The 72,089-nt window shown below is 41.1% G+C and overlaps 1 protein-coding gene across 1 annotated transcript; it reads right to left on the reverse strand.

Annotated features, from left to right (window-relative positions):
- Positions 1–6,647: 6,647 nt before the first annotated feature.
- Positions 6,648–57,207, reverse strand: LOC115172391 (leucine-rich repeat and fibronectin type-III domain-containing protein 5). Its single transcript, XM_029729799.1, has 3 exons — positions 56,235–57,207; positions 13,235–14,642; positions 6,648–8,305 (listed from the first exon to the last, which is right to left on the reverse strand). Exons 2-3 carry the CDS (start codon positions 14,620–14,622, stop codon positions 7,312–7,314), a joined length of 2,382 nt encoding a protein of 793 aa, XP_029585659.1. The 5' UTR covers positions 14,623–14,642; positions 56,235–57,207; the 3' UTR covers positions 6,648–7,311.
- Positions 57,208–72,089: the final 14,882 nt, after the last annotated feature.

Consider the following 72,089-nt stretch of genomic DNA (forward strand, 5'->3'; position numbering starts at 1 on the left):
TGGGCACGTCTGTCAGGCAGAAATTTTGAAAAATGTACCCTAGCCCTAAGAAGTTTTAAGGAAACCCCGAAGTTATTGGCACGTCCTGACCATAGAAAGATGTTATTTTCTATGGTAGAGTAGGTCAGGGCGTGACAGGGTTTTTTTCAATCTCTATGTTGTCAGGTTCTAGTTATGTATTTCTATGTTGGGGTTTGTTTGGGATGATCTCCAATTAGAGGCAGCTGGTCCTCGTTGTCTCTAATTGGAGATCATACTTAAGTAGGGTTTTTTTCCACCTGTGTTTGTGGGAGATTGTTTTTTGAGTAGTGTATGTTTCAACTCTGCATCACGGTTTGTTGTTTTGTTCTTTAGTTTATGTTTATGTATCGCATAGTTTCACAGTGTAAGTAAAATGTGGAACGACACACACGCTGCACTTTGGTCCGCTTCTCCTTACGACAGCCGTGACAGAATCTCCCACCACCAAAGGACCAAGCAGTGTGCCCAGGAGAAACAGGAATGGACTTGGGAGGAAATTCTGGACGGGAAAGGACCCTGGAGTCAGGCTGGGGAGTATCGCCGTCCGAAAGAGGAAATTGAGGCAGCTAAAGCGGAGCGGCGATATTACGAGGCACTATACCAACCACAAGGCAAGTGCGATAGGCAGCCCGGGGAGATTGGTAGAGTCAGGTTGGAGACCTGAGCCAACTCCCTGTGCTTACCGTGGGGAGCGAGTGACGAAGTAAGCACCGTGTTATGTGGTGATGCGCACAGTGTCGCCAGTGCGCATTTACAGGCCGGTGGGATCTGTGCCCGCACCCTGCATTTGTCGAGCTAGGTTGAGCATCCAGCCAGGACTGGTTGTGCCAGCTCTATGCCCGAGATCTCCAGTGCGCCTCCATGGCCCAGTATATCCTGTGCCTGCCCCACGTACACGGCCTCCAGTGAGTCTATTCAGCCTGGTACGCCCTGTGCCTGCTCCTTGCACTTGCCCTGAGGTGCGTGTTACCAGTCTGGCACCACCTGTGCCAGCCCCACGCATCAGGCCTCCAGTGCGCCTGCCCAGTTCGGGGTGTCCTGTTCCTGCTCCCCGCACTCGCTCTGAGGTGCGTGTTACTAGTCTGGCGCCACCTGTGCCAGTCCCACGCATCAGGCCTCCAGTGCGCCTGCCCAGTCCGGGGTGTCCCATTCCTGCTCCCCGCACTCGCCCTGAGGTGCGTGTTACTAGTCTGGCGCCACCTGTGCCAGCCCCACACATCAGGCCTCCAGTGCGCATTCCCAGTCCAGAGCTTCCGGCGACAGTTCCTGAGACGGCCCGCAGTCCGGACCCTCCGGCGACGGCCCGCAGTCCGGACCCTCCGGCGACGGCCCGCAGTCCGAACCCTCCGGCGACGCCCCGAACCGGAGCCGCCTCCTCTGTTGGAGGATCCGCGGGATGAGAAGGGTATGTGTATTGCACCAGAGCCACAATAGACAGTAGTTACCCACCCTACCCTCCCGTTTTTTGGGGTGGGTTGTTGTTGTTGTTTTGTTTAGGTGCAGTCGGAGTCCGCACCTTTGGGGGGGGGGTACTGTCACGTCCTGACCATAGAAAGATGTTATTTTCTATGGTAGAGTAGGTCAGGGCGTGACAGGTTTTCTTTTCTATGTTTTCTATCTCTATGTTGTCAGGTTCTAGTTTTGTATTTTTATGTTGGGGTTTTGTTTGGGATGATCTCCAATTAGAGGCAGCTGGTCCTCGTTGTCTCTAATTGGAGATCATACTTTAGTAGGGGGTTTTTCCACCTGGGTTTGTGGGAGATTGTTTTATGAGTAGTGTATGTTTCAACTCTGCGTCACGGTTTGTTTTGTTCTTTAGTTTATGTTTATGTATCGCATAGTTTCACAGTGTAAGTAAAATGTGGAACAGCACACACGCTGCAGTTTGGTCCGCTTCTCCTTACAACAACCGTGAGAGTTATGGAAATCTGCTTTTGTACTGCCTCCCTTGACAGGTTGAGATCCTTCACTACTTGACAACTATCGACTCATATCAAAATTGTCTATACTGTCTAAGGTACTGGAGACCTTAGTTAGTAGGCAGCTGATGGCCTACCTCAAAGAAAACAACATCTTAAATGGAACACAATCAGGTTTTAGGTCTGGCCACAGCACTGTTTCAGCAACATTTAAGTTTTTAAATGACATCCACTGTGCTCTTGACAAGAAGTTACATTCCGTGTCTGTCTTAATTGATTTGTCAAAGGCATTTGACACCGTGGACCATGCTGTGTTGGTGCAAAGGTTAAAATGTTGTGGAATTACTGGTCATGCTCTAGATTGGTTTATAAATTACCTATCAAATCTTACTCAATGTGTAAGGGCGGATGGTTGTAAATCTTAGTCCATAGAGGTGTGTTCAGGTGTTCCACAAGGTTCTATTTTGGGCCCACTGTTGTTTATTTTGTGTATCAACAACATTGGGGATCATATTGAAACAGCGGATGTTCATTTTTATTCAGATGATACTGTTCTTTATTCAAGTGCTTGTAGTTTATCATTAGCTTTTGAAAATGACCAAAGAGCATGTAACACCATACAACAGAATCTGTATGATTTGAAGCTGGTTCTGAATTCGGGTTAAACAAAATGAATGGGATTTTCAAATGCCAGGCATATTACTAATCATGTCATTGCTACATTGGATGGACATACAATAGAGCAGGCCAAAGTGTACAAATATTTGGGTGGATGACAAGCTGAGCTTCACTGTTCATGTGGAGAACTTGATAAGGAAGCTCAAGCTAAAAATAGTTTTTCATTACCGGCATAAGGCTTGTTTTTCTCTGGAGACCAGGAAGGAGCTGGTACGATGTACATTATTGGCGGCTTTAGATTTTAGTGATGTTATATATATGCAGGCCTAAACCACTACCCTGAGAGCAATTGATTCAGTATATCATGTGTCCCTCAGGTTCATTACCAATCAAAAATGTCAAACACATCATTGCGATCTGTACAGCAACATTGGCTGGTCAAATCAAATTTAATTGGTCACATACACGTGTTTAGCAGATGTTATTGCGGCTGTAGCGAAATGCTTGTGCTTCTAGCTTTGACAGTGCAGTAATATCTAACAAGTAATATCTAACAATTACACAACATATACCCAATACACACAAATCTAGTAAATGAATGGAATTAAGAATATAAAAAGGTCATCACTGGTTGTCATTGACCTTGCGTCGGCTTAAACACTGGTATATACTGATTTATACGACCATATTGGGTAAAATGCCACTTTCTCTGTTCCTTTTTAATCAGGTCAGTAAATAAATATAAATTACGGTCCTATTCTCATTTGCTTTTAACAGTACCTAGAATTAGAACAGGTCATGGTACAAATAGTTTTAGTTACTCAGCTCGATGGTCCTGGAATTCTCTTCTGAACATTTAAAAATTTGATTATCTAGTCACGTTGGTGGAGTTTAAACACTTGGTTGATGTAAACATCATAGAAGATTGTAATTGTCTTTAGGACAGCTGTTTTTTAGTTATGACATTTGTGTTTCTTTACATAATATGTCATTGTTGTACTGTATGTGTGTCTATTTGTTTGTTCAATGTTGTGTTAGTGTATGTAAGTTGTTTTGTCTGAAACTTTGTTCCCCCTGCTGTCATATCAACACTTATATTTACTATAACGCCATTATTGCTTTTGAGTTTCACTATTAATCAAGGCCACTTGGCTCTTATAATGATGTTTAGGGTACTGATGTTTTCGTCATTTGACCGTGTGTCTTGACCATGCGTCTTGGTGGTTGTGGTATTTGTTATGTATTATGTCCTTATAATATTAAGCTGTTACTGTGTTCCAAGACATACTGTATGCTTTCTGTTTCACAGTTGTAACAAAGTCACTCCACAAATAAAATTGATTGAACACTTGAAATGTTATGTTTTTAGTTTTTATAGTTTTTACATATAGCCTACAGTTACAATAACTAATGGAAATGCTATTGTTTTATTTAAAATAAAATAAAAAATAGGCCTTCATGAACACAACCAAATTATACTTTTTTCTATATCATATATGAGATGAATTAATTACACTTTTAGGGGGGTTTGTTGGGGGGTCTGTCGAGGCCCAGTGGTTCTAGTGACAATAGCTGTGATAGGAGAAAAGTGAAGACTGATCAACAACATTGTAGTTACTCCACAATACAAACCTCATTGACAGAGTGAAAAGAAGGAAGCCTGTACAAATAAAAATATTCCAAAACATGCATCCTGTTTGTAACAAGGCACTAATGTAATACTGCAAAATATGTGGCAAAGCAATTATATTTTTGTTCTGTATACAAAGTATTTTTTTCGGGCAAATCCAATACAACACATTACTAAGTACCACTCTCCATATTTTCAAGCACAGTGGTGGCTGCATCATGTTATGGGTATGCATGTAATCATGAAGGACTGTGGAGTTTAATTTTTTTAATGGAATGTAGCTAAGCACAGGCAAAGTCCAGGAGGAAAACCTTAGTTGAGTCTGCTTTCCTGGGAAATAAATTCACCGTTCAGCATGACAATAGCCTAAAACACAAGGCCAAATCTACACTGGAGTTGTTTATCAAGAAGTCTGAAAATGTTCTTGAGTAGCTGAGTTACAGATTTGACTTGAAAATCTATTTGAAAATTTTTATTTTGTATTTATCATTGATCCCCATTGGCTGCTGCAAAGGCAGCAGCTACTCTTCCTTGGGTCCAGCAAAATTAAGTCAGTTTATACAATAATTTTTTTTTACAATACATTCACAGATTGCACAACACACTGTGTGTCCTCAGGCCCCTACTCCTCCACTGCCACTGCCACATATATACAGTACTAAATCCATGTGTATGTGTGTGTGTAGTGCGTATGTTATTGTGTGTGTGTGTATGCATGTGTCTGTGCCTATGTTTGTGTTGATTCACAGTCCCCGCTGTTCCATAAGGTATTTTTTTATCTGTTTTTAAATCTAATTTTACTGCATCAGTTACTTGATGTGGAATAGAGTTCCATGTAGTCTTGGCTCTATGTAGTACTGTGCGCCTCCCATAGACTGTTCTGGATTTGGGGACTGTGAAGAGACCTGAAAATTGTTGTCTAGCAATGATCAACAACCAATTTGACAGAGCTTGAAGAATTTTGAAAAGAATAATGGGCAAATGTTGCACTATTCAGGTGTGGAAAGCTATTGGAGACTTACCCAGCAAAACGCACAGCTGAAATCACTGCCAAAGGTGCTTCTACAAAGTATTGACTAAGGGGTGTGACTACGTATGTATAAATTAGATATTTCTGTATTTCATTTTCAATAAATTTGTCAATATGGAATATTGTGTGTAAATCGATGTGAAAAAAAAACATTTAATTAATTTTGAATTCAGGCTGTAACACAACTAAATGTAGAACAAGTCAAGAGATATGAATACTTTCTGAAGACAGTATCTGTTGTTTTTCCCATATATTATCACCTCACTTCTGTGTACCTGCAGACATTTATAGGCATGGTTTGCAATTGCATTACATAGCTATAGCGCAGTAGAATGAAATGTTTAAAGATTTAGCAAAATATTTACCCAGAGTTCCCTCACCTTTCAAGTCTTTGAGTCAACATACACTACTGCTTTGATGTAAGAAAGAGAAGACCAATGCAGAAAACTTAGTGAATTGAGACACATGGGAGCATATAAGAAACCTGACATTATACTCATCCCAGCAGGCAAATCTGGTTGAAATGAAATAATTAAAACAAATCGATTATTATATAGTTGTAATGACTTCATTTCATCAAGTATTCATTCAACAACACCAATAAGTATGACATAGGTAACATGCAATGTATGTATAATGTTGAGTGTGCAATGTGCACACAATTATTTTGTATACAGCAGTGCTGTGTCTAAGACAATTTCCCCTCGGGATATTAAAGTGATTTCTATTCATCCTATCCTATGTCACTGAGCACATTATGAGTTCAGTAGCATTGTGCATCAGGCCCAAGCTCAGGTATCTGGGTTTCGTGTGGAATAATCTATTAACCCCTTCCTGAATTGTACTAAAACATGTAAATCCTTTTTCTACTGTATCTGGCATCAGATTGATTAAAATCTCCTGAGGTGGAGTCCTGAGAAACATCAAACCTGCACGTCAGTTTCCATGCTACATGAATGTAAGCGTTATCTAATAAAAAGGATTGGCTACTGAAACATTGACTTGAGTCCCCATACATCAGTAGTTATTTTCTATCAGCCTTCATAAATTCATTTGAAATAATGTGCCAGTAAATAAGCATGCCTACTGTAGTATCATGTTGCAATAAGTGCAATTTTCTTATCTTGGTATAGATAACTCCATATGGATTCTGTTAGTGTTTCACCTAATGGTGGGTCCCGTCTGAACTGTTTAGGGCTGTGGCTAAAGACTACAGATAGAGTCTTAAAACATTTGCTTGGTTTATCTGGTAGGTCAGAGGAACATTTTGACAAGCTTTGGGAACACCAAAAAGTTGGGGGACCACCGGGTTAGGTTACATTGAACAGTATTGAATTGTGTAGGTATGGTAGGGCTTGTCTGAAAATATACCTGTCTGGGATGAAGAGATTACAAATGTATTTACCAACGCAAAACCAACAAAACATACTTGTTTCATTTTTATTTTATTTTACACAACATAACACAGCAGATGTTGTTTCTCTGTACAGGGCTTTTTTGTGCCTTAAAACAAAGGCAATATCAATGTCACTGAAAAGAAAGCTTGAATTGTTCTTTAAAAAATATCAATTTATTAAGAGGTCCAGTAACAAGTCTTTGATAGTTGTTTTTTGTGTTGTCTCTATATGCAGGTAATTATTTCCCTGTAATAGAAAGGCTTTTTGTGAAATCTCTCATGTTCCTCTCGATCCCAAATCCCCTGTCAAGGACAACTGAAATCCTATTGGTGCTCCTTGCAAGAGGAAAACTGTAATGCAGAGGAAGGCACCAATGCTTTTCTCTTGCCACAACGACAACACTGGGTGTATGTACTGTATAACTGGATGGGTGTGTTGGATTTATTTTTCAATTTTTTTTGTATGGGTATGAAAACACTGCATGGACTGCCGAGCACTGGGCTCCGAGCTGCTGGAGATTCTCCACATCAGAGGAGAACAGTGATGAAATTCTGATTACTACAAGGCAAGCATCCGTTTTACTATTGGTTTTAGAAAAAGAAAAGTAAACTGAAACGCAAAAGAAATCTAAAGAATCAAAAACAGATGTCCCCACACACACACATTCAATCACACACATACATACAAACAGAACAGTCACACAGTACTTTCTAGAATCCACTCTGAACTGGAAAAGGTGGCCTTGCCACTGTCTATATTTTCCTGTTGAAGTAGCATCCCATTCATGGACATACTCCGCTTAGACCACATATTCCCAAGTTTTGTTACCCCAATGTAGCAGTGGGGCTTGGACGAGTCCTCGTTTAGAGAGTACCTACGTTTGGCCTTCACCCCTTCCACCGGTAAGGTCAGGTACTTGGAGGATGGTCTGGGGTGTGCGCGTCTTAATATGGGCGTGTCCTTGATGCGTGAGTAGGGTAGGGGGGAGTGGAATACCGGGGCGGGGGGATGCTGCAGAGCCGTGGAGTTGTTGCGGTTGGTGTTCTGGGTCTCAGCATTGGGGAGGGCCTCTATCTTGGGCTCAGGTGTGACAGAAGCAGTAGTGGAGGGCTTTGGCGCAGGCTTGCGCTTTGGCTTCAGTGACCCTGAGGAGCCAGGCGTGTTCCAGCTCTGGCTCACCAGAGAAGTAGCAGTGGAGCAGTCTGGGAGAGAGGTCTCAGACGAGTCCGTCAGCGTGTCTGGCGCGTGCCCAGCGGCCTTTATAGACCCTCCGCCCCCTCCCTCTGACCCCGACCCTCCCACGGCCTGTTTGGACACAGAGGGATTGACGGTGCACCCCTGAGACTGCGCCCCATTGGTCTGGGAGTGGACGTTGGTGACCAGTGTGCCTTTGCCCGAGTCACTGATGTTGCAGACCTTATAGCGGATCATGAGGATGATGATAAAGACGAGGACGGAGGCCACGATGATGCCGCCGATGATGATGATCATGGTGCCTCCCAGGAACTGGGACTGCATGAAGTGACAGCGCAGGTACTCAGACTCGGTGGTGAACTGGATGCAGCCCACCACACGGGTGGCGGTGAGGGAAGTGATACCATCATCGTATATGGCCAGAACACACAGGTCATACGACGTTCCAGCAGCCAGGTTATTGACTAGGAAGTTTTTGCTCGTGGGGGGAATCATTCTGAGAGGAGAGAAGGACAAAGGAAAGATATCAATGTGGATTCAAATAAAAGTTGTTATAAGGACAGCTCATGTCATTCATGCATGATATTTTCTTACCAATTGTTCCAAATGTGCTTCTGCTGTTGAGAAGCATTTTCCTATATTCTTAAATCAATCCTAGTTGCTGTATTTAAAAAAATATTGTTTAACATATCATTATCCCAAAATGACAATGCTGTGTTTCATTAATCAAAAGGAATCTATTTTTGGAGAGTAATGAATCCTAAAATATTCAAAGGCAACATAAACAAGTAACAACGTCAACATGTTATACCGTGTGTGTGTGCTATATTCCTGTATAACATTAGACAGCATACATTGACTGGGTGAATGCTAATGTCATTCATACTTCTGAACATCGTTTGGCCTCTAATGTACATGGTACTTGCCTACAGAGCAGAAAGAGGAAGTGCCTTTCCCTACCTTCAGGCTATGCTCAAACCCAACACCTCAACCCGAATACCCCGTTCTGCCACCTCTGCTTTCTTGGCCCTCCCACGCCTACGGGAGGGAAGCTCCCACTCAGCCCAGTCAAAGCACTTCTCTGTCATGGTCACCCCAATGGTGACCCGGAAGCTGGTACAGCAGAGTCCCTGCCCATCTCCCGAAAACATCTGAAACCCTACCTCTTCAAAGAGTACACTATATGACCAAAAGTATGTGGACACATGCTCTTTGATCATCTCATTCCAAATTCATTGGCATTAATATGGAGTTGGTCCCACCTTTACTGCTATATTAGCCTCCACTCTTCTGGGAAGGCTTTCCACTAGATATTGGAACATTGCTGCAGGGACTTGCTTCCATTCAGCCACAAGAGCATTAGTGAGGTCAGGCACTGATGTTGGGTGATTAGGCCTGGCTCGCAGTCAGCGTTCCAATTTATCCCAAAGTTGTTCGATGGAGTTGAAGTCAGGGCTCTGTGCAGGCCAGTCAAGTTCTTCCACACCAATCTCAACAAACCATTTCTATATGGACCTTGCTTTGTGCACCGGGGCGTTGTCAAACTGTTGCCACAAAGTTGGAAGCACAGAATCGTCTACAATGTCACTGTATACTGTTGTGTTAAGATTTCCCTTCACTGGAACTATGAGGCCTAGCCCGAACCATGAAAAACAGCCCCAGACCATTATTCCTCCTCCAAACTTTAAAGTTGGCACTATGCATTGGGGCAGGTAGCGTTCTCCTGGCATCCGCCAAATCCAGATTAATCCGCCAGACTGCCAGATGGTTAAGCGTGATTCATCACTCCAGACAACGCATTTCCACTGCTGCTGAGTCCAATGGCAGCAAGCTTTACACCACTCCAGCCGACACTTGGTATTGCGTATGGTGATGTTAGGTTTGTGTCTGGCTGCTCGGCCACGGAAACTAATTTCATGATCTCCTGACGAACAGATGTTGTGCTGACGTTGCTTCCAGAGGCAGTTTGGAACACAGTAGTGAGTGTTGTAACTGAAGACAGACGTTTTTTTCGCGCTACGCGCTTCTGCACTCGATGTTCCCATACTGTGAGCTTGTGTGGCCTACCACTTCGGGGCCGAGCCGTTGTTACTCCTAGATTTTTCCACTTCACAATAACAACACTTACAGTTGACCGGGGCAGCTCTAGCAGGGCATACATTTGATGAACTGACTGGTTGGAAAGGTGGCATTCTATGACGGTGCCATGTTGAAAGTCACTGAGCTCTTCAGTAAGGCCATTCGATTGCCAATGTCTGTCTATGGAGATTGCATGGCTGCGTGCACTGTTATACCTCAGTCAGCAACAGGTGTGGCTGAAATAGCCAAATCCACTCATTTGAAGGGGTGAATACCAGTAACTACTGTATCCTTTTTCTTTGTTAATTATGATTTTGCTACACTCAAACCCATATGGAACTGATTGCATTGCCAAAGCAATGAAATTAATTGAATCATATCATGCAGAAAACTTAGACCATAGCAGACACTGATTATACAAAACGTTAAGAACACCTGCTCTTTCCATGACATAGACTGAACAAGGTGAATCCAGGTGAAAGCTATGATCCCTTATTGATGTCACTTATTAAATCCACTTCAATCAGTGTAGATGATGGGGAGGAGACAGGTTAAATAAGGATTTTCAAGCTTTGAGACAATTGAGACATGGATTGTGTATGTGTGCCATTCAGAGGGTGAATGGGCAAGACAAAATATTTAAGTGCCTTTGAATGGGGTATCGTAGTAGGTGCCAGGCGCACAGGTTTGTGTCAAGAACTGCAACGCTGCTGGGTTTTTCATGCTCAACAGTTTCCTGTGTGTATCAAGATTGATCCACCACCCAAAGGACATCAAGACAACTTGACAAAACTGTGGGAAGCATTGGAGTCAACATGGGCCAACATTCCTTTCGAAAGCTCTCGATACATTGTAGAGCCCATGCCCTGACGAATTTAGTTTGTTCTGAGGGCAAAAGGGGAATGGGGGTATATATTAGGAATGCGTTCTTAATGTTTGGTAAATACTGTGTACATTGTCAAGAAAATTACTGCGTTAAACTCTTAAAATGTAAAAGATAAAAACAACAGCCCCCAAAAAGTAAACAACACTTCCACTGATGTATTTACCATTAACATGTACTGAGCCTGAGGGTCTCAGACCAAGATAACTTCATGTAGGGTGACTTCACGTGGAGGTTGACCTCCCTGACATTCACCAACAGCCAATGGTAAAGTGCCCTACTAATAGTTTTGAAAGCCATGTCACTGTGGAAAATAGCACAGCACAGCACAGTCATCGAAAATCCATCCCGCCATGTCATCAAAAATCGAATGGAATATCTGTATTATTTTAGTTTGAATCCATTTACAATCATGTGAGAGACAGTCAACAATATTGTTATGTTAGCCTGAGTGTGTTTATTTGATATGCAGTACAATGGAAATTGGAACCATATCATTTGAATAAAGTGGTTTATTTTATACCTTAAGCAGATCTGAGTCAGATATTACCTGTTCCACGGGGCCTTTTTCTGGCTAAAATTGCACGAGTTGGAGTGCTTTAAAAGAGGCTCATTCTCCTGATTTGTTTGCACATACAACTTGTCAGACAATTTGTTTGATGCCCAGATTTTTTTATCACATCCTCATTGAGTAATGAATAACGTTGAAAGGGAAATTAATGTGTGCAGGTGAAACAACAATGGAGAACATTACAATAAAACCAAAAAGGCCTGTGCTTGTAGGATATATTGACAGGAGATATGCTATTCAAAAGGTCAAGGTACTCCAGAGACCTATGGTGATCCTCAATATCAACACAGGTCTTGTAATAGGGAATAATGTGGCTTTGTAGATGTGTGAAGCTTTTAAAACACAATTTTTTATTGGAGCGCCAGCAGCATATTGACCTGCATCCCACTGCTGGCTTACCTCTGAAGCTAAGCAGGGTTGGTACTGGTTGAACCCTGGATGGGAAACCAGATTCTGCTGTAAATTGTGTTGGAGGGCCAATAGGAGGCACTTTTCCCTCTGTTCTAAAAAAATATCCCAATGCCCCAGGGCAGTGATTGGGAACATTGCTCTGTTTAGGGTGCTGTCTTTTCTGACTCTCTGTGGTCACTAAAGATTTCATGCCACTTATTGTAAGAGTAGGGGTGTTAACCTCGGTGGCCTGACTAAATTCCTCATCTGGCCCTCATACCATCATGGCCACCTAATCATTCTCAGCTTCCAATTGGCTCATTCATCCACCCTCTTCTCCAGTGTAACTATTCCCCAGGTCATTGCTGTAAATGATAGTGTTCTCAGTCAATTTACCTGTTAAAATAAGGGTAAACAATGTATTGTAATACTGTTCAGATTAAGCAATGCACAATCTGAAGATAAAATGATGTTAGAAACTCCTTTAAAAGAAGCCTGGTGTTCACCACTCTCTACTCTCTGAGGATAGATGCTGCTGACAGCCATTACACACATTACATATTCCTCTGATAAGGGATTGATTTCCATTCATGCCTATACAAGCAAGTAAAGGTTGATCCTTCTCTATTAGATCAACACAAAAAAGTGACAGATGTATAGTATTTGTTAATGAACCGAAGACCGTTTGCTCCTGCCCATTGGAGTTACAGCTAATTGTTTGTTATTGAGACCGAATCAATTTGTGTCCATTACAGTGCCAGTTAATTGTAGTTCAGACTGAATTAGTTTGTGTTGAACTGACTAAAACGGGCCATTTCACTGACGACCTCGTTGAAATCTAATAACCTCCTATTCACATCACAGAGAATACATGGCAGTTGTGTTCATCTCTGCTGCTTCACAATGCAGAGTTCAGCTCATCTTAATCAATATGAGATCATGATCCCTCTATCACACGGCCCGTGTGCATTTGGGGGTTTTGCTTTGCGGGGGTTTTACTAATAAGTTTTCAAGGATTACAGATTATCTAAAAAAAAACAAATGTAATAAAATTGGGATTTTATATAAATTATCTTTTTGTTTTTGTAATTCCACTCCCATTTATATATTTATTTAGTTGTTGTTTTTGTAAAACGCTTCACAATTAAGAATCAGCTACTAGCTAAACAGCTTTAAAATCTCATATCGTGGCTACTGTAATTGCTTAGCAATTGAAACTTGTTTTGGTTGTTTAGTTTATTGCCTTGCTTAGTTAGGATGGTCGCCATCATTGATTTTACAAACAAGTGGTTGAAAGCCTATAAAACATACTTTTGTGTTTGCATAGTGTGTGAACGTGATTGAGATGAATCTACATCGAAAACATCGAAAACATCTCTGAACCTAAACTATAAGTGCACTTGATGATTGAAATTAAATCCATTAGGGCCATTACGCATTTCACCACACATTTCATACACAAATCATACACAAATAATTTGAGGGGATTGAATGGAACCTACCTGTAAACAAGAGAGTCATCATAACTGCCATTGTACTGAATCTGGAACATGCGGATCCCAGGTATATTCCTCTGGAAGTTGAACTTGATGAGTGCCGTGGAGGATGTGGCCTCAGCGATGACTACTCTCTTATCCGGACTAGTTTTGGTGTCTCCAGTGTGGTTGCTGCCATTTGCTCCAGCCCTGGTGGACGTGGAGATGTCTGAGGAGCCAGGGTCAGGCTCCTGGATGTTGTTGGTGCTGTTGGAGATGTGTGGGAGTTTGATAATCAGCAGCTCAACAGTCTGATGTGCCTCACCCGCCGGGTTGGACGAGATGCAGGTGAAGGATCCTGTGTCCTTCACAGTGCTGATCAAAATGTCCAGGGTGCCATTGGTGTAGACCAACGTCCGGGAGGAGTTCGACACCAGCTTCCCCTCTGGAGAGATCCAGTGTATGGCAGGCTCAGGGTCCCCCCTGGCCTTGCACCTCAGGGCCACCCTCTGGCCCTCCAGCACCCTCATCTCGTGGGAGTACCGGGTGATGAGAGGAGGTTCACACAGGAACTCCTCCTCCGGGATGGACCAGAAATAGCGTCCAGAGAGATGTTGCGGCGATGCGCATGTCTCCAGATCATCCTCTCGACTCAGGCGCCTCAACCACAGCAGCTCACAGTTGCAGTGCAGAGGGTTCCCGCCAAAGCTCAGTGCGAACGAGGAAGGGTTCATGATCCCAGACGTGGCCAAAACCTGGGCCCGCTGGAACAGAGGATCTGGAGGAAGCTTCTGTAGCTTATTTGAGGTTACGTCCAAGCGGTTGAGTTTTTGGAGAAGAGAAAAGGTCTCCTCAGGAATGTAGTCGATCATGTTGTGGTCCAGGCTGAGGGTGTGGAGGCTCGTCATCCTCTGGATAGCCTCCCAGGGGATGGACTCCAAGTTGTTGTAGGACAGGTCGAGCTCCTCCAGGGCCAGCAGGTCGTTGAAAGCCCCCAGGTGGATCAACATCAGCTGGTTGTTGTTGAGGATCAGGTGGTGCAGCTTGGACATGCCGCTAAAGGTGTCGTTGGATATCCGGGTCAGACGGTTGCTGTTTACATGCAAGGCGCGGAGGTTCTCCAGGTCAGCAAACGCGTGTGGCGTGATGAAGCTAATGGTATTCCTTGACAGGGTAAGGTCCTGCAACCTGGTCATGTTGGCAAAGTCTTTCCTCTTGATGCTGGTGACGAAGTTGTCTGCCAGCCGTAGCTCCACGGTGTGCCTGTCAATGTTCGGGGGGACAAAGAGGAGACCTTTTTTGGCACAGAGGGTTGCAAGGTTGGGAGATAGTATTTGACAGACACAGCGCTTAGGACAGATCTGGGCCTTCACTGCCATTCCAATAACCAACAGACAGACCAGCAGTTTTTCCATTGTAAGTCAGGTTCAAACACCTGCAACATAAGACAGAGAGAAGAGATAATTAATAATTTGAACTGGATCATGACATTCACCACCAGAAATTACACCAGCAGTGACACTAACATCTTGAGTAAAGATGCTCTGAGTTAAATTCCACCCCAGTCTTGAACACTTATCAGTTCCCAGTATAATGGGGCCATTTAGTAAGAAATACCCAGGTGTCAAAACTGGTTGAAATGACATCAGTACAACTAGAAACTGGTTACAATAAAGTCTATGTGACGTAATTTCATGTCCCTATGTGTATCCTCTGTGACTTCTAGGAAGATTTTAACCCACTTAATTCAGACATTTATCCAAGTTTTCACCATCATTGTAGAGCCCTAGCTATTTTGTTGCTATGACAAAGTCATTTCAGAAGATTATTATTTATTTCATGTTATTAGTAATTCATTTTAAGGAGAAAAAAAACTGTTCCTCATTTTTGAGGTCAACCCTTTTATGTGATCTGAACTCTCATTTTAATGTGGTGAATTTTTTTTTTTACAAAAGAAACATTGAATAGTCAAATCATAGTGTAAAAGCGGGTGAGCTAGTTTTCCTCTTTTTGGCCATTTTCTGGTGTTTTGTGGTGGAAAACTGAGTGGGTCAAGCATAACACGTCAACACTAATACCCATAGATAGACAGACAAGAAATGTTAAAAAAATCTCACATTTTTTGTGAAGCTTGCATTCAATTGCCCTTCCCTGTTGTACACAACAAGCTTCCATTCCCCCTGTCACAAGGGAATTCATGGATGATTTAAGATGAGGTTATCAATCCTACTTTATTTGGCACTTAATAGGCACTACTATAATCATTTTTTTAATTTAACCTCTTGAAATGGGGGAGAAAAAAAAATTCTTAAGTTGAACATGTGGTCTTTATGACAGAATGATAAAATTAGATGAAATAAAACTTTTTTATCACGTTACACTACTCAAAAGGCACCTAATAGGTGGACCGACAGAGCTTTTTACTTTTAAACACATGTTCTCTTCTCCTCCATACCCAGCATGAGTCATGCCATCCCTGTGTTGGGTCACTTACTCAGCATTACAAGTGTGTGGGGGTGCAGAACAGAGGAGCTGTTTCATAATGCTTCAGCCTGAACTGCGGACTGCAGCGGACATATCTGACACGTGGGAAGATATCACCGCTGTAATTACACTGAGGAAAGTATGTAATGAGAAGATAAGTGTCTCGCTACTCACTCAGCCTGCCTGCCTGCCTGGCTTCACAGGAAGGATGATGGGCAAATTAAATAAAATCAATGTAATGAGGTTGAAAAAAACCTGACAGGAGACTTTTATTTTGTGCTGTAGAGGGAATGTGATCATGTCGACATAACGGTCTATCATCATAGCCAGCAAGAGCATACATGACACGGAAACATGTTAAAACCACAGGCTTGCCTAACATATACACATACTATATGATTACCTCCTGTTTGATGGAAAAGGCCTCATTTAGCCTATAGGATGATCTGGCATAACATGTCATTTCAATGAAGGAGAATAGGTACTCGTCACATGACAGGCTACTAATAACATGACAAGGGCCCTTGAAAGGTAGGTACAGAGTCAATATATGTATCCCAAATGGCACCCTATTCCATGTATAGTGCACTACTTTAAACCAGGGTCCATAGGGCTCTGGACAAAAGTAGTGCACTGCATAGGGAATATGTTGCCATTTGGGACACAATGAATCACATGACATGCAGCTCCAGAGAAAGGCTTGCATGGCATGGCAGCCTGTGTGATTTTCTAATCACGGGGGGTCTTGTCTCCAGAGCACACAGGAAGGTCATAGCACCACAGGGTAATGAAAGCAACACTGCTGCCCACTGACAAAGCAGACAGCAGGATCATGTTCATTACCACACTGTAATTTTTTAACATTGATTTCTCTTTCAGGCTATACATACTGCTGTTTGTGTTTGTGTGGGGGGACCAGAAATAAAAAGGATGGAGGGAAGAACGAGGAGGAAATAAATATGATATTGTAATGGATTTATGTGCATAGGATTACAAACAAAGAATGTCACACCCATGCAAATATACCCATGAATGTAAATTAGTAGTTATTTTTACTGAGGCTAAAACCTCAATGCAATCTCTAAGTGACAGCTACGTGTGATGGTTTATACACATAGAGACAGAGAACCTTCAAAAAGCATTTTTTGATGATTCTCCAATTCCCTATTTAGTGCATTGCTTTTGAACAGGACCCATAGATTTCCATAAACACTACCGTTCAAAAGTTTTGGGTCACTTAGAAATGTCCTTGTTTTTGAAAGAAGAGCACATTTTTTGTCCATTAAAATAACATCAAATTGATCAGATATACAGTGTAGTCATTGTTAATGTTGTAAATGTCTATCGTAGCTGGAAACGGCTGATTTTTTAAATGAAATATCTGCATAGGCATACAGAGGTCCATTATCAGCAACCATCACACCTTGGTTCCAATGGCACGTTGTGTTAGCTAATCCAAGTTTACCATTTTAAAAGGCTAATTGATCATTACAAAACCCTTTTAAAATCATGTTAGCACAGCCAAAAACGGTTTTCTGATTAAAGAAGCAATAAACCTGTCATTTACAACATTAACAATGTCTACACTGTATTTTTAATCAATTTGATGTTATTTTAATGGACAAAACATTTGCTTTTCTTTCAAAAACAAGGACATTTCTAAGTGACCCCAAACTTTTGAATGGTAGTGTAGTTCCATACTACCATACCTCTTCTATTACTTCCATTACTTGTTGTTTTTGACTTGACTCTTTTATTCTTATTATTGACATTGATTACATTAATGTACTGCATTTTTGAGGGAGCTAGCACATAAGCATTTCGCTGCACCTTTTATACCTGCTGTCAACTGTGTATGTGATGAATAACATTTCATTCGGTTTGATTCGATTTAGTAAACATAATTTTATCTGTGCCACAAATCTCAGGAAGTGACTACTTTTCTGAAACTATTGGATTGACTGCCTTCAACTGATGGCAGGGCTAGATCTGGAACGGCATGTTGAAGATAGAAATAGAATGAACAGAGCACAAAATCTCCTATACTATTCCAATCCATCCGACAGTCACATTTGATCTACACATTCTCTTAAATGTCCATTGCCCCAGGTGTACATAATCAAGTCAAACCAATTGACCAATTATATTTTGTACAGATACTCTTAAGTATAAATAAGTTGTGACCCTCAACTACTGTATGACTCTTTCAGCATACACTGAAAAGATCAAAAGCTGCAATTAATTGAATTATACCTGAAAATACTGCAGAGGGAGGCATCTGAGGGTAAGCGCTCTTGTTTCAAACACACACCCTGAAGAAGGCACAGTGATAACAAAACGTTGGTCATTTACCCAATAAATTACTGGGGAGATAATGTATAGAGTGTGCGACTCTCTTTATTTGAATAGCTTATAGTTTATTCGCCATTAGTCAGCACCTCTACATAAAATAATTTTCTCTGGATGTGCGCCAGCTCAAGTTTTTAGTCAAAAAAACACTATACCATCTTTAAAGGGATAGTTTACTCAGAATACAAACAAACAATTTTCCACCTACCTTGGCTTTAGTTGATTCAAGCAGGTATTTTGGGGATATTTAGTTTCCTTTCGACACTTAATAGCCATGTTTTGTTACTCTTAGCATTCTCAGTAACACTTAACATTATACTGTTATTATGCCTGTGTAATAAAACTGTAATTACTTTTGGAGAGACATTTTATTAGCATGTTGTTACCGTAATACCTTGCATTTTGCATTTTAATTGCAGAGCAATGAGCTGAGAGTTTGTTCCTTTTTCCACTTATGCAATAATTCCATTATTATGTAATTAAATAAAGCAATTTCCAAATGTAACAACAATGTTGCTATTGTAATAATCACAAAGTTACTATACATGTATAAGAACTTGATGTCAAGTGTTACTATATTATCTTATGTCTCATTCTTTATGAAAATATATTTGTTAGTCATTTTGAAGCTGCAAAAGTGACGTACTCTAATGTTCAGGTGATTCCATGTCCTTCATGTATTTAATTATAGGCTATATTAAGATGAATATCTAAGAGCACTCCAAATCTTCATATATTTAAAGTAAATCAAGTAAGTGCCAGTTATGCAGCCAGGAATGATTGTTAGTAAAGCAGTGAGGTAGTTGAGGTAGTTAAGCTGAGCACACTCTATGATGCCCTGATCAACGTTGAGGTGTAGAGAAGTAAGCTAAGATCATCCTTGGACGCACACAGACAGCGTTTTCATGATATCTACTTGATATTGATATTACACTGAGAGTGAGACAGATATATAGAGAGAGTGAGAGTGAGAGAGAGAAAGAGAGAGAACGAGAGAGTAGAAAGTAAGACATTGTCGGTAGGATATGTCCTTGAGGCAAGTGGAGGCACGATTATGCAATGTAGATGGATGTTCCTTCACGTACTCCAACGCAGTACTCTGCTCATGGGATGTTTGTTGCTTGTTTACGTGTAAGCAAATTAAAGGGCGCTACAGAATACAGAATGGGAAGGGCCACAGCATTGAAAACAACATTTTTGCCTTCCTTTCATGATGGAACATTATTTGTCTGTCCTGAATGTGTAATTGACAACAAGAGTGGCAATACAACTACTGTCTTATTACATTCAATCAAAGTTCAGGAAGTCCATGCTAATTTAAAAAGTCTGAAAGGGTCCTTTATTTACCACTCAACGAGTTTGAGGCAGGATTGAAAGGCTTCTTTTACCAGACTTTTCTCTCTTATTAAAAAAGGAAAACATCTGAACAAAAGTAGTACTCATATTGGCCAAGTCTCACTTTATTACACAGCCAGAACAATAAACCTTCAAATCTCAGTAATATTAAAATGTTCTTCTGTCTCACAGCATACTTGCCATCAGCCTTCTAACTATACTACAGTGTTCATATTGAGATAATTCTACATTGCTAATAATCCCACTCGTCTACACAGTCACACTCAATGTTTAGGACAAGGCAGAGTTGTGCAAGTGGTACTGTTCCGTTTCTGTATCCTGTTCATCAATAAAATATGGCTGAGTGACAGTGCAGTGGCATGCAAACAGGAGGAGTATTAGGGGAGCGATGTGCAGAAGACGCTCAAACCAATGAATAATGCACCCGGCCAAAACATGAACACTCCTCTATAATTAACACTGATCACATTTTACACGCAACGCACATGTGCATTTTTAAAGTGCTGTAAAAGGAGATGTTACCATTGCACTCAAAATATTATCATATTGTTTTTAATATGTCAATACACACACACCCGGCCGGTGGGTGTACACAAAAGAGGGGGATGAGGAGAAGGATGAAAGAGCCATGTGGCTTGGCAGCAGGCCCTGAGAACAGTGAGAGCATTGACATGAACGTCAACTGGAGTTAGGCTGGAATTGTGTCACGGTGCCTAAAATACCCATAGTAGAATCACATCAACGTGAGGACGTGTAAACTGTAATAACCTAGTCACATGTTGTTTTCATCACATCACCACCTTAGTATTTTTCAAAGTGTTATGGATCATATTTACTTCTAAGCCTAAGCATAACCTTAGAACCTCTTAACCCCTAAACCTTAACCACTACCCACTGGGTGCAGATGTCAATTCAATGTCTATTCCACATTGGATCAACGTAAGTTCATTGAAATTACATGGAAACAACACTGATTCAACCAGTGTGTGCCCAGTGGGTAACCACTTAACTCTAAACATTATCCTTATCTAGGGTGCCTGCCGAGGCGGCAGGTATCCTAGTGGTTAGAGTGTTGGACTTGTAACCGAAAGGTTGCAAGATCAAATCCCCGAGCTAACAAGGTAAAAATCTGTCGTTCTGCCACTGAACAAGGCAGTTAACCCACTGTTACTAGGCTGTCCTTGAAAATAAGAATTTGTTCTTAACTGACTTGCCTAGTTAAATAAAGATAAAATAAATAAAATCCTTATCCTGACACTTAACCCAAACCTAATAACTAGTTTCAGGAAACTAAGCGTATGTTGCATGTCACTACTTCACAGGAGAGGAATTTGAAAGTAAACCTTTTTTTCTCTCGCAGAAATGCCTTCTGGAAAATGTGAACGTTCATGTGCCTTAATAACAAACTTGTATGCCATCTGTAAATACAAATAACATTTTTAAATTACGAGCCTAGTTGGTTTAGCCTGGTAAAAAGACAGGAACCTTCCAATTAGCCATGATTGGTTGAGATAATGGATGGGCTGGACATGCCGAGACATGAGTTCTGATTGGTCTGCCATGTAGCATGCTTCTGTCTATAACATGAACTGGTCAGTATGTGTACTGTAGGTAATCCTTTCTAACATGGATTCTTTGAAAGATATCACGTAGTAGAACTGCAAAAGTGTTGCTCTCCACTTTCTGGAGGACAGAATTTTGAAATCAGTGGAATGTCCGGTGGAAATAGACTATGATAGCTAAGGAGATGGAGAAAATTCTGCCATTTGATTGCAAATATGCAGAGGGAGTCGAAAAGAGAACACACAGAAGGCTGTTGTATAAAACACCTGTCTTCGGATTACATCTTCAAACTAAGGAAAACCATGGCATCCTCGACAGAAAGGGAGAAGCGTCCATCCATGTATACGCGTAAGAGAGTCTAGCTAGCTACATTTTCAGATATTAGACGTTTCTAATTTTGTCAGAAAGTTAAGTAAGTAACGTTAGCTGGTTGGCTCACTAGCTAACGTTCCCTGTATGATATGTGTAGTAATATTATTAGTATCTCAAAGCCATTTGTATTGCTAGTTATAGCCTAATGTTAGCTAGCTAGCCAACATTGAACCTGGTTGGTTAGCTAACTGCAGATTCATGCAGGGTATTAACGTTATGAGTTGGGATTATGGTTAATTGTTTAGCTAGCTAGCTACATGTCTAAACAAAAGACTCCACTATGCAAGGTACCATTTCACTGTACCGTTTACACCTTCTGTATCCTGTGCAAGGGGCAAATAAACATTGATTTTATTTGATACAGTATGTGTTTACCAGAGACGGTAATGTAAAGACATGACCTGCACCAAAGTCAAATTAGTATATACTGTAACATGCCAATGAGACAGTGTCCAAGATCTAAAATTCTGCGGTAGAATGGCCTGCTTTTATTTCATCACACTCACAACCGTAAGCAATTTTCTGTAATTGGCTCGCCATTATCTTGTAAATAATTATCTTGTTGTGAGTTTATTTTCCTGTAATAATGAAGACAAATGAGCAAAAGTGAAGACGTTGTCAGCTATATTATATGGTCGTTATTTGAACTGGCTAGCCAGCTAACTTAACATTAGCTAGCTAGCAAACAAGCTAGAAACAAACCAAAACATTGTTTAGAAATGAGCTTTTAGTTGCCTAGTTTGCTAGATTGACATATACAACATTTGTTTTTAAATAGGTGGGTTTATGGTATTAAAATACACAAGTTATGCTATTTTGGACAACCAGGCTACTGATGTCATGCAGCCTGTAGTTTTGAATTATACTTTTTCATAACAACAACGACAAGTTTGATGTAGGACGATAATAGAATGTTCATGATGTCACTGCGACAACTGTCGACAGACGTAGTATAAACCAGCCTTCAGTCTTGAAATCTTTGGTTGTTTAGTATATGTGAATAATTAAAGGAATGGGTGGACCTAAGACTTGAGAGGGTGTGAACGATGCTGAATGGGTGTAGACAAAGAAGAGCTCTCCAATAGGTTTACCAAAAGATTTAAGGGACGTTTTTTCAAAAGAGAGGTTACAAGATTACCAACTATCAAAGCAGAATTACTTTCCCATTGTTCCTGAACTGTAATGTATTATATACATTAGTCTCTACTTTTATCCAATGTAAAAAGCATAATTTCTACATAAGACTGAATCGAGCCAGTCACATATAATCCTGAGCAAAAAATTATAAAAGATTTGACAACATTGTCAATACTATATGAAATGTACTGAAATAAAGATTTGGCACAATTGAAAAAAAAAGTGACCATATGTTGCTAAATATAGAACACCAGTGCAAATATAGTCATCGGTTCTGATTAATGTTTTTGACAACTTTGGAGCAGCTTACACATACAGTAGAAGGGAATCATCTGGTGAAGGGGTGCTAAAGGGTTGTTATCTCAGCTTGGCAGCCTTGCTGTTTAGCCTAGAGTCTCTCTCTCTCTCTCTCTCTCTCTCTCTCTCTCTGTGCAGTGGAGGGAAAGTGGGGTGGACAGTGTATGGATGCTTTCTTTATCGTAATAAGAGTGGTCAGCGTTAAAGCTGACCCCACACACACACAAACACACTCATGCAGATGCAGATGCAGATGCAAACACACACACACACACACACACACACACACACACAAACACACATTAAGATAGCAGCTAGTGGCCATGTCTTCAATAACAATATTTCTGTCAAAACAATGTCTTCTAAGTTATTTGTATGCATGACCTGTGGTAGCATGTTTTTTCACTATTCCTTTTTCTTTTGTTGTAGAAAAAACAAGACATAATGAAGCTGCGGATTCATTCTTTCCGTGAATAAGTGACATGGCATTTCTTTCAGTTTCCTTTGGAGGAACATTTGCGATTTTCTTTAGTCTCTGCAAGGCTTTGACACCATTTTGCATTGTAAATTAGAATAGTTTGAGTTGTGAAAAACACATTTGACTATTCTATTCCAATCTCCCCTGAGTCAACGTAACTTCAATCTGATTCAACAGAGCTAAGTCCTTCTAAAGACCTACAGTATATGTATTTATCTATTTTCAAACAGCTGAAGACGTAGCTTTAAAAAGATGATGATTTACGGGATGAAAATGTCACATCTGCTCCTGCAACGCCCTTTACTGCGCATCCTGTGTCTCCTTGACCTGCCGGCACTCCCACAGTACTCTCTCTCTCTCTCCCTCCCTCTCTCTCTCTCTCTCTCTCTGTGTGTAATTGTGTGGGAGGACACAGGTGTGCTGGAGTCAGAGCAATCTCCACCAGCTGCAACCTGTTCCATAATCAAGACCTCTACAAACACTCAGCCCTGCCACTTCCACGCTGCCAGATCATAATCTCTGCTCAGTCAGTCTACGTTTCTAGTTGTTTGTTACTATTCAGATCCTGTTATCCTGTTTTTCCTGTTTTCCTTGCCTGACGCTGTTTTCCTCTCCGCTACAGTTCTGCCCGCTCTGACTCTGGTCCCTGTCTCCAGTCCCACGTCTCGTCATCCTGCTACTCTGTCCTGGATTCCCCACTCTACTACTCCCTTGGATTCCCCTCCGGACCTGCTTACCCTGTCTCAACCCCTCTCGCTCCAGCCTCAGCCTCCGCACCTGATTTCCAGCAACCCACCTGAGCTTCCCTTGACCTGCACTCCATCTCCTCGCTGTGTTTCAATAAATTCTTGGTTACTTCATCCCAGTCTCCTCGTCTGAGCCTGCTCTTGGGTTCCCCTGTTCCACTCCGCATAACAGAATTCATTTTTCCTCAGCGATAAATGGTGGTGGCAGCAGTTTCTGGATAATATTTCACATAAATCAGCAACTTAGAGGAAACATGAGATTAAATCCAGAGCTGGAGGCTACAAAAGGCTGCTCCCCCCTAAGAGAGGCAGCAGCCGCCATTGTGCTGTATAAAGCAGGAAAAGCCTCCAGCTACTCTGATCACAAGGAGACAATGGAGCATTCTGGAAGGAAGGTGCTCTGAGTCACAGACTCCCTTTTCCCTCTCCTAATTTGTCTTCCTTTATCATTCTCTCCATCTCACTCTCTCTCTCATGCTCTCACCATCTCGCATTCCATATTTGATAGTCGAAATATGCTATGGCTGTATTGTCAGCAAATTGTGATGCTAAGTTGGGAGGCCAAAATAAATCAAACACTTTAGTGAATGAGGGATACAAAATATATTGAAAGCATGTGCTTCCACATAAGTGTGGTTCCTGAGTTAATTAAGCAATTAACATCCCATAATGCTTGGTCATGTATAAAAATGCACAGTTGCCCATTATTTTGGCTAGCAGAGCTAGAAGAAAATGTTACTATGAAAAAGGTGTCTCAAAGGAGCATAGGGACGTTAAAGGGTGTGTGCGAGTGTGTCTCTCAGTCACCAGAGCGGTGCCTGAGACAGCATTTTCCATCACCATCAACAAAACAACCATTGATGGAATTTCTTGTGGAAGAATGGTGTCGCATCCCTCCAATAGTTTCAGACACTAGTAGAATCTATGCCAAAGTGTAGTGGAAAAATGAAGAGAGTGAACAAATGTGAACGATAAAGACCAGTGATAAAGATAAATCTAGCGACTTGCTGGCGCCGGGGCCCAGCGTGATGACACAATCACGATGTATGGCATTGGTAGAATGACAGACCATATGTGGGCTATCATAGGGGTCAAACACCTTATCTGTTTAAATTTCAATGAAGAGACATCCTACAGTAGTCCTAGGGTCACTGAAGCCAGGAGAGGTGTGGAGACTGATGAAACTTGAATGGACGAAATTAATGTTACTGTGTGAAATAAATTGTTTTGATTGTTTCAAGAGTTCATGAAGATCTATCAATTTTGATATGTTTCAATGTAGTGTAAGTGGTATGGATTTATTGTTACAGAGAAACTGTGTGATTCTGTTTGTCGGACTGCACGTAGTTCAAAGAGGAGTGACACAGGTGCGTCGTATAATTTAGATAAGAGTTGTGATGATTAGATCCAATAATCTGTGTGTTTTCATGCCTTTGGTTTAATGTTTTCGGCCATGCAACGTGATGTTAATTAGCCGATAGGAGATACTGGGAGTTATCGCTCTTGGTAGAATAAAAGCTGGGTTTAAACGTTGGTCATTGAGTCACTGGTAAACTGATATCCTGCAATACGCTTGTATGTCATAGTGGTGAATTGTCTATGATGCTAAAATACTTTCTATGATGCTAAAATATTTCTGGTACGTACCATTTGTTAATTGTATTCCTATTGCGTAAGTGTAATACATCTGATTAAATTGAAATGGATACGAACCGCAGTCCTCACATTTCTGAGTAATATTCTTTGAATTATTATTTGGTGAACTGTCTAATGTTAAATGTTATTCACAATATACATAGCATATATGCTCGGTCTCTAACTGTGCATCTCTGAGCTAAGGTTAACTCAATCATTAAATGCTAGGACATTGATTGCAAGATATTAGCTCTTTGTTCCATAGCCATTTAATAATTGCATAACGGTAAACCTAGACTCTTGCGTCTTATTGTATTCTGAGTGGTGATGCAAGGCTCACAACCTTGGCTATACCCACTGGATACAATTATGGGCTTTCCAATAATAACGGAGTCAGATAATACACTACCAATCAAAAGTTTTAGAACACCTACTCATTCAAGGGTTTTTCTTTATTTTTACTATTTTCTACATTGTAAAATAATAGTGAAGACATAAAAACTATGAAATAACACATATGGAATCACATAGTAACCAAAAAAGTGTTAAACAAATCAAAATATATGTTATATTTGAGATTCTTCAAACAGCCACCCTTTGCTTTGATGACAGCTTTGCACACTCTTGGCATTCTCCCAACCAGCTTCATGAGGAAGTCACCTGGAATGCATTTCAATTAACAGGTGTGCCTTGTTAAAAGTTAATTTGAGGAATTTATTTCCTTCTGAATGCATTTCAGCCAATCAGTTGTGTTGTGAGAGGGTAAGGGGGTATACAGAAAATAGCCCTATTTAGGAAAAAGACCAAGTCCATATTATGGCAAGAACAGCTTAAATAAGCAAAGAGAAATGACAGACTATCATTACTTTAAGACATGAAGGACAGTCAATACGGAAAAATACAAGAACTTTGAAAATGTCTTAAAGTGCAGTATGAAAAACCATCAAGCACTATGATGAAACTGGCTCTCATGAGGACCGCCACAGGAAAGGAAGACCAAGAGTTACCTCTTCTGCAGAGGATAAGTTTATTAGAGTTACAAGCCTCAGAAATGTAGCCCAATTAAATGCTTCACAGATTTCAAGTTACAGACATCTCAACATCAACTGTTCAGAGGAGACTGTGTGAATCAGGCCTTCATGGTAGAATTGCTGCAAAGAAAAAAACACCAAAGGACACCAATAATAATAAGAGAATTGCTTGGGCCAAGAAACCCGAGCAATGGACATTAGACCGGTGGAAATCTGCCCTTTGGTCTGGAGTCCAAATTTGAGATTCTTGGTTCCAACCGCCATGTCTTTGTGCGATGCGTGTGGGTGAATGGATGATCTTCGCATGTGTATTTCCCACCATAAAGCTTGGAGGAGGAGGTGTTATGGTGTGGGGGTGCTTTGCAGGTGACACTGTCTGTGATTTATTTAGAATTCAAGGCACACTTAACCAACATGGTACCACAGCATTCTGCAGCGATATGCCAACCCATCTGGTGGGACTATCATTTGTTTTTCAACAGGACAATGACCCAACACACCTCCAGGCTGTGCACGGGTGATTTTACCAAGAATAGTGATGGAGTGCTGCATCAGATGACCTGGCCTCCACAATTCCCCGACCTCAACCAAATTGAGATAGTTTGGGATAAGTCGGACCGCAGATTGAAGGAAAAGCAGTCAACAAGTGCTCAGCATATGTGGCAACTCCTTTAAGACTGTTGGAAAAGCATTCCAGGGGAAGCTGGTTGAGAGAAGGCCAAGAGTGTGCAAAGCTGTCATCAAAGCAAAGGGTGGCTACTTTTAAGAATCTCAAATATAAAATATATTTTGATTTGTTTCACACTTTTTTGGTTACTACATGATTCCATATGTTTTATTTCATAGCTTTGATGTCTTCACAATTATTCTACAATGTAGAAAACAGTAAAAATAAAGAAAAATCAAATTTACAAGTGTTCTAAAACTTTTGACCGGTAGTGTACATCACATTAGGGTCATAGACCCTCTACACTCATTCTCTGTATTCCTCAGACAAAGTAAATTTTCACTATTCTACAAAAGCACATTGAAGCTGTTCTGGCAGCTTGTTGTGTCCCAATGCCCTATTAAGACACTATGTTGGTGTTTCCTTTATTTTGGCAGTTACCTATAGCTGACTGTAGACCCATATTGTATTTCATGTGCACCACTTCCCCCTGTTCTGCAGCCAAACCTGGGGAAAAGCATGGTGAGAAAAGAATAGCAGTAACAAGAGAGGAACGACACTGAGCAACACAAGACTACACAGTTTCAGTGTGCTTGTGTTTGCGTATTACGTGTGTGCCTGTACGACTGTGTGTGTGTGTGTGTGTGTGTGTGTGTGTGTGTGTGTGTTTGCGTGGGTGTGTTCGGGCGTACGTACGTGCATGTTTGCCTCTCCACTCAGGCCTTTTAATTGGAGAGGAACATGAATCCATCGCTACATATAATGAGATGCATATTAATAAACTGGGTGAAGCAGCTCATGACACTGTGAAATCAATGAGCTACCAATCTGATTTCCCCTGGTTCTTTAGACATGTTGTTTACTGGTCACTGAATTGCAGGTTGTCATCCAGAACAATTGAACCTGTACCCTTCCCCCTGCCTGTGTTTCACAGAGGAGAAAATGCTCCCATCTGTTGTGCACTGTGCTACTGTAGCAGCTGCTGTAGACAGGCCACTGGCTACACAACCTGGGTTTGCATGTTTAATGCAGCTGAACTTTAGATCATTTCCTCTAGCAGCACTATACTGTTTATGGGCTTGGTGGGAGCTGATGAAGAGTGGTGTGGTGTGTGTGTCAAATTAAATCGTCAAATCAATCATCAAATCATATGTTATTTCATTTGCTTCCTAAAAAACAAGATTAAACTAACAGTGAAATGCCTACTTACGGGTCCTTTTCCAACAATACAGAGTTGTGTATAAAAATATAAAATATAAATAGTGACACGAGGAATAAATATACACGTGTGTGTGTGCGTGCGTGTGTGTCTCTGTGTGTGCATGCCTGTATGTATGTGTGTGTGAGTGTGCATGGCGGCAGGTAGCCTAGTGGTTAGAGCGTTGGACTAGTAACCGAAAGGTTGCAAAATTGAATCCCTGAGCTGACAAGGTAAAAATCTGTTGCTCTGCCCCTGAACAAGACAGTTAATCCACTGTTCCAAGGCCGTCATTGAAAATAGGAATTTGTTCTAAACTGACTTGCCTAGTTAAATAAAGGTAAAAATAAGTGTGTGTGTGTGTGTGTGTGTGTGTGTGTGTGTGTGTGTGTGTGTGTGTGTGTGTGTGTGTGTGTAGCTGTTGTGTGGTCCAGAGCATCCTGCAGTAGTCGAGAGTCAGTGGAAATGCCGGAGGCACAAGCAACTAGCGGGCCAACATACTAAGCAGCCGAGAGCCATGGAGAGGGCAGGAGGTGCAGGCTGTGCAGTGATTCGTATATACACTGAACAAAAATATAAACACAACATTCAACAATGTCAAAGGTTTTACTGGCCTACAGTATTCAGAAACCTTCCCTTTTTCCACATTTTGTTACGTTACAGCCTTATTCTATAATTTATAAAATAAAAAAAAATTGAATCAATCTACATGCAATAACCCATAATGACAAAGCAAAAACGGGTTTTTAGAAATGTTTGCAAATTCATTTTTAAATATTCATACCCTTTGCTATGAGACTTTGCTATGAGACTCGAAATTGAGCTCAGGTGCATCCTGTTTCCATTGATCATCTTTGAAGTGTTTCTACAACTTGATTGGAGTCCACCTGTGGTAAATTAAATTCATTGGACCCGATTTGGAAATGCACACAGCTGTAATATATTTTTTAAACTTTTTAATTCACCTTTATTTAACCAGGTAGGCCAGTTGAGAACACGTTCTCATTTACAACTGAGACCAGGCCAAGATAAAGCAAAGCAGTGCGACACAAACAACAACACAGAGTTACACATGGAGTAAACAAACATACAGTCAATAACACAATAGAAAAGTATATATACAGTGTGTGCAAATGAGGTAAGATAAGGGAGGTAAGGCATTAAATAGGCCATAGTGGAGAAATAACTACAATTTAGCAATTAAACACTGGAGTGATGTGCAGAAGATGAATGTGCAAGTAGAGATACTGGGGTGCAAAGGAGCAACAAAAAAAAACAATATGGGATGAGGTATTTGGATGGGCTATTTACAGATGGGCTATGTACAGGTGCATCTGACTCTGTCAGAGAAGTAGTTGGTGAACAAGGCGCGGCAGTGATTTGAGAAACCAAGCCTGTTGAGTCTGCCGATAAGAATGTGGTGATTGACAGAGTCGAAAGCCTTGGCCAGGTCGATGAATACAGCTGCACAGTATTGTCTCTTATCGATGGCGTTTTTATGATATCTTTTAGGACCTTGAGCGTCGCTGAGGTGCACCCATGACCAGCTCGGAAACCAGATTGCATAGCGGAGAAGGTACGGTGGGATTCGAAATGATCGGTGATCTGTTTGTTAACTTGGCTTTCGAAAACCTTAGAAAGGCAGGGTAGGATAGATATAGGTCTGAAACATTTTGTGGCTGTTGACTAGGGAAGGGGTAGCCAGGTGGAAAGCATGGCCAGCCATAGAAAAATGCTTATTGAAATTCTCAATTATCATGGATTTATCGGTGGTGACAGTGTTTCCTAGCCTCAGTGCAGTGGGCAGCTGGGAGGAGGTACTCTTATTCTCCCTGGAATTTACAGTGTCCCAGAACTTTTTGGAGTTGTGCTACAGGGTGCAAAGTTCTGTTTGAATAAGCTAGCCTTTGCTTTCCTTACTGCCTGGTTCCAAACTTCCCTGAAAAGTTGCATATCGCGGGGCTATTCGATGCTAATGCAATACGCCACAGGATGTTTTTGTGCTGGTCAAGGGCAGTCAGGTCTGGAGTGAAGCAAGGGCTATATCTGTTCCTGGTTCTACATTTTTTGAATGGGGCATGTTTATTTAAGATGGTGAGGAAAGAACTTTTAAAGAATAACCAGGCATCCTCTACTGACGGAATGATGTCAAAATCCTTCCAGGATACCCGGGCCAGGTCGATTAGAAAGGCCTGCTCGCTAAAGTGTTTTAGGGAGCGTTTGACAGTGATGAGGGGTGGTCGTTTGACCGCAGACCCATTACGGACGCAGGCAATGAGGCAGTGATCGCCGAGATCCTGGTTGAAGACAGCAGAGGTGTATTTGGAGGGCAGGTTGGTTAGGATGATATCTATGAGGGTGCCCGTATTTACAGATTTTGGGGTTGTACCTGGTAGGTTCCTTGATAATTTGTGTGAGATTCAGGGCATCTAGCTTAGATTGTAGGATGGCCGGGGTGTTAAGCATGTCCCAGTTTAGGTCAACTAACAGTACGAGCTCTGACGATAGATGGGGGGGCAATCAATTCACATATGGTGTCCAGGGCACAGTTGGGGGCAGAAGGTGGTCTATAGCTCAAAATGTTTTGGCACAGACCTGGATAGTATGACAGAACTTTGCAGGCTATCTCTGCAGTAGATTGCAACTCCGCCCCCTTTGGCAGTTCTATCTTGTCGGAAAATGTCATAGGTAGGAATGGAAATTTCAGGGTTTTTGGTGGCCTTCCTAAGCCAGGATTCAGACAATGCTAGGACATCCGGGTTGGCAGAGTGTGCTAAAGCAGTGAATAAAACAAACTTAGGGAGGAGGCTTCTAATGTCTAAGGCTTTTGCGGTTACAGAAGTCAACAAATAAGAGCGCCTGGGGAATGGGAGTGGAGCTAGGCACTGCAGGGCCTGGATTAACCTCTACATCACCAGAGGAACAGAGGATAAGGGTACGGCTAAAGGCTATAAGAACTGGTCGTCTAGTGCTTTCAGAACAGAGAGTAAAAGGAGAAGGTTTCTGGGCACGGAAGAATAGATTCAAGGCATAATGTACAGACAAAGGTATGGTAGGATGTGAATACAGTGGAGGTAAATCTAGGAATTGAGTGACGATGAGAGAGGTATTGTCTCTAGAGACACCATTTAAACCAGGTGAGGTCACCGCATGTGTGGGAGGTGGAACAAAAGGGATAGCTGAGGCATATTGAGCAGGGCTGGAGGCTCTACAGTGAAATAAGACAATAATACCTAACCAAAACAGCAATGGACAAGGCATATTGACATTAAGGAGAGGCATGCGTAGCCGAGTGATCAAGGGGTCTAGTGAGTAGCTAGGCGGGCTGGAGACATGGCGATTCAGACAGCTAGCGGGCCAGGGCTAGCAGAAGGGCCTTAGGGGGACGTCGCGACGGAAGAGTCAGTTGTAGCCCCCTCGGGCGGTTACGTCGGCAGACCAGTCATGATGGATCGGCAGGACTCCGTGTAGTAAAACAGTCCAGGCCAATTGGCAAAATAGGTATAGTAGCCCAAGAAAATTGGCTGATGGACCTCGTCAGCTAACAGTCCGATATGCTCTAGACAGCTAGCGGGCCGCGGCTAGCAGGTCAGCAGATGGGCATTCAGGGGACGTCGCGAAGGAGGAGCCTGTTGAAAACCCCCTCGGGCAGATTACGTCGGTAGACCAGTCATGAAGGATCGGCGGGGCTTCGTATCGGCAGTAAGGGGTCCAGGCCAATCTGCAAAATAGGTATTGTAGCCCAAGGAGTGGCTGATGGACCTCTTTAGCTTGCTCCAGGCTAATTGGTGCTTGCTTCGGGACAGAGACGTTAGCCAGGAGTAACCACTCGGATAGCAGTTAGCTAGCTGCGATGATCCAGGTGAAAAGGTTCAGAGCTTGCGGTAGGAATCCGGAGATGTGGGGAAAAAGAGTCCGGAACGCTCTGGGATGAATCGCACAGTGCAGACTGGTAGGAGTTGTTCGGGCTAAAGGTTAGCTGATGACCACTAGCAGTGGCTAGCTTCTGTTGGGGGTTCCAGTTCTAAAGTAAAGAAAATAACAGATCCATACCACACTGAGTGAGGCGGGTTGCAGGAGAGTATGTTGAAGTTGAGGTAAAAAAATATTGTAAAATATATACGAAATATATGTGAGGAAAATACGAAGAAAAAAAATATATACACGGGACACGACAACACAAAGACAAAGACGCCTGACTGCTACGCAATCTTGGATTTGCAATATAAGGTCCCACAGTTGACAGTGCATGTCAGAGCAAAAACCAAGCCATGAGGTCGAAGGAAGAAACCTGGCACCATCCCTACGGTGAAGCATGGGGGATGAAGTATCATGCTGTGGGGATGTTTTTCAGTGGCAGGGACTGGGAGACTAGTCAGGATTGAGCCAAAAGATGAACTGAGCAAAGTACAGAGATATCCTTGATCAAAACCTGCTCCAGAGCACTCAGGACCTCAGACTGGGGCGAAGGTTTACCTTCCAACAGGACAACGACCTGAAGCACACAGCCAAGACAACGCAAGAGTGGCTTCGGGACAAGTCTCTGAACGTCCTTGAGTGGCCCAGCCAGAGCCCGGACTTGAACCCGATTTAAAATAGCTGTGCAGCGACGCTCCCCATCCACCTTGACAGAGATTGAGAGGATCTGCAGAGAAGAATGGGAGAAACTCCCCAAATGCCAAGCTTGTAGAGTAATGCCCAAGATGAATCGAGGCTCTAATCGCTGCCAAGGTGTTTCAACAAATCACTGAGCAAAGGGTCTGAATACTTACTGTATGTAAATGTAATATTTCCGGGGTTTTGTATTTATAAATTTGCTAAAATTACTAAAAACCTATTTTGCTTTGTCATTATTGGGTATTGTGTGTAGATTGATGAGGGGAAAAAATGATTTAATCGATTTTAGAATAAGGTTGTAACGTAACAAAATGTGGAAAAAAGTGAAGGGGTCTGAATACTTTCCGAATGCACTGTATAAGGAAATCAATTGAAATAAACAAATATGGCCCTAATCGCTAGATTTCACTTGACTGGGAATACAGATATGCATCTGACGGTCACAGATACCTTAAAACAAAGTAGAGGCATGGATCAGAAAACCAGTCAGTATCTGGTGTGACCACCATTTGTCCCATTCAGCACAACACATCTCCTTTGCATAGAGTTGATTAGGCTGTTGACTGTCAGCATGCCAATTGCACACTTCCTCAAAACTTGAGACATCTGTGGATTTGTGTTTTGTGACAAAACTTCACATTTTAGAGTGGCCTTTTATTGTTCCCAGCACAAGGTACACCTGTGTAATGATCATGCTGTTTAATCAGCTTCTTGATATGCCACACCTGTCAGGTGGATGGACAATCTTTGCAAAGGAAAAATGCTCACCAACAGGGATGTAAACAAATTTGTGCGCAAAAGTCTGGGGATATTATATTTCAGCTCATGAAACATGGGACCAACACTTTACATGTTGCACTTATATTTTTGTTCAGTATATACAGTTGAAGTGGGACGTTTACATGCACCTTAGACAAATACATTTAAACTAAGTTTTTCACAATTCCTGAAATTTAATCTTAGTAAGAATTCCCTGTCTTAGGTCAGTTAGGATCACCACTTTATTTTAAGAAGGTGAAATATCAGAATAATAGTAGAGAGTGATTTATTTCAGCTTTTATTTCTTTCATCACATTCCCAGTGGGTCAGAAGTTTACATACATTCAATTAGTATTTGGTAGCATTGCCATTCAAATGTTTAACTTGCGTCAAACGTTTTGGGTAGCCTTCCACAAGCTTCCCACAATAAGTTGGGTGAATTTTGGCCCATTCCTCCTGACAGAGCTGGTGTAACTGAGTCAGGTATGTAGGCCTCCTTGCTCGCACACACTTTTTCAGTTCTGCCCACAAATTTTCTATAGGATTGAGGTCAGGGCTTTGTGATGGCCACTCCAATACCTTGACTTTGTTGTCCTTAAGCCATTTTGCCACAACTTTGGAAGTATGCTTGGAGTCATTGTCCATTTGGAAGACCCATTTGCTTTAACTTCCTGACTGATATCTTGAGATGTTGCTTCAATATATCCACATAATTTTCCTTCCTCATGATGCCATCTATTTTGTGAAGTGCACCAATCCCTCCTGCAGCAAAGTACAACATGATGCTTCCAACCCAGTGTTTCACGGTTGGGATGGTGTTCTTCGGCTTCCAAGCCTCCCCCTTTTTCCTCCAAACATACCGATGGTCATTATGGCAAACAGCTCTATTTTTGTTTCATCAGACCAGAGGATATTTCTCCAAAAAGCACGATCTTTGTCCACATGTGCAGTTGCAAACTGTAATCTGGCTTTTTGTACGGCGGTTTTGGAGCAGTGGCTTCTTCCTTGCTGAGCGGCCTTTCAGGTTATGTCGATATAGAACTCATTTTTCAATGGATATAGATACTTTTGTACCTGTTTCCTCCAGCATCTTCACAAGGTCCTTTGCTGTTGTTCTGGGATTGATTTGCACTTTTCGCACCAAAGTACGTGCATCTCTAGGAGACAGAATGCGTCTCCTTCCTGAGCGGTATGACGGCTGCGTGGTCCCATGGTGTTTATACTTGCATACTATTGTTTGTACAAATGAATATGATACCTTCAGGCATTTGGAAATTGCTCCCAAGGATGAACCAGACTTCTGGAGGTCTACAATTTTCTTTCTGAGGTCTTGACTGATTTCTTTTGATTTTTCCATGATGTCAAGCAAAGACGCACTGAGTTTGAAGGTAGTCCTTGAAATACATCCACAGGTACACCTCCAATTGACTCAAATGATGCCAATTAGTCTATCAGAAGCTTCTAAAGCCATGACATCATTTTCTGGAATTTTCCAAGCTGTTTAAAGGCACAGTCAACTTAGTGTATGTAATCTTCTGACCCACTGGAATTATGATACAGTTAATTATAAGTGAAATAATCTGTCTGTAAACAATTGTTGAAAAATGACTTGTGTCATTCTGTCATAAACTTCGTCGTCTGAAGAGGAGAAATCATCGGACCAATATGCAGCGTGTATATTGCTCATCTTCGTATTTATTGAAGGTAACACACTTAAACAAAATAACGACGATAACAGTCCAGTAAGGTGCACAGACTAAACCGGAAACAACCACCCACCAACACAAGTGAAAACACACACAACTAAATATTGCCTCCAATCAGAGATAACAACAAACAGCTGCCTCTGATTGTAGGTCATTGACAAAACTAACATAGACATAGAAAAACCACATACAAATAGAAAACATAAACCAAAAACCCCGAAACACACTAAACAAACACCCCCTGCCACACCCTGACCAAACTACAATAACAACAACCCCTTTTACTGGTCAGGACGTGACACATGCACAAAGTAGATGTCCTAACCGACTTGCCAAAACTATAGTTTGTTAACAAGAAATTTCTGGAGTGGTTGAAAAACGAGTTTTAATGGCTCCAACATAAGTGTATGTAAACTTCCGACTTCAACTGTATACACTGAGTGTATAAATATTAGGAACACCTTCTCTTTCCATGACATAGGCTGACTAGGTGAATCCAGGTGAAAGCTATAATCCCTTATTAAATGTCAACTGTTAAATCCACTTCAATCAGTGTAGATTTTTAAGCCTTGAGAAAATGGAGAAAACGATTGAGACATGGGACCAACACTTTACATGGTGCGTTTATATTTTTGTTCAGTGTAGCTGTCCTCCTTCAGGCTCAACGAGCGGCCAGGCCTCCCTAAGCCCATCTTTCATCTCCCCAGGAGAACACAGCCACACTGCTGCCAACCTCAGTCTGGTGGGTCTGATCAGAACAGTCTGACACCACTGCCAGTGTTCTGTGCCCTGGAGGAAGGAGATCTCAGTGGGTGATGACGATGAGGTGAGGGGTTTCCAAAATCTGCTACCCCAATCACTACTAACCGCCATGACCCCGGTGCATTGAACAGTGCAGTGGGGAAAGGGGCTCAACAGCTGCATTGAACTGAGTCGCAGGCCAAGGACAGAACACCCCAGCTGAGAGGCAGGTGGTGCAAAGATGGTTAACCGCAAGGGTGATGGGTTAAAATACCCTGCCTTCACACTCTCTCTCTTTTTACACCGGCCTGTAAGACACTCTCCATGAACTGCTTGTGTGAAGTTGCAATAATGGCACCAAGTTGAGCTGATCAGCCTGCAGACAACATCCATGGATTGGATGATCTGATGTGTAAATCTGGATGAGGACCCAGATGAGGTGAGGAGAGGATGGAGATGGATGGCAGCCTCCAGCTACGTTGTTATCATGGCAGCCATGATGATTCCCAGGCAGGCAGACCTCTTAGATGGACCGATAATGGGCTGAGTAGCTTCCCACTGGCCACAGGCCTGCTTATCACCAATTACACAACCCCATCCCCTGAGATAGAACAATTAAACAAGACAGCATCCATGTCAATAGCCTGGGTCTGAGCTGGGACAGAGCTGGGACTGACTGGCTGAAGAGGATTTGAGAAGTAGCCTGCAGTACAGTAGGCCCACATTATGCTCTTTTGGCAAATTCTGCTTTGTTTGCATATATTAATGCTATTCACTGTGAGATTAGGGGCTCTATTCAATCTGTATCGCTGAAGAGTTATATATTGGGCTCTAGAAATGTTCATGTAATTTCCGGTTGAGCCGACATATGCAGAGTTTACCGTGAATGCAGTCTCTGGTAACGCAGGAACATTGCCTTTACATTTAATTCACGCTGAATAGAGCCCTAGGTTTAAGGCTGTCTCTTCCCCACTGACAGACACCATGAGTCTGACTGCAAAGGAATCCATTTGATTGTGTGACAGCGTTTAGCAGCTTTTTTCATATATCCCTCTTTCAGAGAGCTTAAATTGCCCAGGATGTGTAATGACTAGCATGGAAAACAGCTTAGCTCACCATTACCATAACAAATCCATAAGCAGTTTGTATGATGGCATTACACTTATTAAAGCAAAATGGAGACAATTACCCATTTGTAAAGTAGATATGCCTTGTTACTAAAGGGTAAATCAATAACAAAGTATCATTATATACATTTACATGTTGCACATCATTTTACTTTTCCCTGCTGTTATTTTCTACTCATGCAGTTAATGCGACGCCATACTTTCTAAACATCCTATTATTACTTTTCTAAACATCGTCCAAAGTCAACATTTGTGTTCACTATCTGTTGGTTTTCAATATCTTTAAAAGACAATCGGCATTTTGTGTTACACCAAATTCACTTTCAATAAATGTGCAAAACATTTTCACTTTGTTATTATTGGGTATTGTGTGTAGATGGGTGAGGAAAATATATATTTAATCCATTTTTAATTCAGGCTGAAACACATCAAAATTTTGAATATGTCAAGGGGTATGAATACTTTCTGAAGGCACTGTATATACTGTTTTCTAGTCATGGCTCATCCTATAAAACTCCTGCTGTACACACCTTTTCTATTCATATACTGTCTAGACACACCATTATATATATATACAGTATACTTATATTCTGGACTCGGACGTTGCTTGTTCTGTTTCTTTATTTCTTAAATTTTTGCGGATTTGTGTGTGTTGTTTTGTAGTGTTTGGTATTACTGCACTGCTGGAGCTAGAAAGATAAGCATTTTGCTGCACCTGCAATAAAATCTGCAAAATATGTGTACGTGAGCAATACAATTTCATTTTTTTATTGGAATTTGTAACATATCAAACAAATTGCAGGATGTAACATGTCATACAAAATGGATGACATTGTACACAATTGTGCAACATTTGTGGGGACCTGTTTTGGCAAGAGTGCTACTTTCAAACCTACTGGCTAAAAAGTATACAAAAGCTCTGCATCACATCTTTAAACATGCATCTATCACTATAAGAAACTATGCCATTCCGATTTATATACAGTACTGTAAGTAGATGACACCGTATTATTATGTTTAGCCCTAGCAGCAGCAGCAGCTCAGACAGAAACAACAGAGTTGACCTGAAATCATTGAGATTGATATTGAGCCAAAACAATATCAGCTGGAAAGAACAGCTATATAGACGACACAGAATGATTGTATGTGATTGCCTTGAATCGGTAGTTCCAGGAACAGCCATAGACTGATTATAGGTGTGATCGCCTTGTATTAGCAGGTCCGGGGACAACTATAGACTAATAATAGGTGTGACGTGTTGAATGCTTTATATGCCTGCTGCCGCTAGGCGGGCACACATATGGAGGAGGAGAAATATTTGAAGTGGTTGCCCATTAGGCCCTGCATTAATCCTTAAATGTGAAATCAATACAGGAAGTGAAATGAGAGTGGAATAAGAAATCAGGTAAAGGCCATACAGTATGCTTGCCATTGGATCAAATAGAAATCAATGAAAAATAGACCCGTAATCGTTGCAGCGGCACATAATTATTGTATTACAAAACATGCTTGTTGATGTTGAAAAGAAGCATTTCTGAAAGCCAAATGCATAGTTTAGTAACAACATACCCATGCATGTGTTTTGATTTCATCTCATTCCCAAAGAATGTGAAGTCAAAAAGCAGTAGCTTACGTTTTGTCAGTCAAAACCATGTAATTGTTTGTTAGCTGCCTGATACTGTAGATGCATTCTGCATATTAGGTATACTGTAGTGTAGATCATTCTATCATCCAAATCCATGTAGCTAAGGGACGGGTGAAAGCTGCAGTGTACCTGATATAGGCCTATTGTTGTAGGCCGATGCATAAGTATAATCCTGGCATCCTATACTGCAGTACAAATGATTAAGCCAGGGCTGCTACCCCCCGTTTGGAAAGAGCTGCCTTTGTTGCTTGCTACAGTACCAAAGAGAGATCCAACACATCTTGGAATAAGTCTTGGAAAAACAAACACACAGCACATTCAATAGACATCATGGTCTACCACCTAGCTATAATTATATTCTATAATCACGCAAAAATCAGTCTGCTTTGTCTCGTCTCGTAATGAGGCCACAGGAATTGGGTCATTTGTCTCTTTCTGGATCCCATACAAGTTTCACGAGAGCAGCAGAATACCAGAGCAGCAGCCACTATATATGTATGTGCTGCTGCCAGTCCAACTGTAGAAATAGCTCTGAACTCTGGACCTGTCCATCTGTTGCACGTTTTATGTTCATATCCCTGGCATCATGGCAGACACAGGCCAGGCAGGGAGGCAGCCAGTGTTTTAGAGGGAGAGCCACAAGCACTACAAACAGACAGATGGCCTCTGTAGATGGTCCGCTCCATTTAGACATTTGGGGTTAACTCCAAAGTTATCCTGCATGCACGGCAGAGTGAACACACATTGTTACATAAGCAGAACGTTCTGTCTGCTGCGTCTGCTGAGGGTCGTAAGCCAGCCCACCTCATCGATAACAAAAACAAATCCAAAATGATTGGACAGATTTAATTACCTCACGATCCCCACCACCCTCCCATTAAAAAGTGCTTATTTGTTTTTTGCATTATTCAGGTCTGTTTAATTGCACAGGCCTCCTGTTTGAATTATTCACTGGTTGCAACTGTCTGGCCTTTTTTCTCTTTGAGTTTAACCAGACGATACACAGAGAGAGAGGTCATACAGGTGTACTGCAGCTGTGTGTTATTTAACATACCGTACTCTGGGGCACATTGAAGATGTATATGCTGGTTGAAGGCACAGCTCTTCACAGTTTCACGCGTGAAGGCTTCATGTTTGAATTCACACTTCAATCACTACACTTACAGTACACTACAGACAAAGGCAGAGACACACACACAGAGATACTCATTATGAAGTGCCTCAAGGGGACTCCTGCCTGTCGCATGCACTAGGAAGTTTCCCCCAATGTAGCAAGATATGACAAGGAGGAAAATAATAGCCACAAACAGACGGCACTTCCGTTGTGGAGAAATTATTATTGTGCTAGCATTGGCAGGTGTTGAGATCAAGCTTATTGATCACAACAGAGAGCGCTTAATCTCAGCTGGGAATCCACACAGGGAAAATGTAATGGACCACAATGTCAGTGAACATTTACCTGGCAGGGTTTACTCATGTATCATTTATCCTCAGATGGGCTTTACTCAGTAAAAGAGAGCGGCACTGGACCGGTGCAGCAGTCATTGTTGTTTCTTCAAAGTTGCTGAGGCAAGGAATTAAAGCCCTTCTTGACAAAGCCATTACTCTATCTCATTTCAGGTCATAATGAAAGTGTACATTTTTACAACATTAGGAAAAAGTCCCGCCATATCTTGGAGCTTTGGGGAGATTCCATTTCATTCTGTATTGATAACATATTGTGGTACATTAGTTTGAACTGATTATTAGATCTTGAGGTAAACAAAAAGATTCAGGCAAAGTCATTTTTCTCATGCGATAACATAACACAACTCTATACTTGTCCTGATATGTAATGTTGTTTAAGCTCAATTTTAGAGTTCAAATGTTCAAATCTTATCTTATATTTTTCTCAAGTGATTGTTTTATAATCCCATAATGCTTTGCAAGGCTCTCAGTAGAGTTGTCTGCATGAGGTTATCAGCTCCAGTTGATGGGTGGTGTGCTGCTGCCTTCTACCATGTCTTATAAATATCAAAGCCATTCTGCAAAGTTGAAGCGATTGATCATACACTCCTCACACTCTCATCTCTATGTCATCTCTAAAGTGTACGTTGCTCTGCTCTCTACTGTATATAATCAACAGGCGAGTTTCCTTTACAGGGTACTAGAGATACTGTAAGTTACTGTAGCATACAACAAATATTTGGTTGTTGATAATAAGGTTGTAGAAAACTGCACAGAGGCTCCGTTGTGCCTTCTTCACCACACTGTATGTGTGGGTGGTCCATTTCAGCTTGTCAGTGATGTGTACGCCAAGGAACTTGAAGCTTTCTACCTTCTCCACTGCGGTCCCGTCGATATAGATAGGGAGGGGGGGGGGTGCACCCATGGATGTTATATTGTGAATATGTGATAGGAGTAGGGCCTGAGGGAACACATTAAATGTATTGGGTAAAGTGTTAAGAAATGTAATGTCATGTAATATTTTAAACAGTATATAACTGCCTTAATGTTTCTGGACCCCATGAAGAGTAGCTGCTGCCTTGGCTAATGGGGATCCTTAGTAAATACAAATAACTTTCTACATGCCTCAAGCAAACAGAGCTGCTGATTCTACAGTCTGTGTTATCTCTAGCAACCATCTTAAAAACTCCATTCGTGAGCTGAATTCAAAGTGTCCCCCGTACAACAGCCTCTGCTACATAGGCCTTCAACGGACTGAGGTAGCAAGATACCATGCTCTCACAGAAAGGTAAGATAGATAGTGATATTATATAATATCATTACAATCATTACGATGCGATGCTATAGTGAGGTTCTGTATCATATGTGAGAGAGATTCAAAAAGACACTCGCACATTTGAGCTATTTTGTTGCAGGTGCATGGTAACAGTGAGATAGGTTGAAAGAAAAAATAAAATGTGCGGGTTTCTCTTTTCTATCAAAATGATAAGATGAGAAAACATTCTTGATTTTATCAACCACAGAGCAAAACGCACGCAGCGAAAAACAATAGTCCTGGGGTTGATTGGATCTGTGTGTAATCCAATTCCACCATATCACCCTATTTGACGTTGTACTGCGGCTGAGGTTCATGGCCGAGCAAGGGAAGCATTGTGATCTAAGGTCGAATAATAAACGCAAACTACTCAGAATTCACAACCTGTATTGATCTTCATATAGGAGCACATTAATTCAAGCTCAGAGTTAAGTTCCCACCAAATATTTGACCTTTCTGAGACATATTTTTGGCCGCCATGTTGGGTTCTCTGTGCGTGAAGGAGAGAGGTGTGATGATTAATAAGGACCCTGTCTTTAATGGCCCTCTGGTCAGCTATGATGTACATCCTGTTCAGGTTACATAACCTGAACATGTATAAAAAGCCATAACATTTGATGACAGGTTACATATTCCACTTGTAGTGTGTTGTGCCTCCGCGTCGATCACTGAGAACACGACGTGCCGTTTTTTAACTCCCATTAAACATATTAAACTGTGTATGCTGAGAAAGAAAGAAAAAAGGTGTAGGATTTGTCCACCCTGCGTGAAAATGCTGCTAGGTCTGTCCATTTATCTGTGAAAACAATATGGAAGCATATTTTTTTTACAAAATACTATTCCCATGTTTGTGCCCTTAAGTGTGGTTTTCCTAGCACTATGGTTTGATAGTTTGCTGCTGTTCATGCAATGTCTACAGGCCCTACAATATTATTTTTGTTCATTCCGATGCTAAAGGCTTAGCAATGTCATGAGCTACTGAGACATGTTTGTAATTAACTGTGTTTGGTAGAGTTTGTGACTGACTGCTCAAAAACTAAGAAGTGTCATCCTTGCGTTTCACACTCTTGGGCCTGAGCAGTGCTAAATGTGCTAAAAGGTTTCTCTGTCGTCCTGGTGAGTACAGGCAGTGACTACTTTCTCCCTCCGTGCCTGGCGCACAGACACAGCACACCATGCAATGCTGATGTCCCATCCCAGCATGCAATGTGTCATTAAGATTCCCCTCTCGAGTCATCACACATGCCCCAAACCAGCACCAACACACTAACCAACCAACCCAGCTCAATCATCTGCCAGTCTCACCACCCGTCTCACCAAGCCTCAATCAAGCTCAAAAAGCATACTCCTGTATGCACTGCAAAACTATTTCTCAGAAAAGCCCACTCTCTCTCTTAATCAATAAAACTGGTGCATGCTAATGATTTCCTTCCTCTGAAGGTCAAGCAGACAACCTGCAAATGACTGGCGACGGAAAGCAATAGAAACCAGTGAAGGAGGAGAACAGAGATGGATGCACTGTGGGCTTATCCAATACATGCAGGGCCTCATTAAAGGGTCATTATAGGCATAATCTCTCTCTTTTATATATATATATATATATATATGTATGTGTTTGTCATTCATTGACATATTTCATCACTATCTCCCCGGGAGGTAATTAGAGAGCGGATGAATATTGTTACTGTGAGAAAACAGAGGAGGAAGGAAGGAGTGCCAGTCTGGAGCTTCTGAAACAATGCATATATGTGGCACTGCACTGAGCCTGTGGGATCACTCACATCAAAGCAATGTTAATTCACAATGAGTAAGAATGGGCTCAAAGCTTTCCATTTCATTCCTGTCAGCACAGTGTGTCATGCAGCCTGTCAACATTTAAACTCAGCTGCTGCAATGGGCCAATGCAATGGGTTTTGCAAAAAACATTTGCCTTTTTGATATGACATAATGATCTCTAACATTAAACACAAGCTGGTTCACCACTTAAGGAAGTAGTCGTAAGTGGAGCATTCACAGTAAGCATAGTGTGCTATGTACTGAGCAGACAAATAGCATTACCGTGGATAACTACTAAAGCCATGGCAGCAGAAGCTAAAATGGAGTGGGTTTAGCATTATTAGCCCACTATGCATAGATACATAGATATAAAGGTATACCAGCATGGCAAATTAAGCTATTCTCTAGTCCAAGGACCCAGCCAGGCAATTAAGCAATGGAATAATCCAAAGAAGTGTAAAGAAGAATTATAATTGTAATCTCTCTCCCTTTCCCTCTCTCTCATCGATTCTCTTCCTACCTCTCCCGCTTCCCATTAGGGTACTTACCCAATTTAGTAGCTCCACAATAACACATTGAAATTAGGTTTGATAAAAGCCCAATCTAACGTCATGTGATTTATAGTTTCAGTCATGCACTGCATTTAACTGTGTTCACACTCAGACAGAGCAAATACTGTGGAGTGGAGACTGTCCTATCATCATTTTACCTGTACTCATGGGTTTATTCAACTCAATGCCCTAACTTGCTGGGCTCCTCCAGACACTTTCCTCTAATGTAAGAAATACTTCAAATAGCCCCACCACAACCACCACCATGGCATTAACGTTATCTCTCTCTCTCTCTCACACACACACTTTCTCTCTGTCCCGAGATATTTGGCTTCCTCAATTATTCATCTCCTCATCTTCTGGCTACTCTTTTTTTCTGTGTGTGTGTTTCTTTAAGTGCATCGGGGAGAAATAATACATTACATACAGTATTTAGTACTCAAACTATTACTCGGGTCACAGAAAGAGAATATTAACCTGTTTCCATAAGAGTGCATGCTCAAAGGACCTAAAACTAGTTGGTGTTTGAGCCATCGTTTTCATACTGTTTGTTATTTTTCATTTTATTTTCTCAATAACAACCATACATAAACAAAATACAATCAACAGAGGAACACACATTTCAACAAACATCAATGACATCATACCTGCTTATACCCACATGTTCCCACAGCAACCATACACACCATGTCTCACAACCACACTCCCCCTCATCCTTCATCACCAGAACATTCCATCAACCATTTTCAAATGAGAGAGGTAGTGTAGGGACCTACATTTGTACTCAGCACTACTGTCTGCAGGTGTATGGTACAATACATTAACAAAAGTATGTGGACACCTGCTCGTCGAACATCTCATTCCAAAATCATGGGCATTAATATGTAGTTGGTTATATCAGCCTCCACTCTACTAGGAAGGCTTTCCACTAGATGTTGGAACATTGTTGCAGGGACTTGCTTCCATTCAGCCACAAGAGCATTAGTGAGGTCAGGCACTGATGTCGGGTGATTAAGCCTGACTCACAGTCTGCATTCCAATTCATCGCAAAGGTGTTTGATGGGGTTGAGGGCTCTGAGCAGACCAGTCAAGTTCTTTCACACCGATCTCAACAAATCATTTCTGTATGTACATTGCTTTGTGCAAGGGGGCATTTTCATGATGAAATAGGAAAGGGCCTTCCCTAAATTGTTGCCACAAAGCTGGAAGAACAGAATCCTATCGAATGTAATTGTATGCTGTAGCATTAAGATTTCCCTTCAATTGAACTAAGGGGCCTAACACAAACCATGAAAAACAGCCCCGGACCATTATTCCTACTCCACCAAACTTTACAGTTGGCACTATGCATTGGGCCAGGTAGTGTTATCCTGGCATCCACCAAACCCAAATTCATCTGTCGGGCTGCCAGATGGTGAAGTGCGATTCATCACTCCAGAGAACGTGTTTCCACTGCTCCAGAGTCCAATGGCGGCAAGCTTTACACCACTCCAGCCGACGCTTGGCGTTGTGCATGGTGATCTTATGCTTGTGTGCGGCTGCTCAGCCATGGAAACGCATTTCATGAAGCTCCCAACGAACAGTTGGCAATTTGGAACTCGGTAGTGATTGTTGCTACCGAGGACAGACTATTTTTCTGCGCTAAGAGCTTCAGCACTTGGCGGTCCCATTGTGTGGGGTACCACTTCGCGGCTGAGCCGTTGTTGCTCTTAGACATTTCCACTTCACAATAACAGCACTTACAGTTGACTGGGGCATCTCTAGCAGGGCAGAAATTTAACAAACTTTCTTGTTGGAAAGGTGGCATCCTTTGGTGGTGCCATGTTAAAAGTCACTGAGCTCTTCAGTAAGGCCATTCTACTGCCAATATTTGTCTATGGAGTTTGCATGGTTGTGAGTTCGATTTTATACACATGTCAGCAACAGGTGTTGCTAAAATAGCCAAATCAACTAATTTGCAGGGATGTCCACATACTTTTGTATATATAGTGTATGACCCCATCCTCATTGAAGCAATAGACACCATTATAGTATTACACTGTGGCTTCTATATTGAATACAGATGTGCACAAAGCAATTCCAATTCATTACTGTGTGTGCAGCAATTAGGGGGCTGGCTCCCAGAGAGCACTCAGATGCACCATAAAACCTAAAACCCAACCTTCGTTATCACAACGCATCAGGAATAGTTATCTGATCCCATCTCTGATAAATACACTGCATGTCTGCATTATGACAATTCCCAACAATAATCCAACAATGAGTATGGTACAGGCCACATCGCCACAGAATGAGATAGCCATTCTGTCAATCGACAACAGGCATGAATAATAGAAGATGAGCCATCAAGGGCAGATGGCTGCCACCTCAAAGGAGTTGGGGATTAGGGTTGCATGCTCCATCACACTAAACATGATATATGACAGACATACAAACTGTACACTGTACCAGGCTGGCTACCTGCTCAACATGCATCATTAACAGTATCCTAAGTACAGTGCCAAGGAACACCACTATTCATGCATGTATTCAAATCCACCAGGCAAACTCAATCAAGCCCAGCTGAAATGTTTGAAATAAACTCATTTGAAGGTCCGGTACAGTGCAGGTCTGGACTGTACCTGGTTAATCACTAGCAGTGTCTTGAGTATGGTTCCAAATGATGATCACTAATCACACTGATATACACACGCAGCTATATAAAGCAATACATCAGCTGTGTTAATCAAACCAAACTGTTCTGGGAACAGACACCAGGTGGTCCAACCAGCTCAAAGCACCATCAATGATCCATATGGTTTCAAACACGGATCTCTTTGTTCGTTGTTTGGAAAATGCAATATATACAGTAAATTTGTGGTTTTGCCAATTGCATTAAAAATGAAATCACAAGAATAAAAAAATATATACAGTACCAGTCAAAAGTTTGGACACACCTACTCATTCCAGGGGTTTTCTTAATTTTTACAATTTTCTACATTGTAGAATAATAGTGAAGGCATCACAATTATGAAATAACACATATGGAATCATGTAATAACCTAAAATGTATTCAACAAATTAAAATATACTTTATATTTGAGATTCTTCAAAGTAACCACCCTTTGCCTTGATGACAGCGTTGCACACTCTTGGCATTCCCTCAACCAGCTTCATGGGGTAGTCACCTGGAATGCATTTCAATTAACAGGTGTGCCCTGTTAAAAGTTCATTTGTGGAATTTCTTTCCACATTGATTGGCATTTGGCATTTGAGCCAATCAGTTGTGTTGTGACAAGGTAGGGGTGGTATACAGAAGATAGCACTATTTGGTAAAAGACCAAGTCCATATTATGGCAAGAACAGCTCAAATAAGCTAAGGGAAATGACAGTCCATCATTACTTTAAGACATGAAGGTCAGTCAATACAGAACATTTTCAAGAACTTCGAAAGTTTCTTCAAGCGCAGTAGCAAAAACCATCAAGCGCTATGATGAGACTGGCAGTCATTAGGACCGCCACAGGAAAGGAAGACACAGAGTTACCTCTGCTGCAGTTCATTAGAGTTACCAGCCTCAAAAATGTAGCCCAAATAATTACTTCAGAGTTCAAGTAACAAACACATCTCAACATCAACTGTTCAGAGGAGACTGCATAAATTAGGCTTTCATGGTGGAATTGCTGCAAAGAAACCACTACTAAAGGACAACAATAAAAATAAGAGATTTGCTTAGGCCAAGAAACACGAGCAATGGACATTAGACCGGTGGAAATCTGTCCTTTGGTCTGAGGAGTCCAAATTTGAGATTTCTGGTTCCAACCGTCATGTCTTGTGAGACGCAGAGCAGGTGAACAGATGGTCTCCACATGTGTGGTTCCCACCGTGAAGCATGGAGGTGTGATGATGTGGGGATGATTTGCTGGTGACACTGTCTGTGATTTATTTAGAATTCAAGGCACACTTAATCAGCATGGCTACCACAGCATTCTGCAGTGATACGCCATCCCATCTGGTTTGTGCTTAGTGGGACTATCATTCTTTTTTCAACAGGACAATGACCCAAAACACACCTCCAGGCTGTGTAAGTAAGGGCTATTTGACCAAGAAGGTGAGTGATTGAGCTGCACCAGATGACCCGACCTCAACCCACCAGGTCGCAGTTGTAAATGAGAACTTGTTCTCAACTAGCCTACCTGGTTAAATAAAGGTGAAATAAAAATTATTTTAAAAATTGAGATGTTTGGGATGAGTTGGACTGCAGAGTGAAGGAAAAGCAGCAAACAAGTCTTCAGCATATGTTGGAATTCCAAGACTTTTGGAAAAGCATTCCAGGCGAAGTTGTCATCAAGGCAAAGGGTGGCTACTTTGAAGAATCTGAAATATAAAGTATATTTTCATTTGTTGAATACTTTTTTGGTTACTACATGATTCCATATGTGTTATTTCGTAGTTTTGATGTCTTCACTATTATTCTACAATATAGAAAATAGTAAAAATAAAGAAAAACCCTGAAATGAGTAGGTGTGTCTAAACTTTTGACTGGTACTGTATTATCATCCCTTTAGAGTAATATAGTTTAGAAGATGAGGTGGCGTCAGCTGGGAACACTGTGCGACGGTGCTGTAGTGAGCCAGAACGGCTCTGTACAGTAGTTTCATGTAGCTCTGCCTCTATCACAGCCAAAGCCTTGTAGCTGTACAGAACAGCTCTGACTATTCAGTTTTTGTTGCTCTGCCTCTATCTGTTACAGACAAAGCCTTGTAAAGGGCTTATCCCATCAGTGGTGTGTATAGTCTTGTCAAATGTGTCATAGCAGGTTACGGCAGGGTCCATGTGTGTTCCTGGGCAGATTAAGGCCAGGCAGAGACCATATCCCCACCTATTCAATCTAATCTCGTCATACTACAGGAAGTCAGCCCAGGGCCTTACAAACTACAATTTACACAGAGACTAGAGGTCGACCGATTATGATTTTTCAACGCCGATACCGATACCGATTATTGGGGGACCAAAAAAAGGCTGATACCGATTAATTGGCCAATTTTTTTATTTGTTTATTTGTAATAATGACAATTACAACAATACTGAATGAACACTTATTTTAACTTAATATAATACATCAATAAAATCAATTTAGCCTCAAATAAATAATGAAACATGTTCAATTTGGTTTAAATAATGCAAAAACTAAGTGTTGGAGAAGAAAGTAAAAGTGCAATATGTGCCATGTAAGAAAGCTAACGTTTAAGTTCCTTGCTCAGAACATTTGAAAGCTGGTGGTTCCTTTTAACATGAGTCTTCAATATTCCCAGGTAAGAAGTTTTAGGTTGTAGTTATTATAGGAATTATAGGACTATTTCTCTCTATACGATTTGTATTTCATATACCTTTGACTATTGGATGCTCTTATAGGCACTTTAGTATTGCCAGTGTAACAGTATTGCTTCCGTCCCTCTCCTCGCTCCTACCTGGGCTCGAACCAGGAACACATCGACAACAGCCACCCTCGAAGCAGCGTTACCCATGCAGAGCAAGGGGAACAACTACTCCAAGTCTCAGAGCGAGTGATGTTTGAAACACTATTAGCGCGCACCCCGCTAACTAGCTAGCCATTTCACATTGGTTACACCAGCCTAATCTCGGGAGTTGATAGGCTTGAAGTCATAAACAGCACAATTCTTGAAGCATTGCGAAGAGCTGCTGGCAAACGCACAAAAGTGCTGTTTGAATGAATGCTTACGAGCCTGCTGGTGCCTACCATCGCTCAGTCAGACTACTCTATCAAATCATAGACTTAATTATAACATAATAACACACAGAAATACGAGCCTTTGGTCATTAAAATGGCCGAATCCGGAAACTATCATTTCAAAAACAAAACATTTATTCTTTCAGTGAAATACGGAACCGTTCCGTATTTTATCTAACGGATGGCATCCCCAAGTCTAAATATTGCACAACCTTCAATGTTATGTCATAATTAATTACGGCCTTTGTTAGGAATAAATGGACTTCACACAGCCCAAAATGCTGCATATACCCTGACTGCTTGCACGGAACGCAAGAGAAGTGACACAATTTCCCTAGTTATAAGAAATTCATGTTAGCAGGCAATATTAACTAAATATGCAGGTTTAAAAATATATATTTGTGTATTGATTTTAAAGAAAGGCATTGATGTTTATGGTTAGGTGCATTGGTGCAACGACAGTGCTTTTTTCGCAAATGCGCTTGTTAAATCATCACCCGTTTGTCAAAGTAGGCTGTGATTCAATGAGAAATGAACAGGCACTGCATCGATTATATGCAACGCAGGACACACTAGATAAACTAGTAATATCATCAACCATGTGTAGTTAACTAGTGATTATGTTAAGATTGATTGTTATGTTTTATAAGATAAGTTTAAGGCCAGCTAGCAACTTACCTTGGCTTCTTGCTGCCCTCGCATAACAGGTAGTCAGCCTGCCACGCAGGCTCCTCGTGGAGTGCAATGTAAGGCAGATGGTTAGAGCGTTGGACTAGTAACCGGAAGGTTGCAAAAACGAATCCCCGAGCTGACAAGGTAAAAACCTGTCGTTCTGCCCCTGAACAAGGCAGTTAACCCACCGTTCCTAGGCCGTCACTGAAAATAAGAATGTGTTCTTAACTGACTTGCCTAGTTAAATAAAGGTGAATAAAAAATTAAATACCGATTACCGATTGTTATGAAATCTTGAAATCGGCCTCAATTAATCGGCCATTCCGATTAATCGGTTGACCTCTAACAAAGACACAAAAAGCTGTTAGCGACCTACAATACAATGAGATTAGATAGATATTATTATGATATGTTTGTATTTACAAACACCAAATAGTCAGAGAATATTATGAATATTGATATATTTTAACTAAAAGTGGCTAGACCACATAATCATGAAAGATTGTACATTACCTTGAAATATTGTCATTTTTGGTTGTTAAACCTTCCAGATCTTCTTTATGAATATTCACTTTTTAAAACAGGAACTAAGATTTTATTGTCATTTCATTTGGGACTTAACACAGTGCATATCAATCTATCAATATTTTAGAAAATAGGGATCAGTGCCTTGTCAGTCAAATACGTAATAGCATTACAGACTCACTGGCCTTCACCACAGAAACTAAACTATCACCATTCCTGACTACCACTCTTCTCCTGTTTAAACCAGCGGGTTGTAGCGGGATCAAAACAATTTGCCGCTGTCCCCTTGACAGCTCATTATCACAGACAAACATCCCTCAAAGTACCTCCCACTCACAGACAGAGAGAGGAACTCATTCTAGTCACCCCATCACACTGACAAAGATCTCACCCTGCATCAACAACTTGAGGGACACCAAATGAAAGAAAATAAAACATTGAAATACCTGGTGGTTTTAATTAGTTGTTACCAGATTAGGTTTTCTCCTGCACTAATGAACAGTAAATCCTAATTTGGTTTGGGACCCTCCACAAGCCTTAGGACTCCAAAGCTTCCTATGGTTCTATCTAGAGTATGCCCGTCTAATTCGATGCTGTCTTTAAAATAAGATAAATTGGGTATGAGGTTTTTGTCTATACTATATATGCAAAAACTCTCCCAAATACTTGCTTCCATTATATATCACAAACCAATATTGAAAGGACAACATGTATTCCTTTTTTCAAATCCCAAACAACAAATGTTAATATAAATCCATGTGATGCTTCTTATCAGTCAAATAAAGGCATTGTATCACCTTTCTAGGTGATCCTGGAACATGGGTTTAGACTAAAGAGATCAGTAGAGCGGTCTTCAACCATACTAGGTGTCTAGCCAGTGTGTCATGGGTTAAACAAGACCACTAGGGTCTATCTACATCTCATCTGGATCATTCTCATAGAGAGATCATTATTAACTAACCAACACATCATCAGACCCCCAGTGTAGACCAAACTAAATAAACTAAAATAAACAAATCATCAGACCGCCAATAAACTAGCCATCCTGCAGCTTCTACAGGACCAAGTAGACCTGATCCACTGATTGGTGTTGAATTAAACAATTTATAATTAAATGTACACATACAGTAATCCATCCTGGCCCAATCTCTATTAACCTAGAGGGGGGAATTTCGACCAGAGTTAAGCGCGAGTAAATGGAACGTAATTTGCTTTTTACATTTGGGGTGGAGATCAAAGAAATGAAGGTGTGGCGGAGGTGTGTCTACAGATTATGTATTCTGACCCCAGAGTCGGGGGGCAGGGGGTTGGGGGCCCCCCAGAGTTAGGATGTGTGGTACGCCAGTGCTTCTGTGTGGTTGTTCCTGAGGATTGCTAATAATAGTGGATCATAGTAGGATAACGTATTACAACTAAATAATTTGGAACACGTGGCCTATTTCAATCATTATGGAACGCAGACCATACATAGCAGTTTTAACCTGGAGCCTGGTGCACGGTTCACCACAACTGGACCGTTGTCATCACAGTTCCATCATTAGTGAGAATTATTAGGGTAGATTTACAGGACTACTCTTCAACCCCTATTGTACACTTTTATCACCATCCAATATTTTACGGTTAGCGCAATTGAATATGGAAATTTTCAGGATGATTCCAACCACTATATTTTTGATTCATCAATATATTTAGTGTGTAAAGGCTCTCCAAACAGTTTTTTGCATTATTTTTCATAAATACTTCTCTAACCCTAAATAATATACAAGATCAGAGTATTTTTTTTATCTACCAATTGGTGCTGAAAAGGAGATGAATATGTGTCTATTGACATGGCTTCTTTCATTGATCCCTAATATTCTGAACTGTTCTCCATATATTCTAGTGAGTCTGTCAAGAAAATTCTAATTAAAGGTACACCAAATATAAAGGGATGGCTTTCGATAAATGTACTGAAAACCCTATTGAATGAAAACTCCCAGAGAAAATATGTTGGCCAGCAAGTGGGAGAGTTTTTAGAAATTGAATGAAATCTATTCAGAGTGTGCAAGGTAACCACTCCTGCAAAGCCTGTTACCACCTGCATAAGGTAAGTCCGAATGCCAACTACTCAGACATACGTAGGAAAGGTGTTCATATGAAAAGGTGTACATTTCCTAAATCTGGATTGGGCCCCTAGCGCTTAAATTCAATGCAGCCTGGTGACTTTTAGAATTGACTCAACAATCAACTCCTTGTTGAGCATTTAACAAATCATACAAACTAAGACATCCTTAAACTCAGTAAACACAGTATGCTAACAGATAAATTATTAGCACAAAATCTAATGAGAACATCACATAAAGGTCACATACATTATAAATTCACCTCTTGCTCATAAGATTAGCAAAGCTGTTTTGGGAGCAGCAGTATATTCAAGCAAACAGAGAAAATGGTTGCTGTCCATGGTGCTGATTGGATGAACGAGTTTGTAAACACTGTTGTGTGCACTCTACATGCGGAACACAGACCAAGATTGAGGGGCTGTCCATGGTTCTGACTCCACAATAACACTTCCAGCTTCGTAAGCTTCTGACACAATCTCACTTGTAACTGTTCATGGAGCTGGACTCTTGGCCAAACTACAACAGTCACCACATGATGACTGCATAACACAGCATAGAGCATATACCACATCATGGTAAAACATACTATGCTAACGCCTCTAGAAAGAATACACAGGCATGTTGGGTTACATTAACTCAAAATTCATGGGTGAGTCCTATGTCTAGTCCAAAGTTCAACCCTATCCAGGTTTCATCCCACCAGAGCTGTCAAGTATCTGCTGACACTTATCAGTCTCAGACATGCATGTCTTGTCTCAGGTATCAATAAATGTGTTCAAAGCTGCCATGGTACGTCCTCACAGACTCACAGGGAAAAAGCACACACATATCAAAGATGTAAAGACATTGTAGTAGAGGACTGTAAGTACTTGCTGATCGTATGCTCTCTGTATGAAGTAATTTTGGGCACCAGTGCTCTGCTTGTAAATGTAATAAAATATGTCATGGTAACTCCTCACACATGCACCCAGAGGGCATATCAAAGGCAAGATGTTATAGTAGACTATGTACTTGTTGAGCACCCAGATATGTGGTGCTAATCCTGCCTAGAGGAGGATGTTGTTTTGCAGCGTTTGATTCCCTCAGTCCCCATATCACACTAACAGCAGGATCTTCATACCGTGCTCTTTGATTCCTTGGCTCGGGCTCACATCATCACGGGGTCTTAATCTCTACTAGCGTAACTAAAACAAGTCTCCGAGCTACAGGGATCGCTGCTACGCCATCTCCAACGTGCCAAATCCCACCCTGATTTTCAAAAGATCGAACTTTCAAATGATATCACAACAACTGAAGAGGTGCCTGGGTCTAAAATGAATACCTAATGCACTAGACATAATATATGAATACATGCTACTTTGATAACCTAAAGGTGTATTCCACTGTCCACTCCACCCTAATAGGTGTATGGTAACGCTGCGGTTGGGCAGTCTCCCCGTCCTCAGTGTTACCCAGCCCTTCAGAGCTGGCAGCAGTATGGAGGGAGAATAAATTGAATTATAGCACCACCAGCCACTGGAAGTGGAGCTGCAGCTCAGTTTGCCTATATAGCTTCTTGCTCATAGGATAAGTCATACAGAATAGCCTTACATACAGTACTAGTGAAAAGTTTGGACACCTACTCATTTCTTTATTTTTACTATTGCCTACGTTGTAGAATAATAGTGAAGACATCACAACTACGAAATAACACATGGAATCATGTAGTAACCAAAAGTGTTAAACAAATCAAAATATATTTTAGATTATTCAAAGTAGTCACCCTTTGCCACCCTTTGCCTTTGTCACCAGCTTTGCACAGTCTTGGCAGCTACCCTGCCCTATTAAGGATGACATGTTGTGGGGACTGAAGAATTGAAATATGACTTGTTTATCAGAGTACATTTATAGAAGCGCATGTGACAACCAACATTGCTGAAATCAAAGAAACGCCTTGTTAGAATAATATGGAATTCAAATGGTCATTGATGTAGCCTATTGTACTCACTAGATCCAATAGTTCATAAGTGCAAATTGTACAAACATAAATACGCGCGCACGACCACTGAGCTGAAGTGAATTTCCTTTGGGACACGATGCTTTGACATTCTAAATCACATCCATACATTGACTTTACCTATACAATGGAAATATACACTTCAGATAATTTGGATCACCACATGGTTATTATATCATCATTTTGACTAATTTACATATGATCCCTATACATATCATTCCAGTGATACATATCATTCCAGTGCATCAAGAATATGTGCGTATGGTTAGAATTCTATCATAGCGCGTCTATAGCAGCCATTGGTGCCATGGTAGTGAGCATGATATATCGCTTAGGACGGGGCAAGAAGACGACGACGCCTGAATCCTCTATCATCATTTGAGCATATGCCAAGGTTGAGGACTCTTGTAACCTGCCTGGGTAGCCTACATTTATAAGGCTATACACACTTCGTGGAGGGCATTAAGCGAAAATATCTATCAGGCTGAACTGGCATGGGAACTCAGCTTCCATATAAATAGAGGTGATTTCAATCTAGCCCATCATGACCGGGTGAGGCAGTGAAAGAGGGTGTCTACGTTAACAACCACCCCTCCCCCATTTACACACACACACACACACATCATTGCCACCACCCAAGTATACCACCACATTCACCCAAATCAATTAGAGCTAGATCAGGTCTATGGATAGCAGTGACCTGGCCAAATAAATTATCCCACTAGGTAATTTTTTATCTACGCCCAGACACTCAAATTGAAATGCAGTCAGACAGCCAGCATTCGTTCAAACTAACCATTATTTAAGTCTCGTTTTTTACCCTCCGTTGTTCCTGAATAACCGGTAATACTGAACACACCTGGTTTTCAACAACGTCCTGCAGGTTATCTGGCTTTAGAGCCCAATGGGTTCAGCCTTGAAATTCGGTCAACGAACGATGAACGAAAACAAAAAGGACTGATGAAAATGTACAGACATGTACAAACATTTAAACAGTAAAAGTTTACCTTAAAAAGGAACGCCAGCCCTGCTCTGAGCACCGACGGTCAGGGGTATCGAATTTTCTCACATTTCATATTTTCCCATGTTCCAATTTTGTTTTGCCCCATTGGATTTAGGCTAAATTAGGCTATATCAATACAAGGTGCGCTGGATTTCAAAGCCCACAACTCTGCCCAGCCATCTCTTCATTGTGCCCGAGTAATTTTACATCGGTCTGTGCTCCTCAGAACCCAATCCACTTGTGTTACTTTACTTTTCAGTTTAAAATAAAGATCCAAGAATACCAACACGAAGAGACAGTCAAATTCCAACGCGCTTCGACAGAATCCTTTGGTGAAAAACGGGCGTTTGCTTTCCCCTCAGACTCGCCGAAGACCTTGCCATTCTCCTGCCGCTCGTCGACGAGCCTCACAACAGTAGAGGCTTTCCTCCGCAGTAATACCGGCTTGCTCTATTTAGCTGAGTGTACGTCTCTGCAGCCGAGTGCTATAAAGTGGCTGCTATGGGGAACTCAGATCAAATCTCAGCAGGGAGACCGTTGCACCGCTGCACTTTACGCGCACTTCCCCCGTTCTGCCTCCACCACGTAATCCACAGAGTGACTGAGTGCCTATAGCACGCGTGCCCTCCATCCAAGTTATCAAAAGGCTAGGTCTTTCCGTCCCTCTTCTCCAGTTTATTCTCAGCTATTCAGCCCCGAAAAACCGCGTAATTATCTAAATATATGCTGCTCAATAGTTATTCAATTTAAAACCTCGACCAAAAAGAAACGTCCATTATGAGGCACAATTAACGGTTCTCCCCCATTGCCATCATTGTGCTTTTCCCCAATGCTCAGTTCTACCATTCCAGATGATTTAACAAACTAAGAGCTGCAGTTACTGGGACATGTGATGGTAGCTATTTTCCCTCTCCTTTCGATTGGAAAAAAATGAGGAAGTCACCACGGATTGGCTCAGAATCACGTTCGTTCGCACTTCTTGATTCAGCCTGTCTCTCAGTGGGACCTGCTAAGAAATGCTGGCGGTAGAGCCTTTGCAGGGCAGACAGAATATCATTGCAATGAACAAAAGATGGAAAGAACGACGCCTGACGGGCAATAGGACAGTCGCTGATGTAAAATAATAGGATCCAACGCGTAGGGCCTAATATTGTAGAAAACCAACTACATGCACCCGACTATTTTGTTGCATAACTTTTACAATTGAGTGTGAATAATAAAGTGTTGTGTTTTTGCACTAATAATTAAGATGTATACTGACTAGAATATAGGCTTATAGTCTTCATAGACTCTATGCCTTTACATAGATGATCAACAGTAGCAATGTAAACTGAAGTCTATTGGGTAACTGCACTGAACATTGCAAGAGTAGGATATTGGCACCTTTAACATAGTAGGATACCTGATGTTTATGTATAACCTGCCATATCATTCATATATGCACAGCAACGATGATAAAATGGAAGTGTGAGGTCATTGTTGAGTGGGTTACCAGATTTCAGGTGCTGTTTTCTAGTGTTGTAGCTACAAGAGGTTGAAACATTTTGACAATACATATTTTTCATTTTAAGGAGTAATAAAGTACTGCTATTGTAATAGCTCAATAGCTCAAGTTGATTCTCAGTGAGCTCTTACAATAGCAATACATTCCATTGGACGTGACTCGGTGCCATCAAACCAAGGCCTCTCCACTCAGAAGTAACATGCAGCTGATACTACATTTAAAGTAGAGTTATTATGACCATAGTCTAGACTTGTTGTACTAAGCTATTTTAAACAGTCCACAAGCTACAGTGCATTCTGAAAGTACTCAGACCGCTTGACGTTTTCCACTTTGTTACGTTTTAGCTTTACACTAAAATTGATTAAATAGTTTATTTTCCTCATCAATCTACACACAATACCCCATCATGACAAAGCACAAACAGGTTTTTAGACATTTTTAAAAATGTATAAAACATTTTAAACTGAAATATTACATTAACATAAATATTCAGACCCTTTACTCAGTACTTTGTTCAAGCACCGATCACAGCCTCAATTCTTCTTGGGTATGACACTACAAGCTTGACACAACTGTATTTGGGGAGTTTTTCCCATTCTTCTCTGCAGATCCTCTCAAGCTTTGTCAGGTTGGATGGGGAGTGGCGCTGCACAATGTTTTTTCAGGTCTCTCCAGAGATGTTTGATCGGGTTCAAGTCTGGGCTCTGGCTGGGTCACTCAAGGACATTCATAGACTTGTCCCGAAGCCACTCCTGTGTTGTCTGGGCTGTGTGCTTAGGGTCGTTGTCCTGTTGGAAGGTGAACCTTCGCCACAGTCTGAGGTCCTAAGCGCTCTGGAGCAGGTTTTCATCAAGGATCTCTATGTACTGTGTCCTTTCTTCTTTCCCTCAATCCTGAATGGTCTCCCAGTCCCTGCTGCTGAAAAACATCCCCACATCATAATGCTGCCACCACCATGCTTCACCGTAGGGGTGGTGCCAGGTTTCCTCCAGACATGTTGCTTGGTTTTCAGGCCAAAGAGTTCAATCTTGGTTTCATCAGACCAGAGAATCTTCTTTCTCATGGTCTGAGAGTCTTTAGGTGCCTTTTGGCAAACTCCAAGCGGGCTGTCAGGTGCCTTTTACTGAGAAGTGGCTTCCGGATGGCCACTCTACCATAAAGACCTAATTGGTGGAGTGCTGCAGAGATGGGCTATCCTTCTGGAAGGTTCTCCCATCTCCACAGAGGAATGCTGGAGCTCTGTCAAAGTTACCATCGGGTTCTTGGTCACCATTGGTCCCCCGATTGCTCAAGCTCTGGGAAGAGTCTTGGTGGTTCCAAACTTCTTCCATTTAACAATGATGGAGGCCACAGTGTTCTTGGGGACCTTCAATGCTGCAGAAATGTTTTCTGACCCTTCCCCAGATCTGTGCCCCGGAGCTCTATGGACAATTCCTTCGACCTCGTGGCTTGGTTTTTGTTTTGACCTGTGCTGTCAACACCGTCATGTTTGCCTATTGCTCCCAGCTGCCATGCCTCAAGAACACGCCAATGTAAACAAATATTTGATGATTTTGACTTCTAAGACTGTAATCACTGAACTTTGTCAAGCGTGATACCAATATTCCCTCTTCTCTCATTGGCGCTTACAAAATACATTATACATCAGACTTGTACATTCATCATCAGTGAGCTTCAAGGGCCTCTATTTGTGTTGATTACAATGTCTCTCTACTGAGGATTCTCAAGTCCGTCAACAGACTATCCATTGAGTAAGGTTACATGCATTCGATAACACGATTATTGTGGAGAGTCAGATTACTATAATAGTTACTTTAAAACATGTAATGCTTTGTAAGAAGAATGATTTCCCTATAATCCTGTTTACATGGGCACCACTAGTGGTTCTGGGAGGAGGCCAGGGGTGGCCAGTGCCCCTGTGACAACAATTTTGGACCCCATTGTGGCCCCCCTAAATATGGAGTATGAAATAATTTTTATATAACAAATTTTTGCTATCATTCTTTTTTTTACATCCTTTATTAGACAGTGGCAACGATGATGATTATGAACATGGTCTTTTGCCTGCTAATGCCTGCAATGCAGTGAAGAAAACGATGACAACAATAACATCTAATGTAACTGGCCCCTCTAACAGTACAACTGGCCCCAGCTTGGCCCCCCCAGTTGAAATGGTCTAGAACCGCCACTGATGGGCACATCTGAAATCAGGCTATCTGATGGAACTTTTGTTAATACAGAAAATCACCAATCAAAACTTTCTACCACAGTGACCATGTTATTTTTGCAAAGCCTATTTGATTCTGAGTTCGGACACATAACATTTGCATGTGAAAACTATTTGTAGTCTAAGATGGACTCTTTCAGTTTTTCGAATTCAATTCACTTGAGGGAGGCTTGTGCTCCAGCTGCAGGCACATGCACAGATCAAATATACTGCTGGAAAGCCAATTAAGCTGCTTACATTTCCTAATTATTAGAAAGATTGCTCAGAAAACCAGGTGTTTCAATCGTTACTCTTACTTAGATTTCGACCTTACTCCGATTAAAATAAGCAGAGTAAGGTGTTTGCATTACTATTTCCTTACTCCTCCTACTGCCATAATTACTTTAATATGAAATTAGTAGTGTGGACGTAAACGTACTTAATAATAATTGATGGTTATTATTTTTTGTCCAAATTTTATTATTGAATATAAAAACATACAATCTACCTGCAGTGAAGCCACTCAACATTTACATTACATTCAGTCATCTAACCTTCTCACACAGGATCAACCAGGGTCAAGCGCCCCGCCAAAGGGCACGTCGACAGATCTCCCAACAAGTCAAAACGGGGACCCGAACCAGCAACCTTTCGGGCCACCAGCCCAAGCTCCCAACTGCCAGGCCCCCAACCATCCAAGATCCCCCGACAGTTCCCCGAGAGCTGCCCCTCAACCATCCGATGCTACCTGAGGGCAATACTAGAACAAATGGTTTATAGATTCTGTATCCTCACAACAAAATCTACAGAGCTGCGATGATGGTATGTCCCAAATATTCCACATTTTGTTGGTGGCAAGAATTCTGTAGAATAATTTTAGCTGAAAGGCACAAAGTCTTGAATCTTGAGTCGTTTCATGTATCAACTCATATACCCTGTGCCATGGAATCGGTACATCAATAATCTCTTCCCAACTATTTTGCAATCTGTATGGCACAGCTGTCAACATCCTGGTCCTCAAATGAAACTGGTATACTTTTCTGTTCATGCTATTTTTGTTCCTCCGCCAGTTTTGATCCTTTATATTGGGCAGACAGCCAGATCCCTACCTCCTCCCACTGCCACCTGCCTCCTCCATTTGTGGGGTAATGCTGCAATCAATTGGTTTTAATCTTGAATTGAGCAGACCTTCCCAAACAATTCCGATAATTTAATGAAAGACATAACTCTGCCAATCAAATTTAAAATATAATTTAAAAACAAAATACCCTTTTCAAACATATTTTCCATAAATACAGGTATTTTATCAACCAGCACATTTGAGTTCAACCATAATATTTGTGGTAAAATGTGTATCTTTTCTGGGGGATGAAATTTAAATTGATAGTTTGAACAGGGTTTCATTTTCAATTAATTGAAAATGAGACATGGCAATGTGCACAAAGGCAGAAAGGCCACTATTAAACAATGGTTGTGCTTTTCTTAATAATCTCCTAGAGAACCATTTTGGGTTTCAGTATAACTTTTGAATAAGTGTGTAACGAATGTGTGTAGGAACGGACCAAAGCGCAGCATGGGTATCGTTCCACATATTTAAATTTGAATGTGAAACTATGCAAGACATACAATAAACCATAAACAAAACAACAAACCGTGACGAAGAGGTGCAACATACACTAACTCAAAATAATCTCCCACAAACACTAGTGGGAAAAACAACAACTTAAATATGATCCCCAATTAGAGACAACGATGACCGGCTGCCTCTAATTGGGAATCATACAAAAACCCCAACCTAGAAAAAATAACCTAGAACACAACATAGAAATAAATAAACTAGACAAAACCCCCAACATAGAAAAAATAATCTAGAACAAAACATAGAAATAAATAAACTAGACAAAACCCCCCAGTCACGCCCTGACCTACTCTACCATAGAAAAATACAAGCTCTCTATGGTCAGGACATGACAAAGTGAAGATTTTAGAGAGAGGTTTAGTGTTTTTATATTTAATAATCTCAACCCACCCAGTTCATATTCATGATATAAATAGGCACACTTTATCTTGTCTGATTTAGCATCCCAGATAAAGATAAATATTTTCTGTTCATATGATTTGAAAAACAAATCATCAGGAGTAGGCAGCACCATAAGTAAGTGAGTAAACTGAGATATGAGTGATGGTTATTCTAATGAGTTACCCTGGGGACTGTCTCAGTGTCGGTCAGCACTGCCTACAGCTGACAGATGTGGTGAGATGGGGGAGCTGTTGTAATTTATACAACGGTGGGTCTAATCCTGAATGTTGATTGGTTAACAGCGCATTCCAGCTGGTGTCTATTCCACAAGTTACCACCGGCTAAATCTATGAAGTTAAAATGCCTATTGACTCTGTTCCATCTGACTGCTCAATCCACTGTCTCATCAGCCCTGGCAGGGAAGTTATAAACTTGATCTCCACTATAAAAAGCATCTAGACATTATCTCACATTTCTTTTAGACTAACATTTAGTTTTCAACAGCGGAGACTTGTATAAACCTTGCTGTCTGTCTCTCTGACATTTGCAACACTGTTTCAATATTCAAATTTGATCTCCAACTGTCCCATAGTAATGAACGTGTAGGGGTCGGGAGTCGGGACGAGAGAGAGAGTCATGATTCAGCTGGCATCATTTTTATGGATATAGACAATAAAATGTCAATTGAAAAAAGGTCAAATGAAACAAAGTGCAGCTAGTTTGCAGCTTCAGTTTGAAGTGATTGTGTTAACTGTGTTGTTGGATAGCTCCTCTGAACAACAGTGTCCTAACGAGAGAGCACATTTTCTATGCCAGGTGAAATCGTGCCTCATTAGCTCATTGTTATAGATGTATACAAGTAAATGTCACTAGAAAACAGCTTAACCCTCCTGCTGTGTTTTGGTTGAATTGGACCGATTTACAAGTTTACTCTCTGAAAAATGTAGATAATTTAATCTGATTGTCATAAGGTTCCATGACTTTGTCCACACAGGGCATCTGAAAACACAAAATACATTTTAATGTATTTCATAAAATTTGGGTGTTTTATTAAACTTTTGTACACCTGTGGTGTTCCCGGTCAAAAATAACCGGTCATTAGAAGTGAATGGGTGAGACTACAATTAGTGTATAAAATTGAGTTCAGGCACATGCCCATTCATCAGATGGACACGCTTCCTCTCCCAGACCCCCACATGCATGTGTGTTTGAGCACACACACCTCACTCTCCTTCTTGGCTTCCATGGCAACCCTCACAGGAACCTTTCCCCAGTAGAATCTTTCCCCATGGGGACCACACCTGTTGGCATTCTCACAAACAATCGCAACATTGTTTCAATAATATATAGAACTTTTCTCACAGCTCTGGTATATAACGTTTTTTTGAGGCCTTGATCTTATGAATTTATAATCAGCTATAATGGGGCAGTCATTTTGGACCGGGAACACAGAATTAATTAACATGAAACGAACACAACAGGAGGGTTAAACACATGCAGCTACTGTTGTTATTCAGTCTGCACTGTTTGGCGTGACTGTAAGTTGTCTGCAGTTGGTTAGCTAGCTAGCAAGCAAGGGATAAGAACGTTGCCAGCCAGTATGGCAATGGAACATATAGAATGAACGATACAGAACAAAAAGACTGAACGACTAGGTCGCGTCTGTGGTAACCAAAACCAATAGAACGAACCAACCAGCCGGCTTGGGTAGCAACTCTAAATGTGTTTCAGGACTATATCGTGTGGAAGGATGAAATAGTATGAATAAATTCATCAAAATAATGATTTTAATGAAAATATGTCAATCATTATTTGAATATGTTGGTAACCCGTTGTATAAAAGTGATAAGGCCCTCGAAGCCAAACTGATGTATGCCAACCTTTGGTGTCTTTTCTTTAAAGACAGTACACCAGAATCCAGACCTCTGACACAAATCACTGAATAATGTCCAGAAAATGATAGTTGCAATTTACAAGACCTAAACAGCTGATACAGACTTACTGATATAAAAATATTCATTATTTTAGGAATTATATTACAATTCCTAGACAATGATTAAAAAGAAAGGGGCCTTTTCCAGATGGATAGAAACATACATTACAGACCACCTCTTCTCAGAGTTCCAACATGATCTCAAGACCTCTCCACACAGATGGAACAATAGTAGCAAAAAACAACAACACCTGAAGTGGAGTTATTATGGCCCTGTAGTCTAGACATGTTACATTACCTACACTCTAAAAAATGCTGGGTTAAAAACAACCCAATTTGGGTTATTTGGTAACCCCGGGTTGCGTAAATGTTTTTTTTTGTGTGTGTTTTGTCTTCCACTTAAAAAAAAAAACTTCAATAAAATATTTGAAAGAGGACAGAACTCATGCTGGGTTATTTTAACCCAGCCAGTAGAGTCGCGTAAATTACCCAACATGTTGGGTTAATGGGATTACCTAAACATGGATTAATTCAACCATCAGTTGAGTATTTTTTACTATCATGCTGGGCTGACCTAGCAGCTTGGTCTTTTTTAACGTAATCCTTAGGTTCTTTTCAGGAAGTGTGGCTTATTAGGGGCATAGCTTTCAGATAGATCTTATTGGCCACCTATGAAAGTAAAAGTAATTCCTGTTCATCATGTTAACTATGGACAGGACAGCACAGATGTGCTTCAGGCTTTCCTCACAGCAGGTATAGGCATTTAATGATGGCATACTCTACATGCAATGTTGAATACTACCACCACCATAAAACTGAGTTCTTTAGTTCTATGCCTCCAACATGATCTCATGATTATGACAGCATACAGGCTTTCCATACAGCATAACAGTTATGTTATGTATACGGTGAAACAGGTACTGTGAAACGTGAAACTCTTCTGATTATAATTGTACATATGAGCTGCACTGAAATCCCAAATGAATCATTCTCTAACACCAGTAGGTTTACAATAAAGGTATGAGGGCCACAATTTATCATCTTCAGAGGGAAAACCCATTCAATCACATTTCCAGCATTGTGATGCTACAGTGTATCGGTATAAATTACATTTATATTCATATACATATCCTGAAAGAGATCACAAGTTGACCTACAGTAGGTCATTGATTGTAAATCATTGTGGGTTTTCTCTCCCATTCTATAAATTGGAGATACAATGTAAATGTCAACCCACACGTTTTTCTCAAGACAATTGCCACAAGGTTATGGTGAATTATATTTCAGAGACTAGTGAAAAAAAACGGTCTAATTGTATATACAATATTGCAGAGACAAAGTGCATGGCTGTTTTAAAGTAAACGGTTTTATTTCGATAACTAACCACACTGACACCACTGCATGAAGTGGTTAGATCAGTTATACTGCTGCAACACCATCACCTGATGAAATGCAGTCATATTAGAATGAATTACACTAACGTGTGTGTGCTGCTCTTGGAAAGACATATCACAATGAGGGATGTAGAATGGGAATAATAATCCACTCGCCCTGTCAGTAATGCACCTGTCCTATTAAATCAGACACACCTGGTGCCTTCATTCACACACCTGTGGTATTCAGACACATTTCATTTGGATACCTTAAACATATTATGATCTTGACAGGCGACCAGAGAATGTATACAATATTCCCTCTGGGATTTATTTCATGGTGCATATTTGGATAAACTCCATGTTACATTGGTTTATCTAGAGGAGAACATGTAAAAGAGGGCTAATTGCCCTGACAGAGATTAACCACTAGCTTTAATTTTATGCAACAACCGAACAGGAATACATTAGTAACAGCCAGGTAGGATAAATGAGATAATGTTTTTTCTCCCTCCCGAATGTTCTCTAGACAATGAAGCTAATTATTTATAATGGTTGCCTCCATAAAGCCTTCATAAGCACTACATAAATGTGTCATAAATCATCTATAACCCTACGTCATGCTTTATGAAGGGTTAATAAATGTGGCTTAACTGTGTTATATAATCAAGACAAGTTTAAACCATACTTTCCCTTTTATTTTTACATTTGAAACCCCTTAACATGAATACAAGAAAGTTATTTGTTTCTAGCCATTTTAAGCCTGTAATCGAACCCACAAATGCTGAAGCTCTAGTCTAAAGAAGGCCAATTTTATTGCTTCTTTAATCAGGACAACAGTTTTCAGCTGTGCTAACATAATTGCAAAAATATTTTCAAATGATCAATTAGCCTTTTAAAATGATAAACTTGGATTAGCTAACACAACGTGCCATTGGAACACAGGAGTCACTGTTGCTGATAATGGGCCTCTGTACGCCTATGTGGATATTACATAAACAAATCAGCTGTTTCCAGCTACAATAGTCATTTACAACATTAACAATGTCTACACTGTATTTCTGATCAATTTGATGTTATTGTAATGGATGGAAAATGAGCTTTTCTTTCAAAAACAAGGGCATTTCTAAGTGACCCCAAACTTTTTCACTTAAGGTTGGTCCCGGGAATCAAGCCCACTATCCTGGCATTGCAATGCTCTACCAACATGCGTGACAAAGTTTTAGATGGTTTGTGAATCCTCAACTTAATATGATTTATAAAGCTTTCACTCAGCAGTGCTTATACCACAGGTTTATGTTACATTTGATATTAGTGGTTATGTCACACAGTTATGCCACATTTATGAACCCTGTATAGAACATCACATACTGTTATAGATGATTTATTACATATTTATGTAGTGCTCAACAAGGCTTTCTGAAGACATTAAGAAGCCTTAATAAGCTGCACTTCATTTAAAGCGGGACCAAACTTTTACTGTGCCATTTGGCTGGTGCCTTTCCTATCCTACTTATGTACTGTATTGTAGGTTATTAACTACTATATATGTGCCAGGGATGCAGCCGGAGCTGGAGCTTGGTATATCCATCTAGGACCCTCAAGGCATAGCCATAAAGTCCAAAAGTCTCCATATCAAACACTCTGTCTGGGTTTGATGTCCAACGCTATTTGAATAGGAAGATGAGATGTCTTTTACACTGTACTCATTTGCATTTTGTCCTCCTGCTGTGCAGTCTCCGTGCTCTTTCATGATGTGCCTTCATTGTAGCTGCACATCAGACTGTACAGCACCAATCCAGCGTCATTAAAGTATGTGTGTGTACTACAGTGTGGTTAAATTGGCTGAGCGACTGAATATGAAGTGTTTACGATAGTAGGTCATGTGTGGTCTGATCTCTGGTTCAGGGTGTTTTTAGCTTAATGTGACACAGAGGCCATTTTGTTCCGTTTTTCCGTCTGCACTTTATTTGTCTCCCTGCATGTGCAGCACACACACAGACACTGTCACAGGGGTCGTTGAAAGGGGACCAAGGTGCAGCGTGTAAAGTGCTCATATTTCTTTTATTAATGATAACACTTCAACAAAATAACAAAACGACAGCCAACAGTTCCATCAGGTACGTAGACAAAACGGAAAACAACTACCCACAAACCCCAAAGGAAAACAGGCTGCCTAAGTATGGCTTCCAATCAGAGACAATGAAAGACACCTGCCTCTGATTGGAAACCATACCCGGCCAAAACCTGGAAAACAAAACATAGAAATAGAATACTAGAAAAAAACACATATAAACAGAAAACCCAAAACCACCCAACACAACCACCTGTCACGCCCTGACCGCTCTACTATGGCAAATGACCTCTTACAAGGGTCAGGACGTGACAGACACACGCACATGCAAACAAACACACACACACACACACACACACACACACACACACACACACACACACACACACACACTTCTGATCTGGCAGAGAAGAGAGAGAGAGAGAGAGAGAGAGAGAGAGAGAGAGAGAAGCCAGAGTGACCCTGTATAAACCTCCTTCAAGGGATATAATCACACACTTCTCCGTGACATAGACAGCTGGCAAAAACACAGCACCACTCCCAGAAACAATGGAAACACAAATCCACAAGTGGATTCTAAAGACAGAAATCCACTGCATAACGCTATTCACCATCCATCCCTCCCTCTTCCCTCTCATTACTGGCCAATCAGTGACTAAGCCAAACAGTTAGTAAACATTTGTAGATATTTTTTGTCTACATGATGTTTTGGGAAACACATTAAACGTTGTGCACATCAGGAGCAGTGCATCATTTATAAAAACATGTATAAATAAAGTCGAAAGTCACTCTATATACGCTCCCAATAAATTAATGGGTATAAAACACCAACATTTTGGCACACAGTGCATTCTTCAGGGTTGGAGTGGTGCGCCATTCAAATCCTCGTAGTGTCCAAAGCTCCATTGAATGCAACAAATGAGATGCTGATCATACAGTGGAACATTGCTTAAAAAAACTTACCTTCTCTCTTTCTCAGCCATACAACACAATGTTATTTACCCCGCACATGCAACACGACACAGAAGACTGAACTCCACTACAGACATAACAAGATGGATGGTTCTACTGTTTGTTGAAGCATGTGGCCTGTCTGTAATCAGCTCAGTGGTGTGTTTGCCAATGGGATATGTCATTGGAGATGTCCGTCTTCATTACAGGGCAGATGAGGAGAATGGGGCATGGACTAACACACGCACGCACACACACACACACACACACACACACACAAACACACTGGAGAGAGGCTGGAGAGAGGATAACATCACATCAGACCATTACAGCGCACAGAGGAGAGAAGAGGGGCTGACAGCTAGGCTATACTTATACCACAGGTACTGTATGCTTCTATCAAACTAACTGCACAACACATACCAGAAACATTGTTACTGTAGCTAACTATGAGAAACACAACTGATCATCACCCCCACACTACAGTACCTTGTTCTCCTTTTCACAGATGTAAAAACCACTTAGACCACCTGTTTTTTATTCAGTGCATTGTGCCATAATAACTATCCCATTTTGTATTGTTTATACAATCTTAAGCCATTTCATTTTAGCTAGTGTTTCTTGGTGATAGATCATTTCACATAGTCAAGATTTGGTTGATTTAGTGATGCAGTCGAAATCTGCAGCAATCTGAGTACATGTATTATGAAACACAATAGGACATGACTTTGCTACACTCAGATTAACTAGACAAAAATGGCTTTACGAGACAAATAATGTTCAATTTAATGCCAATTCTGCATTTTGAAATCTGATAATAGTGTGAAATAAAGGGAACAAAGACTTTGGTCACACTTTAATCCGACTGAAATGGAAGCAAAAGCAAGCAAAGAAACAACTACTCATCTGTGTGACTTCTTCTGAGGGTTTTGTTGTTTCACACAGTATGTGACCAGTTTACCTGATAGACGAGAGATCAACGTGACACAGCACAGCATTGAATAAAGCAACACCACGTCTACAACACCGGCTACTTCCTAATGTCCATATGAACATTCAAAGTTGTATTGGTGTTGTTCAGACATTTTCCATGTTCCATGCATTCCAGGAAGGAGAAGCAGCTGAGACTGTCATGCTTCTTTGAGTCTCAGAGGAGAAGGCAAGCTGTTCCACCTCCATCAAAGACAGGGGCTGCTTCTGAAAAGGCACCCTATTCCCTATGTAGTGCACTACTTTTGACCAGGGGCAATAACTAATAGGTAATAGGGTGCCATTTTGGACACAGCATGGCCTTGGGACTTGCTTTTGTTCTAGCTCATCCTGCCTCTCCTCCTGCCTCTATCCATCCCCCTTGCTTTCATGTAAGGTCTTGTTCATTACCGTTTGTAATTTAAGCTTCTTGCTCCTCTTGCTTTGTTTAGGCAGAGTATAGCGCTGTACCAAGGTTCCAACATAGTTCACTAGCATACTACTTGGAATGAGGTAAGGTATTCGGGCATGCATTAGGAATAGTATGCTAGCAAGGACATTGTAACATGATAATCAGAGAAAGTGACATAACAGGAAGCTAACATATGCACAGGGAAGAGTTGATCTCTTGGTTTGATTTGGTTTATCTCTCCTCTATTTTGTTTTATGTAGTGATAAAGAGCAGAACATGTGAGCCTTGCTACACAAGACTGACCCCCTTTGACTCTGTATATGACTCCCCAAGCTTCAGAGGATATGCTAATAGATAATACCATTGAGCTGTTGCTGGGTGTCGAACTGCTTTGACAGACAGGTGGGAATTGTTTCTTTAGTGGTTTTTGGATGGGTTTGTTTTTTATTTGAGGAGGCAGCATAATGTGTTCCTGGCTCTGGAGATAAAACAACAGGAGAGTGCGTCCGTGCTGAAACCCACAGGATCACTGTTCATACAACATTTTATTCCTCACAGAGAACTGTGAATATGCGCCATGCTGTGCGTCAGATTGACCGTTGTTGTGCATTGGCTGTGTAGACCGTTTTAATGTCAATGCCAATTCACTTTAGTCTCACACGCCAACAGCACATCTTATACTGTACCAAATCCCACATTGAATTTTGAACAACAAAATACATGCAGTGGAATATGGAGATAAATAACCTAAGCCAAAGCTTTAACACCATGCAACCACATGACAAAAGCAGGAAGCATGCGAATGAACGGATCTCAATGGGAATGATAAGGAGAGGAATCGCATTACAGATATGTTTAGACTTTGTTTGTTTTAGCTACTCGGTATCAAGGTAGTGTAAAATGAACAATATCACAGGTCATGTTAGAAAGGGTTAAGAGATATTGTCACCTGTCACTCATTTCAGATCCCTTATTTGCCTATGAAGCTGTCCCATTCTTTCTTACGACTAAACAGGTATGGCTGGTAGTCCATTCCTGAACTCCAGATTTTTTTTTACCCTTCAGATTATCCATAATACAGAAAAAACAATACAGGCATCCCGGCCAACAAGTTTTTTTTTTTACAACATCTCTGGAAAGAAAACAATCTAGTTTCCCCAATGAAGATGAGTGGCTTATTATGATAATGATTATGATTATGGTGCAGCCTGGTCGATCACAGAAGCTCAGTGTCACACTGTTAACCAGCCCTGCCCACTCTATGTATGAAGACTAACACTGTGCATTAAACAGTGATGCAACGAAGACACTTCCTCATTCAATAGGAATCTAGGGTGATGAAAATGATTTAATATGGAGATATTGTCTCAATACATCAATGGGTAAAGGGGTTGATAAGAGGGGCCACTGCACACAGCGTGTGCTCTACAGTGCACTTAACACATCTGGTTGAAGCAGCATTTGGATGCTCAACAAACCACCCATCCAAAAAAATAAGTGGCCAGTGAATGACCCTCATTCAAATGGACCCGTACATTCAGACGCCTGGGGCAGCTGTCCTGAGCCACGTTTAAATGGAGTGCTGGAGAAAAAAAAAACATGAGAGAGAAGAAAGAGAGAGGAAGGGAGGGACAGAGAAAGAAAGAAAGAAAGAAAGAAAGAAAGAAAGAGAGAGAGAGAGAGAGAGAGAGAGAGAGAATGTAAAAACAGAGAGAAGGAACGAGGGCAGAAAAAGAAAAACACAAGCTAGTGTTTCATGGGCTCTGATGGATAGCTCCACACTCTCATCCCAATCTGGCTCCACATGCTCGTCCCAATCTGTCAGGCTGCTAGGGTCTGAACACCACAACATGGGTCAGGTCAGGCTTTGGCTTTGATGGCTGCCCGCCTTGCGTGTTGACATAACACATCCCTCTAAACCCCCCTTCCTCTCCCTCCCCACTTCTAAACTCTAAAATAAATCCCTATGAAATCCAGTGATCTGTGCAATCAGCTCAGCCCTACTGGGACCACACAGCAGGATAATCAAATGACCAGCACCCTCACACGATAGTCAGACAGCATAACAGGCAAATGACCATCACTGTCACAAGAGAATCAGAAGGACATGTGACCTCGAAAAAATAGAGAATGAAACAAATTTTATGCCCTTTCTACCACGATATGCGCTTGCTCTTATTCCAGAAAGCACACCAGATATACCCTGGCATTATGTGGCTGAGTGATGAGGAGAAATGTAAATGTTTTTTTGTCCATTGTGTATTTCCATTTGCGGAATATTTACATAAAGCATGGAATAAAATAAAAAGGTTGACCTATAATTAAATAGTAAAATATATTTATTTTCTATGTGGTTAATGGTGTGTGTATATAGATTGTGTATAGGCTTGTCTACCATATGAATCTTCTCTTTGTGT

This window comes from Salmo trutta, chromosome 33 (genome assembly GCF_901001165.1).
Source record: "Salmo trutta chromosome 33, fSalTru1.1, whole genome shotgun sequence".
Lineage (NCBI taxonomy): Eukaryota > Metazoa > Chordata > Actinopteri > Salmoniformes > Salmonidae > Salmo > Salmo trutta.

Coding starts and splice junctions, on each gene's coding strand:
- LOC115172391 (XM_029729799.1), bottom strand. CDS start 14,622: ATGGAAAAACTGCTGGTCTGTCTGTTGGTTATTGGAATGGCAGTGAAG. Junction 8,306..13,234: donor GATGACTCTCTTGTTTACAG/GTAGGTTCCATT, acceptor CTCTCCTCTCAG/AATGATTCCCCCCACGAGCA.